Raw genomic sequence first — 72089 nt, 5'->3', positions numbered from 1 at the left:
CTGATTTGATCAGAAATTTTGTACAGCGGCTTCTCTCATGTCCTTCATACCACGTCCAATTTCCTTCATACGTGTCAAATATGGTCTGAATCAGTCCATAACCTAATGCAGCTTCCCTATAAAACGATCTCAATATTTTTTTTTTGAGCCCCTAAAGAGCGAAATTTTTATTCGATTTAGCTGAAAGTTTACACAATGACTTCTACTGTGGTCTCCAACATTCATTCCATTATGGTCCGAATCGGCCATAACTTGATGTAGTTCCAATAGCATAGCAATTCTTTTTTATCCTTTCCTTTCCTTTGTTTGCCTAAAAAAGACACTGGGAAAGGAACTCGATGAATACGATCCTTGGTGGAGGGTATATAAGATTCGGCCCGGCCGAACTTAGCACGCTTTTACTTGTTTATTAATCAAGGAGAATATTCCATGCCCTAGAACAACTCCAGCGCTGTACACTGCCCTTATAACGTGCCTAGGAGCATCGCACATCTAGCCTAGGAGTGTTTCCTCCTGCGTCCAGCGACGCATTCTGTCGTTGCGCGATCCGTCTAGGACTTCTATCAGTAAACCGAAGTCATGTTTCCTCAACTCCAGGGTAAGGTAATTATTTCCTACCAAAATTTAAGAAAAATCCTGCCTAACTCGGTATGTTTTTATACCCGCTACCGGAAACTAGGCCACTTTGTCATTCCATTTATACATTTTCAACGCTACAATCGATCTAGTTCAATGATAGCCTGTATCTTGATATAGCACCCTTTCTACCTGTATTTTTGTCCCGATTTTAATGAAGAGTTGTGCCGAGTTTGGATAAATCTATGTCCTGACTTAAATGTTTGGACCCAGAAATTGCACTTTTACTACCAATTTGCATCGTTACAATGAGTTGCATGGACCCCTCAACATCTTTGTATGCGGCTGCCACTTAAGCCTATTTTCCGATTGAAGGCTCAAAACCGCATTTCCTACCCAGAAATTACGAACTTCCAAAGAGATCCCTTAACACTCATACCAGTTATAGTCAATATCAGAACTAACGCCCTTTTTACCGGAATTTTAAACAGTGAGGCCCCTTGAAAAAGTATTTGGTCTCTCGATATCCATGCTTATTTCTGCACACTTTACGAATACGTAGAAACGAGAAGAACTGAATTAATTTATCGATTTTTTCAGTAATTAACTAGGTATTTATATGTTGAAAAAACCTACCAAAAATTGAGGTCGGCTTACCAAGAGAAGGAACTAACCAATTTTGGTAGGAACCTAACCAGCACTGCCCACAGCACCAGCCCACGCCTCACTCGAGCGGCCATCGCAGAAGGAGTCACCTCTACCCAGAAATTCGCACAGGTGAAGTCTCATTGGTTCCGTAGCAAGTTCTGTGTCTATCAGCGATCCGGCCGGCTCACTTAAATGCCCTAATCTCTTTTGAATTACTTTTTTAAAAACAAATACGTTGAGCACTTAAAACGTGTTTAGTTTTTATATTTGCCCGATTTCGGTCAAATTGATGTACAATGAGTTACATAATACCCCTTCAATATAATATCCCTTTCACATACCCTTTCGAATCCTGGATTGAATGGTGGTGACATTTGTGAGTTACTGTACCAGTAGAAGTATATAAGATTCGGTCCGGCCGAACTTAACGCGCTATTACTTGTTTCTAGTTAAAATTTGAATTTTTGAAATGTTCAAATATTGTCGGTTGGACGTAACGATTACTATTTTTTTAATTTTCGGTAGTTGCCAAAAGTTCATACCGACAAATTTCGGTAAAATTGAATACAGAATAGCACTTGAATACAGAATAGCACTTACTGAACTGCTGAGAATATTTAGTTTATTCATGTGTATTGCTCTCAAGTATTTTCGTACGGACCCTCCCCCATATCCCAATTTTCAAAAACTCTAGATCGCGGAGATGCGTGCACCGATTTTAGCGAAATTTTGTAAGGCATCTTATGGTACCTCAAAAACACGAAATTGGTATAAAATTTTTGGATCAAATAACCCGAGGCGACGCCCCATCCCAAAACCCACTCGGACAAATGGGCAATATGGGTATCAAATGAAAGGTATTTATGAGTAGAGTACGAACTTGTTATACAAATTTCGCCTAAAGTCTTCGGGTAGTCCCCCACCATCAAAAAAAAACACAAGAGTCTCTCACCGCTTTGGGATATATGGGGATCAAATGAAAGGCATTTTAAAGTAGAGTTCAAATCTGACAAAAAATTTATTCCTTGGTGCCTGAGGGCCCTCCCCACCCCCCAAAACACCCCAGCGGGAAATATTTACCGATTTGGACAATATGAATACCAAATGATAGATATTTAATAGTATGAGAAAAATAAAACTTATATAAAAGGTATTCCTTAGTGTCAAAGTGTAGTTCTATCGGGATAATATGGGAATTAAAAGGAAGGTCTATGACAACAGAGTTCGAATCGAATTTTGGTATAAGGATTCAAGTATGTGGGTCATGTCCTGCCGTTCAGCAGCACATGTAGATTGCGAAAATAAAGGACTCAAATAAATTGGCTTTTGGGTCTTGGCGTAGGGTGGACCGACCCGCCCCTCCCAATAAAAACGACACCAATTGTCATGTAGAACGACCGATAATATATTGTACTCAAATGAAAGGTTGTGTCAGAGGGCAATATCTCTATCAGTTGGAGAGGTACCCCACCCCAAAATATTTAGTGACCATGGTAATATGTGACTTACATAAAAGCTATTTGGGGGAAATTGATACTCATTTCAAGGACAAAGACCCTTGGGTCCACCTCACCTTCAAACAAAACTTATTTACCATCATGCCAATATGGGGCTCATACAAAATGTATTTGAAAGAAAACCACGTAGCTTTTATTTACTTTAAGGGCCATATGATATGACCATACATGGCAGTGTACCTCGCAAATGTCGCCAGCAATAAGAGATAACCCCCGCTTTAAATTTTGTCCGATGTTCTCGCTAGGATTCGAACGCAGGCGTTCTGCGTCATAGACGGGCTACAATGGCACGAATTCGATAACCACATTCAGGGCGAAATGTCCCCACCTTAATAAGATATTAGAGAGTTAAAGAAGGCGGCCCGGTTCGGCTGGTATTACAATAAAATATGAACAATAGCAAACTGTTCAGTGTGAACAGAGGTCATTAACAAGCTCTCTTCATCTAGCGCTATCGTTGGTCAAAGCCTTAGCCTGATGTCACAATACATGGATTGATTCCAACTCTGTTTTCGTGCAGCGGATCCATGTGTTTTTCGGGCGTCCCCTCTTTCTATCAATCAATCGTTCGCCTTTATGTCCAAATTCCGTCGGCGATAGGATGCAACCCTGCTTCACTCCTTTATCGATCCCGAAAGGTGTGCTTTCTTTTCCATTGAAGCCGACTGAAACTTCAGCATTCCTATAGAGCTCCCTTATTAGTGTGACGATCTTTTCAGTTTGACCAGCGAGGCGGAGGCGCGATATTCAGTCCTGGCTACGGTTTTAGTTATTCTTGCTCGTAACAAAGTGTTGCGTAGACGTTTGCGGTGTTTGATTTCGTCTGTAGTTTCGTTGCTTATCCATGGTTTTTGGGATCGTCGAGCAATGCCTATGATAGAGGTGGCCGTCTCCGTACATGCTGCTGCTATATCGACCCATGTATGGGTGTTATTTTGCAGCTTCTCCGTTAATGTTGCCTTGTATTCACGCACTGTTTCGGGGTCTTTTAGGTTTAAGAGGTTGAACTTTGTGCTTTTTGTTTTTGAGTCCTTTTCACGACGGCGGAGCTTAGACGTAGAGTCGTCACTAAGAATTGTCACTATCGATGTCGGCTCCTCGTCTAGTTTTTACATCTATCAGCGAACCCAGAAAGAGTTTGCTGATAAGTACGTGGTCGATTTGATTAAGGGTGTTTCCATCTGGTGATTTTGGGGGAATTTTGTGCCTCCAATAAACAACCGGTTTCTTGCGCAGAAATGCCAGGTCCTTGCATTCCCATGACTGATTGTATATTATTGTTTTTACTGCCCAAGTTGTCATTAAAATCTCCCATAACAGTTTTAATGTGTCCTTTTGGTAGAGAGCGTGTCACTGAGACGAGTTGGGAATAGAATTGATCCTTTATTTCATCGTCATCGGGTTCGTTTGGCTCATGGCGTTGTACAATAGATTTTTTGCGGAATTTTGAATTTAATCTTGCCGTCACGATGTGTTCAGATATAATATTGTATGACAGAAGAGCTCGCTTTGCTTTCGGCACCAATAACAGGTCGTCCCCATTTATTCGATGGATTTCATCACCTGAAAAAATTAAGTGGTAGCCACCTTGAAGATCCATAGTTCCGGACCTCGTACTTCATATAAACCGAAAATGTCTAGGTTGTAGCTTGATATCTCGTTCTGGACTTGGTGAAGTCTCGATGCTTCTGAGAGAGTTCTGACATTCCATGTTCCAATCATAAACTGTGTTCTGAATCCATAGGTAGTCATCGGGCGGTTATCAGTTCCATTATTTCTTGTTGATGTGTCTGTAATCGTGATTTTTAAATGGATTGTGGATTGGGCCATCGCATTGGTATCTAGTGCTGGGCTACTAGCGACCCTCTAGGCGGGGTTTTCTTGAAGGTAAATCTTTTGAAAAACTGCGAGCGCCAGTATTTCTTTTCGCTCATCCGCTGCGGACCATATTGCACGGATCCATCGTGTTCGTAATCGTATCCGTGCAAGCGGGACACCTCCTGCTTGTGTTAACTTTTTGGTTCGCCCCGCATATTTTATTTTTGCGGTACCCATACCTTCTGATAAGTTTTCCCCAATCCACCACCTAGGGTGGCCGATGGGATAAGTAGCATAGAAATTCCTCACAGATATGTACCGTGTTCATAATTTCAGGCAAATCGGATAATAATTGATCCCCCTAGAGGTTTAAAAAGCCTAGATTAGTATATATATATATATATGTTTTTTCATTTTATAGACCGTTTTAGATCATACTTGGCACGGTTATTAGAAGCTATAGTAGATGCAAAATATCTGTCAAATCGTGCGGAAATTAGCCCTTTAGGAGCTTAAGGAAAACATATCGGGAGACCAGTTACTATGGCTAATATATCAGGTAATGGGCCGTTTTGGACCAGCTGTTGGAAGTCGAAACAAAATTCCACGTGCAAACTTGCGTCCTCCACAGGCTCAAGAAATAAAATCGGATGGTCGGTTCATACGGCAGCTATATAAGGTTATGAACCCATTTGGATCATACCTGGAACAGTTATTGGATGTCATTACAAAACGCCACGTGCGCCATTTCAGGCAAATCTGATGGGAATTGCGTTCTAAAGAAGCTCGAGATGCCAAATCTAGAGATCGGTTAATATGGCAGCCATTAGCGGAAGAAACCCAAGTTTCTTGGGGGGCTAAACCCCTTTGAATAGCAATAAAATGAGCAAATTTTGACAAATATTTTTTAAAAATCCACCCTCTAGTGGCCTTTCTATGCTTAAGATGACAGTTATTTCAAAACATGGACCGATTTGGCCCTATTTACAATTCCAACTGACCTACACTAATAAGAAGAATTTGTGCAATATTATCGTGTGCTTTCGACTGACGGACGGACCGACGGACATGGCTACATCGACTTATAATGTCCAGACGATCACGAATATATAGATTTTGTTGTTGTTTGTGTTGTGTTTGTTGTTTGTCAGACCAATATTTCGATAAGTTACAAACGGAATAACGAAATTAGTATACCCCCATTCTATGGTGAAGATGTTAAGAATCAATCCTTGTGTTGTATCAAGCATTTGCAGACAAAAAAAAGGTATTATACCCTTCACTACAGCCCATCCTGTAGTCCTTCACCATAGAATGGGGGTATACTAATTTCGTCATTCCGTTTGTAACACCTCGAATTATTCGTCTAAGACCCCAAAAAGAATAGACATTATTCATTGTCATGACATTTTAAAACGATCTAGCCATGTCCGTACGTCCGTCCTTCTGTCTGTCGAAACACCCTTAGTTTCGATGGAGTTTAGCTAGGAGCAAGACATTTTGCACAAATGCTTCTTATAAGCGTAGTTCGGTTATAATTGTAAATGGGCGAAATCGGCCCATGTTTTGATATAGCTGCCTTATAAACCGATCTCCAGATTTTACTTCTTGAGCTTCTAGAAAGTTTGCACGTGTAGTTTTGGTATGACTTCCAACAACTGTGTCAAGTATAGTCTAAATCGGTTCATAACCTGGTATTGCTTCCATATAAACCGATTTCTGATTTGACTTCTTGAGCCTCTAGAGGGCGCAATTGTTACTCGATTTGGCTGAAATTTTGGAAATTTTCATGTCTAACAGCCATGAAAAGTGCGGTCCAAATCGGTTAATTACTTGATATAGCTGGAATATATTTGAAAAAGTTATTCAAAGATTGAATAACCTGTTTGAACAAAAGCTTCCAGCGTACATCGTTTTGCCGCTCCGATAATCTAATTGCATTCTTTAAGCCGTGTGTAACACACATCCCAGTAAACTTTCGTTTTGTTTACCAAACTTATGCTCGTCAGGTTATCTGATTCTGTTTCCAGCTTGTGTAGAAGTGTCTGAAATGTCAGTTCTATCCCTTCCAGCATCCTGCACTTTCGCCCGATTGCGCTGCCGGTACATACTTTCTATCTGTCTCCTTCGTCGTGCCACGTATCGCTTTCCCGGTCTGCTTGTGAGCTTAGCAAAGCCATTGCCCACTTTACCTTCTCTTTCGCATTAATTAGTCTTACGACTAGTTGTTGCGCTTGAAGCATTACTCTCGACTACAGGAGCCAAGGCACCCACACCAATAAGAGGAGAGAATAACATGATGCGATTTGATGCCACCACCGCAGCTCCTCCAAAAATGCTTTAAAAATTTTTCGTAATAGGTAGTACCTATTCCGAGTCACAAATATTTTTCTTTGAGGAGCGAAATGAAAACACGTCCGCTCCATTCAACGTTAAAAATTCTTAAGAATCAAGAGGACAGCTATCTTCGAAAGACTCCACTATTGCAGTCGTAATACTGTTGACACCTTTGCCAATGTATTCTATGCTTACACGATCTAAATTATATTGCCTAAGTCGTCTTCTGAGTAGTCTCCCGAATTTTGTCCAGTTGGTTTTCAAAACCAAGCTTATCGGATTTAGTGCTGGCATTGCTATTCTATACCAAATGTAGCGATGGTTAGAGAAAGAGTGCTGCTTGGAGACCCCCCCAATCCTGATCCGATTAACAAAGGTAGCAGTTTTGCCAATATTAAGTGTTACTAGGATTTTAGTATTGAAGAATTCTGTCGGGGTTTTTTAACATTGGCACTATCCCACGGAAAGGGGCGAGAGTTCGCATCGCACCCTATTAGAATCTCATTTCCTGTCTGTTTTGCCTTCCTCATCAGACGTTGAGCTCAAACGTGGATGGAAATCCGAAAAATTCATGTCTTTTATGTCCCACCTTCTTCCTGTCTCAGAACTGTTGCATGCGACATTCCACGAGTACTCTGAGGAAAATATATAATTAAATTTTTTTGACAAATATCGCAGGTCCTCGGCCGAGTTCCGGTGCTAGCATAGAATATTTGGTAGTTAATTTAGTTTCAGGTCGTCAATGGCTCCTGAATAAAGGCAACATGAATTTTGCCCTTGGTGATTTTCTCCATCATAGCGGGAATAGCCGACTGGCTCCGGTGAAGGTTTATCTGTTGACCTCAATCATTGGTCCACCAGTAAATGGGCATTTGTGACTGGGTGATGATGGTCTCATCGTCGGTTTACTGTTCGTTAGGCTGCATTGAGTTTCCTGTCACAATTAGGATGCTTTTAATATTAGGATGCTTGTCTATCCTAGTCTTCCCAATATTGGGAAAGTCGGCGATAGTCTCGTCGTCGGTTCTCTGTTCGTTAGGCAGTATTGAGTAGTCTGCCACTGCCTCATGTCTCAATATGAGAATTTTTGTCTATTCTAATCTTCCCAATTTAGAAAAAGACAGTCGTCGTAGAACGCCATGCCTTTAGTCTTAGCCAAATTCGTTACGGAGAATTGATCAATGCCAGCTACAAAAAGACATCCTTCCTCCTTCTCGTCCCTGTGGATGACCTCCCACTGCTCTACCTTTTCCACTGACCATTTTCCCCGCCACAGCCATCACTGTGGCGTCCGTTTTGTAAGTCACAGTTTTACTTGAAGACTTAGGCGCCGTGGGTGCTTCCTTCGTTCCTGTTTCGACTTTGTCTACTATTTATACTCTAACTCTTCAAAAAAAGTTTTATTGGAGTTCTATTTTGTTCCGATCAGCTTATATATCCCCTAGACTCTTGTTGCAATTTTGGATAGCAGATTCATACTGCACGCCCATAGAGCTTTCATCTGAGAACCATATTGACCCGGTCGACCTACATGTTCGATTGATGGTGTTTTTGAGGGTAGATTTACCCCTTATACACTTAGCTTTTCATTTTCCTTGTTGGCTCCATCTTCTATTTCTTCTACCTTTCCTAAGTTGGTGCTAGATTCGCGAATGAAACCTCTTTTCAGGTGTATGATGTCAAACACAAAAAACTGTAAATATGATACATATCGTGAAATCCTAGTTGGAATTCTGGCGAATTTTTTCTTTCACGTTTGTGCTTATATGGGAGCTTTATGCAAATCTGAACCGATATAACCCATATGCTATATCCAACGACTTACATTGATAAGAAGTCTCTATGCAAAATTTCAAGTGGTTACCTCTATTCGTTCGACCACTATCGTGATTTCCACAGACGGACGGGTATGGCTAGATCGACTTAGAATGTCAAGCCGATCAAGAATATAAAGCGTGATTTTTTAAAAGCTATTGGAAAGTTTTTCAAAAAATAATAGCCCATAAGATTCAGAAAAATGCATGAAATCTTTATTTTAATCGATAGTACGGTCCATGGAGGCCTTTTTGGTCCATTTTAGATTTTGAGCATACCGAATAAAAAATATGGTTATAATAATTAATTTTGGTAGTTCATAATGAAAACTGCTTTTATTTTTATTGAAAAATTTTTAATTTAGCTGTTCCAATGATCTACTGGTTGTTTATTGTTAAAGACATTTAGGTAACATGGGTGTATACTAACTTTTGTGAACCAGTGTATATCTTTAAGCCGATATACGATTTTATGGCTGTATTACTCACAATTTCGGTCATGCTGAATACTCAATTTCCCATGAACATTCCATTATGGAACAGGGGATGCTTCTCTTATAGCAATGAGTGCAGTGCGATTAATGTTTTAACTCAACGATAAGGAGCCTCCTTTTTTATGACACCACTTGGTAGAGAAGTTTTAACATGGAAGGATGCCTCACAAATTTAGACAGTATTAGTAAGGGGAAAACCACTGCTGAACAATTTTTTGATGTTGACGCCGGGATTTGAGCCAAGGCTTTTGGCATCATAACACATGCTAACCATTGGGCCACAGTCGCCTCTGATTTAGTCATATCCTTACAAAATTTTGCACGAATTGTTTTAATTGACGTCTCAGTAGGTGTTCAAAATCTTTTATGGCTATAGAAACACGTTTATGGATATATTAGGCACTTTTATGGCTATAGTAGCCATTTTTATGGCAATTTTAGCATGAGGTGTTTTATTTGAGCTTTTAATAAATGCGTACATAGCTTCCATGTATATATCGTCCGATGCCCTTTTTCAAACTTTTGCAGGATTTAAATATAGTATACTAGCTGACGCGGGCCCTCTCCGCTGCGCCATTTTTTACTTTATATGGAACAAAAGTTTCCTTGGAATATTTATTTTCGACAATTAATGATCTTTTAGTGAAATACCATGCTACGAAAATAGTATATCGCTTGGCTAACAGTTTAACAATATAAGTGCCTTTATCTGAATCCCATATGATCTTTATTGGTCTACGAATTTAAGTTTGGATGTAAGGTGTACTCCATTCTTAAAATACTTCATTTAAGCCCGATATTCTCATGATGTCGAATTTAGTGGTGTTTTCGGTGGAGATGTGGTCCCCCAGACAATTGGCCCTGAAAAAATATCAGCTCGTGCTCTTCTCTCAAATATCATTTATTTAAACTCCATATTGCCATTGGTTTAAGAGGAGTTTACAGGATGAGGCGTCCCCAAACACATGGCCCCAAAATAGTTTATCAAATTCGTTTTCTAATCTCAAATACCTTTTATTTGAGCCACATATTGGCATGTCGAAGATTTTTTCTCCTTTGGGGGTGTTTTGGGAAAGGGGGTGGATATCAAATTTGTATTCTACTCCCAAATACCTTTATTATAGCCCCATATTGCGATGGTCACTATAAATTGCTGTTTGTGGGGTATTTTGGGAAAGGGGTAGACCCCGAGAAAATTGGTCCCGAAACAGGGTAGCAATTCTTGCTCTACCCACCAATACCTTTCATTTAAGCCCCACATTGTCATGGTCGGCAAATATGCCCGATTTAGGGGTGTTTTGGGGAGTGGGGTGGTCCCCCCAATTCTAAGCCCTGAAAATATATCAGCAACATGCTCTATTCTCATATATCTATATATCATTTATTTAAACCCCATATTGCCATTGCCCGCCCTCAAAATTGGATATCAAATTCGATTTCTAATCTCATTTAAACTCGTTATTCAAAAGTCAGCAAATATGTCCGGTTTGAGATATTGGCCCAAAAAAACTATGAAGATTTAGTTCCACTCTCTTTAAGACCCTTATCATCTTGGTGAGCAAATACGTCCCATTTGGGGGTTGTTGTGGTGGTGGGACGTCCGCTAGACTGTTGGTCCCTAATTTTGATATCAGATACTCCCACGTACCTTTCATTTGAGCCCCATATTTCCATAGTCGGCACACATGACCGTCTTGGGGGGTGTTTGGGAGGATGGGCGGCCACTCAGTGAGTTGGCCTTGAAAATATATATCGGATTCGTGTTCCACTTAAAAAACCCTCTTATTTGAAACTCAAATTGCAATAGTCAGAAAATACTTACTATTTGGGTGGTGTTGCGGGGGTGGCGTGGCCCTATAGACACTTTTCCCGAATATTGATATCAGATTCGTGCTTTACTCCCAAAGACCTTTCATTTGAGCCCCATATTGCTATGGTCGTAAGTTTGTCCCCTTTAGGGGATGTTTTTGATGTGAGGTGGCCCCCCAAACACTTGGTCCCATATTTGGATATCACATTCGTTTTCTACATTCAAATACCTTTTATTTAAGTGTTTTGGGAAAGGGGTGGACCCCCACCCACGATTCGTATTCTACTCGCAAATACCTTTCATTTGAGTCCCATATTGCCATGGTGGGTAAATATGTCCGATTTAGGGGTGTTTTGGGGTTGGGGTGGTTCCTCTAGCACTTGGCCGACAATTGGATATCAAATACGTTTTCTTATCCTAAATACCTTTCATTTAAGTCCCATATTGTCGTGATTGGTGTAAATATATGTTTGGTATGTTTTTTTTTTTTTTTTTTTTTGGGGGGGGGGTGGGGCTGCCCCCCTATGTACTCCATCCGAAATTTGGATACCAAATTTTTATTTTTAGGGTACTATATGAGAGCACACAAATTTTCGCTTAAATCGCACCACCCATCTCCGAGATCTGGCGTTTCTGAAAATTAGGGTAAGGGGGAGGGTCCGCCCCCCTTCAGATATCTAAAAATTTAGTACCCTATTTTCACCACGGGGTCAATATGTACCATCTGTGAAAATTTCAAGAAAATTGGTTCATCCGTTTCTGAGTCTATAAGGAACACACAAACATACAAACAAACACAAATAGATTTTTATATACAAGATTTAACTATACGTTTTTTTGCAAGAATTTGTGTCAAGTATAATCAATTTTTACCAATTACACACAGATCTCAGTTGGTAACTTAAACTCTTTCAGAGTTTATTTAGGTTTAGTTTGATGTTATTACATATTAAAAGTCTTCCATTTCGGCTCAATTCTATTTATTATAGTTTTGTATTATGATTTGTTAGACCGGGGTTGGGCACATGTGCTAGTGTGCATGTTTCTAAACCCATGGGATTATGCTCTTGTACATGTGCACAAATATGTGCAATAGTTTGTGTGTGTATTTGTCAGTCATTGCTATAGATACATTTAAATACCAACTTTGGGATCGATATTTCTTTATTGCGCAAATATTACCAAACATGGAATGTGCCTTAGAAATTCTTTTATCCAACAGCCATTTGTCCGTTTTTGTCATTGGACATACCAGGATTTTTGTTCCGGCCTTGCTGTAAAAATTATCATTTTCCTAGTTTATGCTCTAGACAGAGCTGCCAAACAAACTCAGTGCTCCTTGGTCAGTCAAGAAAAAAAAAAGGTGAAAATGTTGTGAGTGAGAATGTGTCTATACCAGCGAGGAGTTCACGATTGGAATTGTATATGCAGATATTAAAACTTTTATGGAAATAAAAGTATAATTTTGAAAATTTCATGTTATTTGGTCACTACCTTACTTGGTATTTTTGGAAGTATTCGAATTCAGCCAAAAACTCGAACAAATTGCCACTTTAGGAGCATAGTCTCAAAGGAAGAAATATTACACATCAAATTTAACTATGAGTCATCGAAGAAATGAAAACCGTCAATATAATATAATGCACATAAGTACCCCCAACAATACAGTACATGTAAAGTAACTTACATTTTGTTGAATTTCTTATTTCCCCGCTTTCAATGCAGAGTGTTCCCAAAATATCCACGTTCAGAGGATGATGTCTTTGAAAGAAATGTCCCGCATCGAATTTCACTACGGATTCCCGAAGAAATGACATCTATAGGCATTACATGCATTAGTTAAATACCAGGAAGCATTTTTTTCAAGTTTTTGTTAATGTTCCAGTTTTGTGCAACTTCAATAAACTCCACCATAGAATTGACATATACTAACCTTGTCACACACTTTGCAAAACTCCAGATATTGTTTTAAGACCCTATTAAGTACCTATATAATTATGGTCGTCATAAAATTCGAGGAAAATTTAGCGATATACGTCCGTCTGAATGTCTTACGAAAGCAAGATATCATCCAAACAGTGAAGAAATTGACTTAACATTTTGAAAAAATGATTTTTATTAACGTAGGCCAGTCTTTATTGTGTATAGGAGGTTCGGCTGGTATGCTGCCCATATAAAACTTATTGTTGAATCTTTGTATCTTGTCTTCTGTTAAGATTACCGAATCAGTCAATTACATGAATTCGCATTATACTGACCAAATCATTACAGAATCCAATAAAATACAAAATAATATTTGAGTTGTCTTAGTTCTGAGTTATTGGCGGCTTTAAATAACCAATGGCCAACATCAGCGTCTGTTCCCTGGTTAGTGGCGGCTGGAGTGGAGCGTCGGATCTTGGAGCAAGCGGCTCGGGACACCCGCTGGGCCAGTAACCCGCCCTCGTGAAATTACAATTACTCTGAGAAACAAAAGAATAGAAACAAGTAAAAGCGTGCTAAGTTCGGCCGGGCCGAATCTTATATACCCTCCATCATGAATCGCATTTGTCGAGTTCTTTTCCCGGCTTCTCTTCTTAGGCAAACCAGGATATAAGAAAAGATTTGCTCTGCTATTAGAGCGATATCAAGATATGGTCCGGTTTGGACCACAATTAAATTATATGTTGGAGACCTGTGTAAAATGTCAGCCAAATCGAATAAGAATTGCGCCCTTTGGGGGCTCAAGAAGTAAAATAGAGAAATCGATTTATATGGGAGCTGTATCGGGCTATAGACCGATTCAGACCATAATAAATATGTATGTTGATGGTCATGAGAGAATACGTCGTACAAAATTTCAAGCAAATCGGATAATAATTGCGACCTCTACAGGCTCAAGAAGTCAAGATCCCAGATCGGTTTATATGACAGCTATATCAGGTTATGAACCGATTTGAACTATACTTGGCACACTTGTTGGACATCATAACAAAATACGTCGTGCGAAATTTCATTCCAATCGGATAGGAATTGTGACCTCTAGAGGCTCAAGAAGTCAAGACCCAAGATCGGTTTATATGGCAGCTATATCAGGTTATGGACCGATATGGCCCAATATTTTTTTGAAAAATATTCAAATATTTTTGGTCTTATATTACGAAAACTATTTGAAATTTGGCTTATTTTTAAAAGTAAAGTTGTAGCTATTATCTCTGGCTACAATTTCTCCGCACATAGTACTTAGAAAAAACTTCGATTTCATGGTAATTTTTGGATATAACAGCCAAACCATTAATATTTTCGATCCAATACTAAGACAGAAATTGTAGCCACGACAATAGTTAAGAACTCTGTCGTACTTCTCAAAAACATTGGAACGCTCCTTCAGGCAGTATTGGCATTGTGAAAGTGCAAATTATCATTTAAAATACAAAGTAATTGTATCGGTAGGGACAAAATATGAAACCAAACATTGTTTTAAAGGATCTCACATCAAAAATTCCAATTCGTTGCATTTTTCATTCAAAGATTGCATTCCACATCTTTTCAAGATTTCATACGAGGCGCTTTCTTTCGGTCTTCAGATACATATATCATTATACCGTCACGGTTTATGTCGATTAAGCGCAATGCAACATTAGGTAGTAGCTGGATATGACGCTCCGTACCTTGAATAGGACAAGGTATTAGTGGGTCTGGAAAAGGTGGATCTTAATCGTCTACACTTAGAGGTATTGTTGTTAATTCTCACATGGAATTGTTCTGGTAAATAGCAGAATCGATCATGTGAACGCAATCCGTGCAATTAAAATTGATGTTTGGCTACATATTCCTGAAGCTCTGTTAAATCGCGTACATTGTCGCATTTACGAATTTCTTTACAATCATCCAATACCAACCATGCACAAGTAAATATTTTTACTGTGTGCGAAATAGGAATTATTTTGTATAATGGGATTTAAGATGTTCTATAAGTTGTCTGGTAAATATTGCGTTCACTGGATGACTTTTCCAAGCAGAGCACTACCGTGTACAGCCGAATTGTAGTTTTTGACTTTGAAATGCATGGGAACATACACTTTCATGATGTACCTTGCCAAAATTTGTAAATTTTGTGATGACTTTTCCGCCACTATATACAAACGGAGCAATCTACTTGCTTTTGTTATCCATCTCGAATGTCTTACCGGTCCAGGTATGATGTTTGCAAGATTATTTGAACAACTACCACTTGAAACGGCTTGTACAATTTGGTATGGATATTTATCGTCCGTGGAAATTTGATTGTCAGCATCTGCATTCATTGGAGGAAAGTGTTTTGTGGAATAAGTTGAACATTTTCTATAACCTTAAAAATGTTTAGATTATTTCAATAAAAACATTACAAAACTATATCGTATAGAGAAAGAGAAAGAGAAAACTATATCGTAAGAGAAAGTACATAAAGTTATGATATTTCCTTGTAATGTATGGCAAGTATTTATCCTTTGAGCTGACCATCCACTGCTTTTTGTCGGTCCAGTAGTGGCCGATTTTTCGACAGCGTTGTACAGATCTAAGAACGGCAATTCGTTGAAATGAACTAAACAGATAAACTAATGTATTGGTCTTTCTAGATAGTGTTCGATGACATGCAATACACCTCCAGATGTGCCAGTGTTTGCCACATAACCGCCACTATAGACAGCAATTAAATTTTCAAGTGAAACATTTTTAGATTCCAAAAATGCAATCAGTTCGGCTGTTTCGCCTTTGCCTTCTGAATTCACAACAATTAGGGACGAATATGGTTCAGATTTTACTTGTAGGTGTGGTTGTTTTCGCATTGTAGCGTGATATACTTCATTATTATTCTCCCGAGTCAATGAATCATTTTTGCGACAATCAAACGAAAAAGCCATTCACCATCGGGATTTGCTCGTCAAATATCACGTCTCGATTTTTCGCGTTCTTGGCTCACTTTTCTCTTACCCATAATAATGTCGCTCGCTCATGCTTAAACTGTATGTCATCGAATAATGCTGAAGCCTAGACAGATGCTAATCGATCGGATACCCCAAAGCGATCGCACATCATTGCAAGCCATGGTGGACTATATCGTGGATTATGCATTCTTCGCCACCCTAGCGCAGAGGTTAGCTTGTCCGCCTATGACTATGAACGCATGGGTTCGAATTCTGGTGAGAACATCAGCAAAAATTTGCAGCGGAGGTTATCCCCTCCTAATCCGGACGACATTTGCGAGGTACTATTCCACGCTAATACTTCCCCCCAAGGAGGTGTCGCACTGCGCCATTCCTTTCGGATTCGGCTATAAAAAGTAGACCCCTTATCACTGAGTTTAAAATTTTAAATAGGACAGCACTCAGTGATATGTGAGAAGTTTGCCCTAGTTCTTAAGTAGAATGTTCATGGGTACATTTGCACACATTTTTCGCACCGTTGGTCTATGGAATTGCGGAATTGAAATATTGGATGATGGTAACATGGTCAATATTTCTATTTCGACTGGAAAATATTCAGGTATTAGGTAAGTCAGGTAAGTCTGCGTTCGTTATACTGATCCAACAAGAATTCATGGAGTCGGTCAAGAATTTTGCCACAATTACATGGAGCTGTTTGAGCTGGCATTTACATTTTAAATGTAAAATATTTTCGTTTTGCTGTAAACAAAGTTTAGTATTATTTTTTGTTTGTCTCTTACAAACTTCACGGTAATTTTTCAATAATCTGCCTAATTTCTTAATCATAAATTTTTTATTTTAAATATTTATTTTATTCCAAATTTGAATAAATTTTTCAAAAAGGCGTGGGGTGAATGTGTCCTATGAAAACTTTTTATTTGTGTTTTTGCAATGAGCGGTCAAGAAAAAATTATGATCAGAATCCACTGGATTATCACTAGTTTTTATATCTTTAATAAAAAAAATGTTTTTTTTTGCACTGTACACTGCACTGTACACTGCACTGTTTACTGTTGAACACATAACAATTATTTCTTAAACTTACATTTGCGCCAGATATTTTAAAAGGTGTATTAGATTTTATGTGTACTTGTTAATTAGATCGTTTACAAAAAAAAAAAAAAACAAAAATGCGTCAAATGAACTGAAAACTATAGCAGAACTAGCTGAACCGGGCCCGCTCCGCTGCTCATTTAATATGTATGAATTTCGTGCTCCCAAATAGCTTTAATTTGGGCCCCATAATGCCATGATCGGTAAATGTGTATGTCCAATCTAGGGGTGAGGTGGTCCCCCAGATACATAGTCCTACAAAAATATCAACATCGTGCTCTACTCCCAAATACCATTTATTTAAACCCCATATTGCCATTGGTTTAAGAGGGGAGTATGGGATGAGGCGTCCCCCAAAAATTGGGTCTCAAAATTGGTCATCAAGTTCGTTCTAATCTCAAATACCTTTCATTTGAGCCCCACATTGACATCGTAGGTATAATGCCCGGTTTCGGGATGTTTTAGGGTGTGGGGTGGTCCCCCAAGCACTTAACCCTGAAAATATATCAGCATTGTGCTGTACTCTCAAATATCATTTATTAGAATCCCATAATTACATTGGCCTCATAATTGGATATCAAGTTCGTTTTCTAATCTCAAATACTTTTCATTTAAACCCCCTATTGCAAGTGTCAGTACATATGTTCAATATCGAGCTCCGCTCTCTTTAAGACTCAAATTGTCGTGTTGAACAAATACGTCCTATGTGGGGATGGGACGTCCCTAGACAGTTGGTCCCGAATGTTGATATTAGATTTGTGGTCTACTTCCAAATACCTTTCATATGAGCCCCATATTTTCATAGTCGGCAAACATGTTCAGTTAGCGGAGTGGTTTGGGGGATGGAGCGACGACTCAGTGACTTGGCCCTGGAAATATATCTAATTCGTGTTGTACTCTGAAATACCTCTTATTTGAGCCCCATATTGCAATGGTTAGCAAATACGTCCTATTTGGGTGTTGTTATGGGGGTGGGGTGGGCCCATAGACACCCTTTCCCGAATATTGATATCAGATTCGTGCTTTACTCCCAAAGACCTTTCATTTGAGACCCATATTGCTATGGTAATACATTTTTCCTCTTTGGGGATTGTTTTTGAGGAGGGGCGGCCAAACACTTTGTCCCACATTTGGATATCGGATTCGTATTCTACATCCAAAAACGTTTTATTTAAGCCCCATATTGCCAATGGTCTGAAAATAAGCCCAGTTTGGGTGTTTTTTGGGGAAGGGATGGACCCTCTGAAACTTTTTGTCCCATATTTAGACATCAGATTCGTATTCTACTCGCAAGCACCTTTCACTTGAGTCTCATATTGCCATCGTCGGTAAATATGTCCAATTTGGGGGTGTTATGGTGGTTGGGGTGGTCCCCCAAACATTTGGTACCACAATTGGATATCAGATACGTTTTCTACTCTTAAATATGGTCAAATATGGTAGGTTTTGGGAATTGGGCGGTGTCCCATCCCAAATTTGGATACCATATTTTTGTGTTTAGGTTACTATAAAAGAGCGCACAAATGATTACTAAATTCGCACCACCCATCTCCGAGATCTGGCATTTCAGAAAATTATGGTAAAAGGGGAGACTTCCCCCCAGTCAGGCTTTTTTGAGTCTATACGGAACAGACAAACCAACACAAATTAATGTTTATATATAAGAAGAAGAAGAATATAAAAAAAGGAAATTGAATACATATATAGAACATAATAAATAAGTAAAAGCGTGCTAAGTTCGGCCGGGCCGAATCTTATATACCCTCTAGCATGGATCGCATTTGTCGAATTTTATGCGCAGTATCTCTTTTTAAGTCAAACAAAGAATTTCGAATAAGAATATGATATTGTGTAATATTTCAGTTCATTCGGATAAGAATTGCGCCTTGTAGGGGCTCAAGAAGCAAAATCGGGAGATCGGTTTATATGGGAGCTGTATCAAGCTATTGATCGATTCAAATCATATTAGACACGTATGTTGAAGGTCATGAGAGAAGCCGTTGTACAAAATTTCTTCCAAATCGGATAAGAATTGCGCACTCTAGAGGCTCTAGATCAAGATCAAGTCAAGATCCCAGATCGGTTTATATGGCAGCTACATCAGGTTATCTACCGATACTTAACACAGTTATTGGAAGTAATAACAAAACACCTCATGCAAAATTTCAGCCAAATCGGATGAGAATTGCGCGTTCTACTGGCTCAAGAAGTCAAGACCCAAGATCGGTTTATATGACAGCTATACCAGATTATGAACCGATTTGAATCATACTAGGGGCTCAAGAAGCAAAATATGGAGATTGGTTTATATGGGAGCTGTATGAAGGTATTGATCGATTCAGAGAATATTAAACACGTATGTTGAAGGTCACGAGAGAAGCCGTTGTACATAATTTCTTCCAAATCGGACTATAATTGCGCCCTCCAAAGGCTTAAGAAGTCAAGACCCAATATCGGTTTATATGGCAGCTATATTAAAACACGGACTGATTTGAACCATACTTAACACAGTTATTTGAAAAGATACCAAAACACTACGAGCAACATTTCACAACACTACGTGAGAATTGCGCGTTCTATTGGCTCAAGAAGTCAAGACCCAAGATCGGTTTATATGACAGCTTTACCAGATTATGAACCGATTTGTATCATAATTAACACAGATATTGGAAAAAATACCAAAAACACTACGTGAAAATTTTCAGTCAAATCGGACAAGAATTGCGCCACCTAGAGGCTCAAGAGGTCAGGACCCTAGATCGGTTTATATGGCAGCTATATCAAAACATGGACCGATTTTGCCCATTTACTATCCCAACCGACCTACACTAAAAAAAACTCATTCGAAAGATAGCGTGCTTTCAACAGACAGACGGACGGAAGGACGGACATGGCTAGATCGACTTAAAATGTCATGACGATCATATTTCGAGGTGACACAAACAGAATGACGAAATTAGTATACCCCCATCCTATGGTGGAGGGTATAAAAATAGAATAAAAAGAAGAAATATAACATTTTTATAATATTCCGCTTTGAACAACTGAATATAATTTTTCAATATTCTCACGAAGAATTTGCACTTTCACAAGGCCAAAACTGCTTGTAGGAGCTTTTCAATGCTTTGCGATGTACTAGACAGTTTTTAACTATTGTCTTGGCTACAATTTTTTGTCTTAGTATTGGATCGAAGACCTCAATGGGATAGCTGTTATAGGCCGAAATATCCAAAAAAAAAAAAAACCTGAAGAAAATATGAGAAAAAAACGGGAAGCTCGATTTACACCGTAGACGTATGGTCTAGAGAACTTTTTTACTCAGTAAAATCCTCAAGAATCAGAAAGCGAAGCGCCCATTAAGATTTTTTCCTTCCATAATAATCGTCACACCCTAGCTCGCATTCAATTCCATTCTAATTTTTTGCACCTCCAAAACCTTTCAATTCAATGCACTTTGTGTCACAGAAAACCCCAAATTGAAATGTAATACAAAAATGTGAATACCCTGACAATAAAATGATGCAATTTTAGTGAAAATTAAGACATGCCACAAATCTTGCGAGAAATTTTTAGGTTTCTTTTTGCATAGGAAGCAAATATTGAAAAAAAATCAACTAGGCTTAGTATTACGAGGCACAAAAAAAATTATTCTTAACGCTGTAAAGAAGAGAGATTACAGCAGCAGTACGATTATTGCAAAGGTTTTTAAGAGTAAAATTGTTGTGTTAAGAGAGAACATATGGCTTGGCAAAGATAAGGCGCTGCACGAAGCACTGCAAAGAATTCGCAACAACGACGACAATAGACCAGTTTAATTTGCAGAGTTCTGGGTGTTCGTTCAGCCACAAGAAATAAATTGTTTAAACAATTTCATTTGTTATTCATTCATATGCCAGTCGGCCACCGGTCAAGTGTAAATGCTTTGCTCGCTCTCTCGCCGATATTCGCAAACCTTAGCCGTTGTCGGGTCGTGCATTTTCATAAAACCGTATTAGAATCGTTCGGATCGCTTAAACGTTTGTCTGACGTACGCCAAAAGTCTGTGTAAATGTGAACTTTGAACAGAATTCTTATAAGTGTGGCGCTAAGTCATAAAACAAACGAACGTAAAAAAAAACGAAAAATTAATTGGAATAATATTTGAGACGAGAGGGAGAAAAAAGCCTCCTGTGCGGCTGTAACATTAATAAGAACAAAAATACTCTACTGTATAAATATGATGGTGTGCTTTTATTACAATCTTATCGATTAGTGGTCACACGTCTTTCAAGCAATTAAAAAGGTGGCATTCGAAAATGATGTCGTTAAAAACAATTAATTGAGAAAAATAAATTTATAAAACAGTAAAAAAGAAAAACATTAAAAAAATTTTGGTGATAATTCTTTTGTGATAAACACAAAACTTTCAAGGCGGAATAGTGCAATTTGAAACTTGACCTGAAAAACGGATTAAGAATATTGTTTGATTATTTTTGAAAAACATCATTTGGATTTATACGAAACACCCAAGGACAAATACAATCTTGAGGAGATTTATTAAATGGTAATTACAGTAAACACTAAGCCATTAAAATGTTATATACAAAAAAGCCTAAAACCAATACCAACTGGATTGAAGAAGATTTTTTTGAAATACTTTTGTGCTCCAAATAGCCATGTGATTGAAATTGACAGTGAAGTATTTCAATTAATCGAAAGTTTATTTCAAGATTATTTAATTGCATCAACATGTTTAGGTTAGGTTACAGTGACAGTCTGTAATTAGACTACATTATTTTTTTTTTTTGCATTATTTTTTTTTCTGAGCCAACACATTTTTTTGGCTTTTGTTCATGATAATAGGAAAAGTGGAACATTATCCTTTTTTTCATTTTTAAATTTTTTATTGAAAAATTTTAATTTTTTTTTATGATATACCCTTTTAAACAAGAAATAAAAATGTGTTTGTTGGGCGGGCCTAATTTTATATACCCTGCATCCTCGATTAGGGTTACGTTAGGATCCATCACTAAGCCAATGATTGGGTTGTTGTGTGCTCTAAATACTTAAAATTAACCCCGAAAAGTTAGGAATTCCGTGTTACTCACAAAATCTTCCATTTTCTTCGTTCCATGCCATGGTGATAGAAGTCTGGTATTGAGTCCCCATCTAAGTGCCGGTATCTGTTAGCCGCGAAAGCCGGGCAATCACAACGAAAATATCTCATCGTTTCATCATCTTTTGCACATACTATCCCTAGCCGCACCTATACTGCATAAGTGCGTTCGTAGTCCTATGTGTCCCGTTATGATACCGAAAGCTTCTTACTTCCTTTTAGTAACAGCCTCGTATTCTCACGATCCGCATCTAACCGAGGATTTTCGTCCTCCTACCGATCGTTCCACTGTTCCACAGTGCTACATATGATTTTGTTGCCAAGGCGTCGGATTAGCCAAGTTTATCAATGGCAGTTCTCTCGCCTTTGCTGCCAAACCGTCTGCTCTTTGATCCCCTTTGATACGCTGTGGTCCGATCCCCCGATTTAACATCTTCAGCCCAGTTTAATTATTTCAAAACAATCCTTTTTAGCACAAAACATGGTGGATGGTTGGTAAGATGTGGTACGGCTGAACTAGCGTTTTTTACGTATTATCCACTACATCACTATTATGACTTAGTGAGTTTGAGACGGTTTGGCATAGGGAGTTACAGAGCCAAAAGTACCGGAAATTTTCCCCTTTTTGAAGAAAATGAAAATTTTTTACGGGAATGATAAGTTTTATTGATTTATTTCCATTTTCTTTAGAGCATAAATATATACTACGAATAGAGTGGTGAAGTTATTCCTTCATCCTTGCTTTACGATATAAAACAACAAAAGTTTCTAAAATAATATGAAAGCAGCTATTGTTTTGAAACGAAAACTACATTCCAAACGACTTTTTCAAGATTAGCTCTCAATGCAAGAATTCAGAAAAAAACTCAAAATTTTCAATAATGGATATTCCTTTATTACACGTTCCAGATTTCTTGTAATTCAGCTTAGGAAGTCATATTTCATTTATTTCAGCCGGTGTCGGCTGTAAAATTAAGCAGCCCCTTGAAATGGGAACAGTTTTAAGCTTAGCCTTTAGCCGAATCGGTCTGAAAATTTTTCAAAAAATTCATTAGAAAATCTAAATAATTTAAGTTAATATTGGGTTGCCTAAAAAGTAATTGCGGTTTTTTTTTAAAGAAAGTAAATGCATTTTTAATAAAGCTTAGAATGAACTTTAATCAAATATATAATTGCCATTTTGTTCGATATCCTTCCACGCTCATAGAACTTCTGGCCTTTATCTGCAAAAAACTGAACCAAGTGCGATTTTATAGCCTCATCATTGCCGAAAGTTTTACCATTTAAGGAGTTCTGCAAAGATCGAAATAAATGGTAGTCTGATGGTGCAAGGTCAGGGCTATATGGTGGATGCATCAAAAGTTCCCAGCCAAGCTCACTCAGTATTTGGCGAGTGACCAAAGATGTGTGCGGTCTAGCGTTGTCCTGGTGGAATATGACACCTTTACGATTGACCAATTCTGGTCGCTTCTCCTTGATGGCTGTATTCAATTTGTCCAATTGTTGACAGTAAACATCCGAATTAATCGTTTGGTTCCTTGGAAGCAGCTCAAAATATACCACACCCTTCCAATCCCACCAAACAGACAGCATAACCTTCTTTTGGTGGATATCAGCCTTTGAAGTGGTTTGAGCTGGTTCACCATGCTTGGACCATGATCGTTTTCGACTAACGTTGTTGTAAACAATCCATTTTTCATCTCCAGTTATGATTCGTTTTAAAAACGGATCGAATTCATTGCGTTTAAGGTGCATATCACAAGCGTTGATTCGGTTTGTTAAATGAATTTCTTTCAATACATGTGGTACCCATATTAAAATTGACGCCAAACAAACAAATGTAAACAAAATTTCGCGCACTTTTTTTCTAAAGCAAGCTAAAAGTAACAGCTGATAACTGACAGAAGAAAGAATGCAATTACAGAGTCACAAGCCGTTGAAAAAATTTGCCAACGCCGACTATATTACTACTATATTACCGACAATTACTTTTTGGGCTACCCAATATTATTTTTGAGGCCAAAAACTTTGACTAATAGGTAAACACTAATATTTTCCTCCGTTTAGTTTTTATTTTTATGGAAATGCGAGCATACCCCGATCCACTTTGCTACCCCTGTTTTATTGAGAAACTTCTGAAAACCAAGGAGATCAATCAGATTATAAAGTTATGAAGTTCTGTCATAAATGAGTGTATTTCAGAAATCGGCCCCATCCCGTAGAGAAAGTACGAAGAACTACTGCTATTAGGACTTTTTAGTACATAAATATTCGAATTTAAGAGACATTTTCTAGACGGCCGAGTTATACTGTTAAGATGTACCAGTATCCCAATTTTGAGAGCTATACTTAATCCGTAAAGGACGTTCCATTTTGTACGTTTCAGAACCTAAATGTATGAATTTCAAAAAAATCTTGTACTCGCCTGATACGCCTGTGAATTTAGTACCTAAATGTAAGAATTAAAAAAAAAAATTCTAGTCGATCAACATATGCTGTCAAGGTATAAATGTATCCCAATTTAAAGAGATGTTGATAAATCCATAAAGAAATTGGAATTTTGTTCCTTTAAGTATCTAAATGTACTGATTTAAAAAAAATATATGGTCTCCCAAAACATTTTGTGAAGCTGCAACTGTTTACCAATTTTGAGAGCTGTAATTCAATATATAATATATACCGTCAAGGTTTAACTTTATCTCAATTTTGGGAGCTGTATACCAATCCGCCATTTTCTAGGTTTAAATGCCTAAGTGAGCGGATTTCAGAAAAAAATTGTATAGTCGTCTATCTAGGTGTCCTTGAATCCCAATTTGCGGTACTCTAACTCAATTCCTAATGAATTTACTAAACAGTTCCAATTACAGCGCTAAAGTATGTTTTCTTCCACTTCTGGTATGATTTGTTGCTGCTTATCCAATTTTTTCAAGAACACTATACTTTTTACCAAATTGCTTATTTGTGGTATCAAATTTAAGAATTTTTAAAAATAATTCTTTCACCTAGCATTTCCTTAATGTACTTACATGCCAAATGTCAGTGCTCTAGTTCAATTTGTAAGGAAAGTACCAAATGGTTCTAACTGCGGCACTAAATGAAAGTTTTCTCCCGTTTCGAGAATTATTCTTCAAAGTATTTCTTTCCACTTCCATTTTCCATGACAGTATTATGTAAGAAATTTTGAAGTAGCTAGCTCTAGCCGTTCGCCCTGTGGAAAGTTCACCTATTTCGTTACGTTTTGGTACTTTTGAATACCTAAACGAACAAATCTTCAAAATTTCACATAGTTGCTCATTTTAGTTGCTACAGTGTACCTGAGTACCAAAATTTGGAGCTCAATCCGCAATGAAAGTACCGAATGGTACCAATTATGGTACCACACATACAATACTATTTCTCCAACTTGTAAAATGACGGGAAATGCAAAACCCTTATAATACGTCGTGTAATGGTGTTTAAGAAGATTGCATTGTGAAGGTTGTGACCGCTTTTTGGCTGCATTTTATTGACAATAAATATTTATGTAGTGTCATTCAGAAGTCAATTTTTCTGTATTATTTTCCCCCTCTATAATTTAAGTTATTTAAATAGTTATTATTTTAATGGAGTAGAAACAACAAATAGTATGAATTATTTAAGGTAACATTAGGACTAGTTTGGCTTAGTTATAGAACCAATAAATTAAAATTAAATTAAATCTCAAAATCATTAATTATCTATTTCCTTTACTTTTTTTTTTCTTTTTATTCCTTCAATAGACATCCCCGATGTGAGAGTGAGAAAGAAAACGTTTGCTTCACACATATATCGTAAAAGAAAAATCAAAATTCCGCCAAATCAGCAAAAACCAAATAAATCTATGTGTTTTAAGCGACAAAAGACTAAATTGGGATTTTTAATGTTACCCAACAGATAGTAAAAGTGAAATAGTGTTTAAAATTTAAATAAAATAACCCATAGAGGAAGTAGTCGGTCCCGCTTAACAAACCCGCTTAGATTAATTTATTAAATAAATTGAACAACTCGAAAATACTCAAATAAGCCTTGCTATCGAATTGGTTATATTACAAATCAGCAAAAGGGAACTAACCTAGATAACAACAACAACAAAATGGCCAAATATTTCTTAACATTTGTTCTACTGGCCTTTTTGGCCATGGAGAACAACAATATCTACAATCGCCTTCATGCCAAATCTCAGCACAGCAGTGATTCCAATGCTGTGGTACATTACATGCGACAACAATATCAGTATCGCCAACATGCACAGCCTCTAACGAACCATCACCCCACCCATGATCACCACAAGACACACCATGCCCGCAAACATGTGAAACAACATCAGCGCCATAACAGCGACAATAAGGAGGAGGAGAAAATCTCCAGGCGCTATGGTGAGAGGATAAAACGCCACATGAAACAACAAATGGAACATCACAAAGAGCATGATCAGCTGCTACAAGATCGCCAACGGGATCGAACAGTTTACAATCGAGAAACACTTCGGGCAATGCCACGTTTGTGGCAGCATTTATCGACTGCTTATGACTACGGGACCGGTGAAGATGATATTAACGAAGACCAAACCGTGTTCGGCGGTGAATCTGTTAATGAAAGCCAAGAATATCCCAACGATGGTGATATTTTAAACACTGATACTGCTTTGTTGGAACACGATGAAAAAATTACAGATATTGTAGAACCCCAAAAACCTGCACATATAGGTTGTCCCAAATGTGAAAGTAGCCGTAATGAGGATATGATAAGTGAAGAGGAATTAACTCGTCTACGTATTGAGTATGTTAAGCAGCAAATCCTAGATAAACTAGGGCTGAAAGAAAAGCCCAACATACCAGCAGTCAGCTTGCCCAAGCCAATTTTGGAGGGGCAAACCATCCAAAAGGAAGATGATGATTCTTCAAAGAAGGATATGGATGATTATTACGCCCGAACCAGTAAAAAGTTTATTTTTCTAGAAGTTGGTAAGTGCACGATTTACTCACTTACACTTTTTTTCTTAAGTATTTGGGTGTCATAATAAATTAAAAATTAGTCTTATAAACTCTTTGCGATGGATCGCATTTGTCCTAATTTCCTATTTATTTTTTTGTTGTTGAAATATGAGTTAGCATTCGAATTTAAACCAAAGAATCGGTTTTTTTGAGAGCCTGTTTACTAGGAAGGCAAACATGCGCCAATTGGATAGACCATGTTTTCTCAGCAGAACGATTTTGATATTCGACAATCAAATTATCTAATTAGACTGAAAGTGTCACATCCAGGAATATACTTAGAAGGTTTATAGATTTTGGCCGCTATATAGACGGAATGTAGGCTATAAATGGCGCCTTAATCCAATAATGGTACACTGGCTCTATAGGTTATTAAGCCTCGGTGAACGAAACGTAAGGATATTACAACAGGATCGGGAATATGTTGTAGGTGGGGCGATGAGAATCCCCCAAATCTACTAAGCGGGGTAATCGAGGCAACGATAGGAGACTTGAATGGATTGAAAAATGTTTTTAACGGATACCTAAGACCACACGAGCTACGAAACTCCAGAAGTTGTTGCCATCTAGTAGTTCATGCTACACGGATGGATCAAAGCTGGAAGGCAAAATAGGTTTTGGTATATTCATTGTGGAACCAGGGACTGAGATATGTTTCCGGCTGCCCGACCATATACGAAAATCCGGGCTATAAAAGAATGCGTAAGATGGTAGGGTATCATCGCAAGAACGTTGAGTGTGAATATCTTAATTCACAGTAAGCTGGCCATTAGGGCTATGTAAGTCGTAAAGCATATACATAGCTTTGAATAAGTTTATCCAACAACCTGGTTAGTGTGGTTTGCCTTACTAAGTGATGAGTTATAACTACATCTAGATTTTTGGCACACAAAACAAGTTCAATTTTCTGATGGTTTATTAATATACCCTCCACCATAGGATAGGGGAGTACTAACATCGCCATTCCGTTTGTAATACCTCAAAATATGCGTCTAAGACCCCATAAAGTACATATATTCCTGATCGTCCTGACATACAACTGAACAATTTTTAGGTCGCCCCTCCTATAATAGAGTGTATAACAAACAGAAGAAATATGTAAAATTCAATGAATATCGCCATGGGTCATATATTCTTAACTGCGCAATGGATGAATGATATGTGCAGAAGCTGTTTCTACGTTTATGTTAGGTAAGGTTAGGTTAAAGTGGCATTGAGAATCGGTTCATTTAAACTTTTACTATGCATTGAAATGATATAGAACCGGCAATGCTTCCGGTGGGAATTGAACCCACGACCCTCACAATGGTAATCCGACATCGCTACCAACTCAGTTACTTGTGCGCTCAAGGAATATCTTAATCTTATCTGGTTTTCTATACAATATATAGGTTTTGTTCTATGTTCAAATGATATGTTAAAAATTTATTCAAGTTATTTGTTCGGGAAAATAACCAGCGAAACTTATTTGGCATTGAACATGCTAAGTTAGCAAAATCATTTTGTGCGTGAGGTTTTCTTTTATCGAATCACCTTAACTTCAAGATTTTATCTAATCTTAAATAAAAACTCATCAAAATATAATACAGAGATGTGAGGTCGTAAAAAAGTTATCAGCCAAGGCATTGCTTACCATTGCGCTACGAAGGCCTCCATAGCGCAGTGATTAGCATGTCCTCCTATGATGTTGAACACATGGGTTCGAAACCTCTCGAATACGCCAGAAAATATTTTCCCTCCTAATAATGGAGGCATTTGTGAGATACTTAGCCATGTAAAAACTTTTCTAGTGTCGCACTGCGGGACATCGTTCGGACTTGGCTATAAAATGGAGACCCCTCATCATTGAGCTTAAACTTAAATCAGACAGCATTCAGTGATATGTGAGAAGTTTGCTATTGTTCTATAATGGAATGTTGATGGCCAAATTTGCATTTTGCATTTGCTTACGTTTCTCCTAGCAAAGAAAAATTCTTTATTTTCAAATTCACTAATTCAGATAATTTTTCAAAGGAAAAAGAACCAAAAGCGACACACCTTTTGCCTGACAGTTCGAGACAAGCACACAGCAGATATTCTACTATTTCCCCTTTCTTTACGTTCCTATAAACTTCTGCAGAACCTTAACTTGCCAATTAAATCTGAGTAAATTTTCCGTTCGACTAATTTTACAGGTGGTATCCATAGCAGAGGGCTATTGAGAAAAGTATCGCTTTTAATTGTTTAAAGTTTAATTTGCTTTTTAGATTAAAAAAATCTGTCACACCATAAACAATTAGAACCAAATATATAAGAAAAAACCATAGTTGACCTTTTAACTAATTTATAAATTTGTAATATATTTTTTTTTTCAATGCCCTCCTTAGAAAAAGAAGAATGTCAAAAACTGGAATCCCAACCGTCGATGTGTTTCTCATTCAAATTGGATGACACTGATGCCGACAACTATGAAGTTCGCACTGCTGTTCTGTGGATATTTAAAAACAAGCATCAAAACTCAACAAATTCCAGAAATCATACTCTTTTAGCGGAGAATCAGCAAAAAATTATAGTTTCAGAGGTACAGCAAGAAACTACATCGAATCGCAAACCTGCTGTCAAAACCATTGCCGCGCAAACAGTTGATGTCCAAGGTATGTATATCGACAAGTTAAATATTCGAACTGTATACTAACTAGGTTAGGTTAGGCTGAACAAGTAAAAGCGTGCTAAGTTCGGCCGGGCCAAATCTTGGGAACCCACCAACATGGATTCTGCAAAATTAAAAAAAAAAAATTTTGTTGAAGGGCATAATTTTATTCTACATACCAAACTTCTGTCAAACCAGAAAAAAATTAAGCTTCTAGGAACCGAACAACGATGATCGAGAGACCGGTTTACATCGGTTATAGACTGATTCGGACCGTATTTGGCACAGTTGTTGGAAGTCGTAATAGAACACCGCATGCAAAATTTAAGCCAAATCGGACAAAAAATGCGGCTTGTAAGGACTCGAGAAGTCAAATCGGGAGATCGCTTTATGTGGGAGCTATATCAGGTTATAGACCGATTTAAACCGTACTCGCCACAATTGGAGATTGAAAGATTGACTTCTCCTATCAGGAGATAGGAGCTGCATAAGGTTATAGACCGAATTGAACCGTACTTGGCGCAGTTGTGGAGAGTCATAACAGAACACTTTATGCAAAATTTCACCCAAATCGGATAAAAATCGGGGATTGTAAGGGCTCAAGAAGTCAAATCGGGAGATCGGTTTATAAACAAAAATTCAAGTAGAGCTCTACTTGTTTCACCGCTATCGTGATTTCGCCAGGCGGACATGGCTAGATCGAATCAGGATGTCGGGGCGATCTAGAATATATATAATTTATGGGGTCTCAGATCAATATTTCGAGGTCTTACAAACGGAATGGCTAGATATTATGGTGGGTATAAAAAGAGGTTTCTGCTTTAATCCGTCCCTTGCCATTATATTGTATTATGACTTTTTTTCTCAAAAATTATATCCCGTTGCACGAATGAATGCCCCTTGCCTATTTATGGCTAAAATAACGTTTAATCCATTTAAATATTAATAAAGGTCCTAAAAGGTATACCAAAACGGAAAAATGTGTCAAGTCTTTCATTCACGAAAAGCCATCTAACATTCTCGAAAAACCATATTACCTAAGAACAAAATGAGATATTGATAAAATCGGTTTACATACTTCGTTTTTATTAACAATTAAGTGAAGGAATATCACTTTTAATCGAATGTACAGTGGTGGTCATATAGGAACAACCTACATCAATGTAAAGTATCTGTGCAAAATTTCAACCGACCAAATTCTTTCATGGTATTTTCCCTTACATCTCTTTAGAAATGGTGACCCATTCCTTGAGTAGTCTTATGTTTATGATCCACAAAAAACCATGACAAAATCACCTCAAATCCATTATGTTGCGTCGATTTGTAGCCTTTAAAGTGTAGTTACGGTCAATTTTTATACCCTACACCACAACGGTGGTACAGGTGTTATAACTTAGTGAACTTGTTTGTAACACCCATAAGGAATTTGGGACAAGCATTTTCTTGGGTGTCAGAGATTTTAGAATGAGCGCAGAATTTCAAGGCGCTTGGAACGCTATTCTACGTTCGGCTAGTGGAACAAATATTCTGTCATAGCCATCTAGAGTATAGTATTTTCTTGGGACTAAAGATGAATCCTATTAAAACTGAAAAAATTGGTTCAGATTTGGATATGGCTCCCATATATATGTAAATCCCATCTGAACTAAAATTGCAAATATATCATCTTTTGTAAACCGATTTTCTTGTAAGTCTCGACATTATTGGAGAATTTCATAGAAATCGGTTCAGATTTAGATATAGCTCCCATATATTTTCGTCCGATTTGGACTATAACTGCAATTATATCGTTATTTGTAAACCAATTCTCACAATATTTTGTGAGTGATTCTCTTATACGTCTCGGCATTATTGTGAATTTCATAGAAATCGGTTTAGATATAGATATAACATCCATATATATTTTCGTCCGATTTGACTAAAATTGCTATTATATTGTCATTTGTTAACCGATTCTCATGAAATTTCGCACGAGTGATTTTCGACCTTGTTGGTGAATTTCATAAAAATCGGTTCAGATTTATATAAAATTCCTATATGTTTGTCCGATTTGGACTAGTATTGCAATAATTTGGTCATTTGTTAACCGATTCACGCTAAAATTGGCAGAACGGATTCCATTATGTCTCCCGGTTTCGCTATTGAACTCAATAGAAATCAGTTCAGATTTAGATATAGCTCCCATATATATTTTTGTCCGATTTTGAATAGTACTCAATATATTAGTAATTGTTCGATGAGTAAGGTCACCCCACACCCAAGTTTATCAGTTGCCAGCACCATGTGCTGGATCGCGTTGTCATGGACTCATGGAGACTAAATCACCAAACATCAAATACTTCTTTGGACATGATTTGAACAAAAATTATGACCAATTGAAAGCAGCCTTCAGAAATGATAAAACTCAGATAAAGGAAACAGGCGGCTGGACAGACGACATAAAGTTACTCTTTCACCTCATTCGTGTATTCAGTCACTCCACTAAGAGATGTCAGCTCCTATTTGTTAAGTTCAAGCAGACCCCAAGTATGTACAATACATGCTGGAACTGTTTTGCCATTCTAGCTCGTCCTGCACTTGTTTTGATTCTCGGAACAGGAATCTGTAGATTTGAGTGACTACCCAAAAGCTCTCAAATGTTTGAAGACCCACAGGAAAACAGATAAATTTCCTGTCAACTTTGCCCGAAACAACCAGTGATGTGAGCATGCTATCAAAGTTATTGTATGTAAGACTTATAAAGGGTAATTTTTTACGAGCTATAGGAAAGTTTTTCAAAAAAAAAGATATAAAATTCAGAAAATTGCACGAAATCTTTTTTAATCGATAGAACGGTCCATATTATTTAATGTTTGAAGATTGCAAATGCAAATTTTGCCCATGAACATTCCACATAGGAACAGGGGCAAACTTCTCACCTATCAATGAGTGCAGTCCGATTCAAGTTTTAAGCTCAATGATAAGGGGCCTCCTTTTTATAGCCGAGTCCGAACGGCGTGCCGCAGTGCGACACCTCTTTGGAGAGAAGTTTTACATGGCGTTGTACCTAAAAATGTTGCCAGCAGTAGGAGGGGAAAACCACAGTTGAAAATTTTTTTCTGATGGTCTCGCCAGGACTCGAACCCAGGCGTTCAGCGTCATAGGCGGACATGCTAACCTCTGCGCTACGGTGGCATCCGCTTAGTCCAATTTTGGCATACTCTTTCCAACATTTCGGTCGGTATCTGACGAACAAATGCTTCAATATTGTCTTCCAATGCGGCAATTGAAGCTGCCTTGTCTGTATAGACGTGAAATAAAATGTTCACAAAACTCGCCTCTCAATAAGTCCATTGTTGGGCATGTGGCACCGTCTTGTTGAAACCACATGTCATGCAAGTCAAGCTCTTACGTTTTGGGCAAAAAAGTTGCATATCATCTCACGATAGCGCTCACCTGTCACAATAACGTAACGATTCGCATCATCTCTGAAAAAGTAGGGTCCAACGATGCCACGAAACTGTGACTTTTTCTGAATGCATTGGTAGCTCTTGCAATGCTTCTGGCTAATCTTCACACCACAATCGACAATTCTGCTTCTGAGCCAAAATTGAGCTGCGTCATAAAATGGAACAAGCGCGCGATGAACTTTCTTAACAGAGCACGCATTTTGATATAGAACTCAATAATTTGCAAGCTCTGTTCGTTTGTAAAACGTTTCATGGTTAAATTATATACCAAACTGAAGATGTTGACAGTTAAACAAAACACGAAAAGTGCGTGAGCTGTTTCAACCAGTGTTACCAAAGCAGATAATAGCTAAAAAATCACCCTTTACAACTCCAGCAGCAGTCCCAACAGGGACAAGCTATCACTAAAATTCATCCTCTCCAATGACAACGTGAATATCTAACATCCTTGTGTGATGTGATAATCCTATGTAATGTTACCACAAAGCCCTTTAAACTCGATCAGATAGAGAAAATAGAGAAAGTTGGGAACTACAATTTTGAGATAGTCAGCAATTTTATCTACCTCGGCACCGCCGTAACGGAAACAAACCACACCAGTTGTGAAATGAAACGAAGGATAAAATTGGCTATTTTGAACTGAACAAGCAGACGAGGAGCAAAGCCACCTCTCGACAGACAAAAATTACGCTATACAAACTCCTTGCGAAGTTTGCGTTAATGTCTCCATTAGGCGTGGTACAAAATGAGCAGTATGACGATGTAAAATGTAGTTAAAAGCATCAAAATACAACGTTTATGTTGGCTAGGTCATCTTGTCAGAATGGGTGAAGGCTTGACATCTCGAAACTGTGTGTCAGAAATAGGAGAAGAAGAGCAGAAGATCGAGATGCTTGGACATCTATTCTACATTCGGGTAAAGGAATAAATCTTCTGTATTGGCTAATTGAAGTAAAAGTAAAGTAATGTAATGTAACATATATTTTTATATGTGGCTCTGATGCTTGTGTTTAATTATATTACTTAAAAAAATTGCACAAAATGCCTTTATAAAAATTGTATACCTATTTTGTGTGTAAGGTTTTTTTATCGAATCACCTTAAATGTAATAATAAAAACTCATCAACATATGAGAAAGGGATATGAGATTCTTAAAAATCCATCACTTTAATGGATATACAACTAAGCCAGTAATCGGCTTGTTGTGCGCTCCTCGAAAAAGAAAATCAAAGTCAGGAATTCCGGGCTACTTACAAAAAACCACTACAGGATGGGGTGTATACTAATCACTTCATTCAGTTTATAACATCTTAAAATATCAAACGTCTAGATATTCTAAGTCTATTCAGCCATATTCGTCAATTTGTTTAAATCACGATGGCGTTAGACCTGCATCAATAAAATACTTGATTAGCAATCAATCGAACCTGCATCAATATGATACTTGTTATCGATTGATTAGCAATCAGTCGAATCAATTTTTAATTAAAAAGTCAATAAAAATTTCAAAGTTGTTATGAAAATAAATGACGAATATTATTTGGGGTCTTAATGGTGAACTAAAGCTAGATTTATGTCAGATCTGGTAGTTTCTCGTCCTTAATCTTCATATATTGTAGGGTTTTCTCATTGCATAATTTTTCTTAACAAAAACCACTTTTACTTGTAACCCCAAAAAATGGCCAATAATAATAAGAGAAATGTAAAATAGTTTCTTTAGAATTGTCTATTTGATACCCATGTTTAACATATACCAACAACAATAATAATTAATCTAGAATATCCGGGTTATACCTCCCAAAATAGAATTGTATTTATTTGGACTTTCGACGCTTGTTCAGCTCAAAACCAAAAGAATTGACCTCTTGATGACCCCACAAAATACGAAAATATACTACAATCCTATAATAGAAATATTTATGAAGAAAAAAACCTTGTTTTTTGCGATTACTTCTTTCAAATATTGTTGTCATGTAGTCACATGTACACAAAGGAACCAAAGTGTATGTATACAAAAAGTTTGTTTTGCTCCAAGTTGCCAATTGTGGTCATAAATCATAGAGACAACTGGGTATATATACGTGTCCACGTACGGTGCTCACTAATCTGGGAATTTTGTGTGTGTTTTCGAAGTATGTCACATTGTCAAAGGCTATCACTTTAGATGAACACTCCAGCCCTCGAAGAAAAAAATCACCTAAATATAAAGAAACAATTTTGTTTACAATCGAAAAAATATACAAAGTAAAAATTTCCCAAAAAAAAAACAAAAACATCTTCACAAATCAATAAAGCAAGTCAATAGAAAAATTATTACCTCAATGGCAATGGCCGATCTCAAAAAGTTTATTAGTATTCATTCGGCCGCAGCTAAATCTCATAAATACTGTTGTTGGAATGGAAATCGAAAATATGAAAAATAATTACCGATTCGATTAGACCATGTTCTTTTGTATTTCCGCCAGTGCGTGTTAATTTCTACACGATTACAGATCGCATTTTTGCTAGAACTTTCCAGAAATTTGGGACAGATAGAAATATATGTTCTATAAATAGGAGTTTGACTAATATTGCAATAGTGTGGTCACTTCCCATCCTCACAAAATAGTGATTACAGAATTCTGCTGTTATTACTGCTAAATTTCCTAGAAATCGATTCAGGTTTAGATAAATGTGGCACAACATTAAATACGGATTTTTTTATTACTTAGCTAAATACTCCAGTCGAATACCATCAAACACGTTTCACATATACATACACTGATAAAAAAAAGTTGGCTCAAAACTCAAGATATTTTCTTGTTCGTAGGATTATGGCAATGAAAACGAGCCAAAGAACCTAAACTTTAAAATAAAGATGCTATCTTTTAATTTAAATACCTATTTACAAGCGGAAAAGACCATCCGTTTCGAATTTTGATCGCTGATTGATTCTTATTTTACATTATATTAGATACTGTTGTCTTGCCCCAAGGTCAATTTTCTAACTTTTTACGATATATTGAACTTCATTTTAGATTTTTATACCCTCCACCATAGGATGGGGGTATACTAATTTCGTTATTCTGTTTGTAACACCTCGAAATATACCTCTGAGACCCCATAAAGCATATATATTCTCGATAGTCTTGTCATTTTAAGTCGAGCTAGCCATGTCCGTCCGTCTGTCTGTCGAAAGCTAACTTTCGAAGGAATAAAGACAAACGCTTGTAGGTGTAGGTCGGTCGGAATTGTAAATGGGCCAAATCGGTCCATGTTTTGATGTAGCTGCCATATAAACCGATCTTGGGTCTTGACTTCTTGGCCTCTAGAGGGCGGAATTCTCGTCCGATTTGACTGAAGTTTTGCTCGCAATTCTCGTCCGATTTGACTGAAATTTTACACGTGGTTCTTTGGTATCACTTCCAACAACTGCGCTAAGTATGGTTCAAATCGGTCCATGTTTTGATATAGCTGCCATATAAACCGATCTTGGGTCTTGACTTCTTGAGCCTCTAGAGGCTCAAGCTGTCATATACGCCTATCTTGGATCTTTACTTCTTGAACCAATAGACCGCGCAATTCTTATCCGATTCAGCTGAAATTATGCATGAAGTGTTTTGTTATGACTTCCAATAACTGTGCTAAGTATGGCGCAAATCGGTACATAACCTGATATAGCTGCCATATAAACCAATCTGGGATCTTGACTTATTGAGCCTCTAGAGGGCGTATTTCTCTTGGCTGAAATTTTGTACAACGGCTTCTCTTATGAACGTCAATATACGTGTCTAATGTGGTCTGAATCGATCAATAGCTTGATACAGCTCCCATATAAACAAATCTCCCGATTTTGCTTCTTGAGCCCCTACAAGGCGCAATTCTTTACCAAATGAATTGAAATATTACACAATGACTTCTACAATGGTCAGCATTCATTTTTGGTCCGAATCGGACTATAACTTGACATAGCTCCAATAGCATAACAGTTCTTATTCAATTTTCATATTTGTCTAAAAAGAGATACGGCGCATAGAACTCGACAAATGCGATCAATGGTGGAGGGCATATAAGATTCGGCCCGGCTGAACTTAGCACGCTCTTACTTGTTATCTTTAATAACAAGACGTAAAGTTAAGGATTTATCAACCTACCATTTAAAATAAAAAATCATGAATATTAATGAAAATATTTTTCACCAAAAGGAATGTTTCCTTTAAAAGTTGGAGAACCGATCATCTTTAAATTAAGTTTGCTAATTTTTGGCTCAAATCTTTAGAATTAGGACAAACATATTTTTTTTAATGTAGATTTAGGAGACACTAACTTTTGGAGGAGAAAAGCTATGTGGTTGAAATTTTACATAAATACTTCCCATTAGTGTAAGTCCGTTGGGATTGTAAATGGGCCATATCGATATATGTTTTGATACAGCTGCCATATAAATCGATCTCCCGATTTGGCTTCCTGAGCCTATGTGGGGCACAATTCTTATCCGATTCGGTTAAATTTTGCAAATGGTGTTTTTTCCACTTCCACCAACTGTGCCGGGTATGGTTCAAATCGATGATAACTTGATATAGCTCCCATATAAACCGATTTGATGGATTATTTAAATTACTAATATTATTTCCCTTTTCTTATTTTGCAGATGAGTGGATAAAAATCGATATTGAATGGCCCATAAAACGTTGGTTTGGCAATCATGAACTAAATCATCTCATTCAAATTACTTGTCAGTCGTGCGATATGACTGCCATGGATCACATCATATCCACGGAGAAGGATTATAGACCATTTATAATGGTGAACACGCAAAGTCGCAAACGGCAAACACGCCAAAAACGTAATATCAACTGTACGCATGGTGTCACGGAGTGTTGTCGTGAGAAGTTGTACATTTCATTTGCTGATATCGGATGGAGTGATTGGATAGCAGCACCTGAGGGCTACGATGCATACTTTTGCCGAGGTTCCTGTAACACAGTGGCGAGCGTGGCCAATTCTGGCTCACAACACAGTACATTTCTACAGGTTGGTGTCCCTAAATAAACGTATTTCTTAATAAAGTCAGTATTGGAGTTTCTTATAAATTTCTTAGTTATAACCACAAGAAATTAATTACCTCTCCGTTGCGCCTTCTTTCATAACACACTGAATAATATATTGTATTTCGTGGCATAATTATAAGTAGCAGTTATTAAAGAATAGATAAATCCTTTAATAGCTGTAAAAAAAAAATAAATCCACAACATTCAATTGGATATTGTATTGTACAACGAAGAATGCTTGTTTGATCTCCAATTCTGATTTTTAAACTTTGTTTTGTTGTGTATTCTTCTGAAAAACAAAAATCTCCTCCTTTTTTTTTAGAAATTGTTAAACAAGCCTGGCCAACGCCGCAAAAACCTGGAGATGGTGCCTTGCTGTACGGCTAAAAAATACTCATCACTGCAGCTGTTACTTGTGCAAAACATAACCGCCAGCAGGGAGATGATACTTCCCAATATGGTGGTCGAATCCTGTGGTTGCAGATAGTATCATATTCTTATATCTAAGTATGTTAAGGCCATCGCTTAAAATCCCATTTGTAAACCCTTAAAAGCCAAACCCAAAGAAACATCGAACAAAATTATCTCTAATTTAAGAACTCCTATTTAATGTTAACGAGTCATCTCATCACAATTTATTTTATTTGTTGTCCTTTAATAACAATTCGCTTGTCATCAATGCTACCACCACTGCCATTTTATATTTAAACATAGGTTAGTTGTTTTAAGAAATTTGTTGTATTTTGTACTTAAGTTCTCCTGGAGATGCCTTAAGTTAGTCTGGCTATAGTTTTTGTGCTTTATCGTTTAATTATTTATTTTCCATTTGTAAATATTTAAATTTAACAATTTAAGTGAATTTTTCTTCTATATATATATATATAAGTAGTGTGATATTTTTGTTTTTTTTTTGTATTTCGTTTTCTAAAATTGTCTGTCTTGATGATAGTGGAGTTATTCTATTTTGAATGTTTTCACAGAACCATTGATTGTTGAGTTTTTTTTTTTTTTGAATTCCCCATTTTAAATGGTTGAAAAATTATGACCTTACTAGGATCCCTAAAGTTTTGTTTGACTCCACATTCATTTTGATAGGCAACATTATTTGTAAGTAGTAAAATTGAAATTGTTGTACAATTATTAAAAAAAATCTCTTAAGAGAGCGCTACAAATTAAAAAAGAATATATTTTAAAAATGTTTTTAAATGATAAATAAATTGTTTTCTCCTTTCCACGCCACTCACACCCGCCCCAGCCGACCGAGCGGACACTTCCCATTTAGTTGGAATGCGTAAATCATAAAGTCCGAATTGCTGGATAATTAGTTAGTGAGGGGAGGTTAACGCTAAAACTGGCTAAAGAAGTTTCGCAGCCAGTAAAACACTTAGGTTAGATCAACATACATATTCTGACTTCTGTAGATATTATACAACAATACAATACAAAGGAATACAATTATTTCATTGGTAACTTCTACAAGTACAAAAAAACCACAGACGAAGGATAGATTTATTTATTACATGTATCCGTATAGAATCGGTAAAGGATATACTATTGTACAGTTTGTTAGAGACATCACACAAAGAGCATAGCATAAAAAACTCCCAAATGGCCACATTAGCATCAACGTATACATGAAGGTTAAAGTTAGGATTTTATATTCTGTTGAACAATTTTGTAGTCATGATCTGTGGATTTAAAAATTTAAAGTTTGAGGCCATCATAGCGCAGATGTTAGAATGTCCGCATATGACGCTGAAAGCCTGTGTTCGAATCCTGACTAGGACATCAACATTTTTATGCGGTGTTTCCCCCCCCTTCTAATGCTAGAGACATTTGTGAGGTATTTTCGAAATATTCGTCTAAAACCCAATAAAGTATATATATTCTGGATCGTCTTGACGTTCTGAGTTGATCTAGATATGTCCATCCGTTTGTCGAAATCACGATAGAGGTCGAACGCGTAAAGCTAGCCAGTTAATATCGATGTAGGTCCTTGGGGATTGCCATATCGTTTCTGATTTAGATGTAGCTCCCATATAAACTGATCTGCCGATTTGACTTTTTGAGCCCCTGTAAGCCGCTATTAATTTCGATTTGGCTGAAAATTTTGCATGTAGTGTTCCGTTATGACTTCCAACAACTGTAAGACGCAATTTTTGTCCGATTCGGCTGAAATTTGAGATGTTGTGTTCTGTTAAGACCTCCAATAATAACCTTATATAGATCCCATATAAACCGATCTCCCAATTTGACTTATTGAGTCCTTACAAGTCGCAATTTTTGCCCGATGAGGCTGACATTTTGCATGCGATGTTCTGTTACGACTTCCAACAACTATGCCAAGTACGGCCAAAATCAGTCTATAACCTGATATAGCTCCCATGTAAACCGGTCTCTCGATCATCTTTATTCCGTTCCTAGAAGCTTTCATTTTTGCTGGTCTGACAGAAGTTTGGTATGTAGAAAAAAATTATGCCCTACAACTTAATTTATCTTCTTCTTATATATAAAAAAGAGGCCACCGTAGCGCAGAGGTTAGCATGTCCGCCTATGACGCTGAACGCCTGGGTTCGAATCCTGGCGAGACCATCACAACAAAATTTTCCGCGGTGGTGTTCCCCTCCTAATGCTGGCAACATTTGTGAGGTACTATGCCATGTAAAACTTTTCTCCAAAGAGGTGTCGCACTGCAACACGCCGTTCGGACTCGGCTATAAATAGGAGGCCCCTTATCATTGAGCTTAAACTTGAATCGGACTGCACTAATTGATATGTGAGAAGTTTGCCCCTGTTCCTTAGTGGAATGTTCATGGGCAAAATTTGCATTTGCATATACATATAAAAATCAATTTGTATTTGTTTGTAGGTTTGTTTGTTTGTGTGTTCCTTATAGACTCAGAAACGGCTGAACCGATTTTCTTGAAATTTTCATAGATGGTGCATAATGACCCCGTGGTGAAAATAGGGTACTACATTTTTTGATATCTGAACGGGAGCCGGACCCTCCCCCTTACCCTAATTTTCAGAAACGCCAGGTCTCGGAGATAGGTGGAGATTTAAGCGTAATTTTGTGTGCTCTCATACAGTACCTTAAAAATAAAAATTTGGTATCCAAATTTCGGATGGGGTACTTAGACGGGCTGCCCCACCCTAAAACCTGCCCCACCCTAAAAACTTGCCCCACCCTAAAACCAAACATATATTTAGACCAATCACGACAATATGGGACTCAAATGAAAGGTATATACGATAAGAAAACGTATCTGATATCCAATTGTCGGACCAAGTGCTAGGGGGACCACCCCGAGCCCCAAAACACCCCTAAATCGGACATATTTACCGACCATGGCAACATGGGACTTAAATGAAGGGTATTTGCGAGTAGAATACGAATGTGATATCCAAATGTGGGACCACGTTTCTGGGAGTCCTCCCCTTTCCCAAAACACCCCAAACTTGACTTTTTTACTGACCATGGGAATATGGGGCTTAAATAAAAGGTATTTGAATGTAGAATACGAATCTGATAATCAAATATGGGACCAAGTGTTTGGGGGCCACTTTTCCCCAAAAACATCTCCCAATGGTGACAAATTTACGACCATAGCAATATGGGGCTCAAACGAAAGTTCTTTGGGAGTAAAGCACGAATTTAATATCAATTTTCGTGAGAAGTGTCTATAGGGCCACTATTGCAATATGTCTATGGGGATGATTATTGCAATATGAGGCTCAAATAAGAGGGTTTTTAAGTGGAACGCGAGTCCGATATATATTTTCAAGGCCAACTCACTGAGTGGCCGCCTATCCCCAAAACACCCCCCAAGCCGGTCATGTTTGTCGACTATGGAAATATGGAGATCAAATTAAAGGTATGTGGGAGTAGACCACGTATCTGATATCAACATTAGGGGCCAACTGTCTAGCGGACGTCCCACCAACATAACAACCCCCAAATAGGACGTATTTGCTCACCCAGACAATTTGGGTCTTAAAGAGAGTGGAACTAAATATTCATAGTTTTTAGGGCCAATACCCCAAACCGGATATATTAGCTGACTTTTGCAATAAGGAGTTTAATGAGATTAGAAAACGAATTTGATATCCAATTTTGGGGGCAATGACAATATGGGGTTCAAATAAATGATATATAGATATATGAGAATAGAGCACGTTGCTGATATATTTTCCGGGCTTAGTGTTTGGCGCACCACCCCAATCCCCAAACACCCCTAAATCTGGCATATTTACCGATCATGTCAATGTGGAGCTTAAATGAAAGGTTTTGGGGGGTAGAGCAAGAATTTATACCCATTTTTGGGACCAATTTTCTGGGGATCAGCTCCTTTTCCAAAATACCCCACAAACAGCAATTTTTTACTGACCATCGAAATGTGGGGCTTAAATAAAGATATTTGGGAGTAGAATACGAATTTGATATCCAAATGTAGGACCATGTATTTAGGGCATCACCCCTTTCCCAAAACACCCCCAAAGGGAAAAAATTTTTCCACCATGCCAATATGTGGCTCCAATGAAAGGTATTTGAGATTAAAAAACGAATTTGATAACCTATTTTGGGGCCATGTGTTTGGGGGACGCCTCATTGTGTAAACTCCCCTAAGTCAATGGAAATATGGGGTTTAAATAAATGGTATTTGAGAGAAGAGCACGATGTTGATATTTTTCAGGGTCAAGTATCTGGGGGACCACCTCTCCCCCGTAAACACCACTAAATCAGATATCATGAGAATATCGGGCTGAAATGAAGTATTTTAAGAATGGAGTACACCTTACACCCAAACTTAAATTCGTAGACCAATAAAGATCATATGGGATTCAGATTCAACATTAAAAATTCGTTATATATTCTGTATAACGGTAGCTTTTTTGTTCCATTATGGCATAAATTCACAATATTTGCTGTTTTGAAGTGTTTCACCGGAGCAGAACCACATTAAGTTTTTGACAACCTACATCTTTGGAGGTGGAAAAGAGGTTAGCATGTCCGCCTATGACATATATACCTGTGTTCCCCGGCGTGAACATTAGAAAAAATTTCAGCTTTATCCCGTTACTAATGCTGGGTACATTTATGAGGTATCCTGCCATGTTAAAAACTTCTCTAACAAGTGGTGTCACTTACTTTACTCTACTTTTATTGGATATGACAGAACATTTGTTCTATTAGCCGAATGTGGAATAGCGTTGCAAGGGCCTCGATCTCCTGCGCTCATTCTAAAATCTCTGCCACCAAGTTTCGAGGTGTCTCCCACCACTAGATCTCTCCATCGGGCTTTTGGTCGTCCCGGTTAGAGTGTAGCACCGTGATTGCCTTCAAAAACTTCTTTGCTGGAGCTTCTTCATCCATTCTGACAGTGCGACGCACAGTGGGATGGTAAAAAAATAAGTGGAAATAAGTCTGCCATTTTGGAACGGATAGAGATATTTTCATGAAATTTTATATGGTTATAGCTGAGTTGTTATCCAGTTTATATGCAAAATTTCAAGGCCCTAGAAGTCCCGGTCTGTCAAAAGCGCATTTATAGTCCGATTTTCAATTTTTTTTGCGAGGAAGTGCTTAAAAATCGCTGCAAAAAAAAAACAGACCTAAATGTGCAGGATATCTTTTACAGTGTCCAAGAAATTTTACTAACCTTTTATTTTGAAATTTTCGTAGAGGCTGTTTTCCTATTTTGTAGCTTGTAAAAGCATTTAAAATTTTTTGACTGATGTAGAAAGTCAATAAAATTTAATAATTATAATTTTGCCGCAATATAAGCTTAGATCCGATTCTTCAGTCAAAAGTTCTGAGTAACAAATCAAAAAATGTGAAAAAGTAAATTTTTTACATTTTTTGATAAAAAATGTAATTTTATTGTTTCGTCTCTATAGAGAAAACTTGACCCAGCACTATTAATTTTGCTTACTGTACTGTGAAGAAGACTTTATGTAAATGCGTTTTAAGTGTAACTTTTATAAATTTTGTTAACTCTAATAGGAGATCTGTGAAGTAGAATATTGAAATTTTTTAACAAAAAACTGGGAAAACCCTTCGAGTTCTCAAAAGCTGAGACTCCCAATTTTATAACATATTTTCAGTGCTTCAAGTAATAACTAATTGCGTGCGATATGCAAGGATTGAGGTCTCAACGATCATTTTACTAAAAAATGCCAATTTCGCAAACATCTTTCGATGTGTGGCGATTTTGAGTGTTTTCATCAAGAAATGAGGCCAAAATTTGTACTAATTTTGTTTTAAAGATATTCATCTACAAATTTGTGAAAAACTAGAACGTCATCTTTAGTAGTTTTGGTTCTATGATATTTTCAATTTGAATTTTATTTTTCACAAAAGTGTATTTTTGGCCTCATTTTGGGTTTTACCCAAATAATAGGACTAATATTTAACCTTTTAACCATTTTATTGTAGCACACGTCTTGACCTTTCCAGAAACGTATAATTTGTATACATAAATATGTTATTATATGGGCCAAAATCGTTGCACAATATGCACACATCGGTCATTTTGGCATTCATTCATGACAGGAAAGTTGTCTCGAAATTATAACTGTATACCACAAGGGATGCAGTTTGTTCATTACTTATATGTTTGCAATATAAAATCACCGAGCATCGATTTAAGGGAAATTTTGAATGCCACTTCATGGTACCCCAAAAACACGAAATTGGTATAAAATTGTTGAGTCAACTAACTCTGGGGGTACGCCCTATCTCAAAACCCACCCGGACGGACATGTTTACCAACTGTGACAATATGGGTATAAAATGAAAGATATTTAAGAGTAGAGTACGAACTTGGTATAAAAATGACACCTTTAGTGTGTCCCGCACCCCCAAAAACACCACCCAACAGGACCCATTTACTGCTTTGGGCAATATGGGTATCAAATGAAAAGTATTTAAATGTAGAATACAACATGACATAAAAATGTATTCCTTGGTGTCTGAGGGGCTTCCCCATCCCCCAATACTCTCCAGCAGGACACTTTTACCGCTTTGGGCAATATGGGTATTAAATGAAAGGTATATAAAGTAGATTACAAACTGACATAAAAATGTATTCCTTGGTGCCTGATGGGCCTTTCCAACCCCCAAAACCCCCAGCAGCTCATATATACCGATTGGGAAAATATGGGTATCAAATGAAAGTTATTAAAAGAAGAGTACAAATCTGACATAAAAATGTATTCCTTGGTGTCTGAGGGGCTTTCCCATCCTCTCAAAACCCCCAGCAGGACATATATACCAATCGGGAGAATATGGATATCAAATTAAAGGTATTTAAATGTATAGTAAAAAGCTGATATAAAAATGTATTCCTTGGTATCTGAGGCGCCCCCACCACCCAAAAACCCCACAACAGGACATATTTACCGATTGGGACAATATGGGTATGAAATGAAAGGTGTTTGGAAGTTGCTTACACATTTGTTATAAGAATTTGACCCAAAGTGCCTACGGGCCCTCTCCATCTCCAAAAACTCCCAAAACGGGATGAATCGTCAACGTCACAAATGGGTATAAAATGAAAGGTCATTTGGGACAGAGGTTGGGGCCGGCCTACCCACCTAATGCACTTCAATAAAACGTGTAGTTCGATCGGGTTAATATTGGAGTTAAACGAACGCTCTATTACAGTAGAGTTCCTATCTAATGATGATATAACGATTCAACTATCTGGGTCGCGCTCTGCCGTCCTGCCGTTCAACCGGACATGTAGATCTTGACATTAAACGACTCGAATAAATTGTCTATTGGGTCTTAACGTCGGGGGGAGCGACCCTCTCCTCCCAATAAAAACAACACCAAACTGTCATGTAGGACGACCGAGAATATATTGTATTCAAACGAAAAGACGGCAATCGCCATCCCTCCATCCTACCCAAAACAAAGGTTTAAAAATAAAAATTTAAGGCCGATCAGGATAGAATAGTACACCAATAAAAGATCTTTGGCAGGATAGTACACTTTTTTGTCTTCAAATTGGGATAGACAAAGGAGGACCTGCGGATCTTTAAAAGTGTGATATCCCAAGTGGTAGTTTTGAAAAATGATTTTGAATGTAGATAACCAATACAAAAAAATTTAATTAGTGTGCATCTGAACGAGACCCCAAGCCCTGAATATCTTGATAGCCATCTTCAAAATACTTGACTTTAAAGGGCTCAAACAAAATCGTGGTCCAGCACGATGCTGATATTATTTCAGGGTCCGCCCTCTAAACTCCCTTCAAACCGGCCATGTTTGCCTACTATGGCAAAATATAATAGGTATTTGAAAGTAGAATTCGAATTCGATATCCAATTTTGGGGCGAAGTCGTCCCAGCCCATAAACTCTCCCTAAACCTATTTAATTGGTGCTGTTGCGGGCCAGTCCAAAAGCACTGTTTTTGTAGTACTCGTAAATGGACTTATATTGCAGACCCTTCACCAAGCGTATTTCGAGCAATGGGAGGAGCATGACATCGGCCCAATGACACACAATGTTATTTTGAAATGGTGGTTATATTTGTGTGGAAGTACTGCTAATTGCGTTTGCAGGCATATGCGTATGCATGTATTTCGCCTCTTTTCGCTACTGTGATATTTCGATGTGTTATAAACGGAACGGCGAAGTTAGTATAACCTCATCCTTTGGTGGAGGGTATAATAATTTCTTCTTTATACACTTTATAGAGATGGCAATGTGGATGAAAATTCTAGGAGACCTTAAGTAAATACCCACGTGAACGACATACGGTCCATTCCTTTTGCTAATATTCCATCTACCTGTGAATGTTACTCCTTGATTTGAAGCTTTACAGACAGCAGTGAAAAATGCAATCACGGTTGAAAAAGTTGACTTGGATTTTTGTCATCTACATAGTGCCCACGCAACAATGTATAAGCTAAAAGATTTTGTTATACCCTCCACCATTGGATTGGGGTAAACTACCTTCGCTATTCCGTTTGTAACACCTCTACCGTTTGAAACATCTTGACATTTTAAGTCGATCTAACTAAAGGGTGATTTTTTTGAGGTTAGGATTTTCATGCATTAGTATTTGACAGATCACGTGGGATTTCAGACATGGTGTCAAAGAGAAAGATGCTCAGTATGCTTTGACATTTCATCATGAATAGACTTACTAACGAGCAACGCTTGCAAATCATTGAATTTTATTACCAAAATCAGTGTTCGGTTCGAAATGTGTTCATTCACCGTAACGTTGCGTCCAACAGCATCTTTGAAAAAATACGGTCCAATGATTCCACCAGCGTACAAACCACACCAAACAGTGCATTTTTCGGGATGCATGGGCAGTTCTTGAACGGCTTCTGGTTGCTCTTCACTCCAAATGCGGCAATTTTGCTTATTTACGTAGCCATTCAACCAGAAATTAGCCTCATCGCTGAACAAAATTTGTCAAAATTTGAACACATTTCGAACCGAACACTGATTTTGGTAATAAAATTCAATGATTTGCAAGCGTTGCTCGTTAGTAAGTCTATTCATGATGAAATGTCAAAGCATACTGAGCATCTTTCTCTTTGACACCATGTCTGAAATCCCACGTGATCTGTCAAATACTAATGCATTAAAATCCTAACCTCAAAAAAATCACCCTTTACGTTCGTCCGTCTGACTATCCATGGAAAGCACGCAAACTTTCGAAGGAGCACTTGAAATTTTGCACCAATACTTCCTGTAAGTGTAGGTCGGTTGTAAATGGGCCATATCGGTACATATTTATATATTGTTCCCACATAAACCGATTTCCAGATTTTACTTCTTGACTTCTCCCATGACCTCCAACTTACGTGCCAAGTATGGTTCAAATCGACCCAAAACCTTATATAGCTCCCATATAAACCGACATCTCGATTTAAGCTTGAGGTTCTAGGTGGCGCAATTCTTATCCGATTTGGCTAAAATTTCATACTATGACGTCTTCTATGATATTTTATAGATTTATCTAGTATGGTTCGAATCGGTCTAAAACCTCATATAGCTCCCATATAAACCAATCTCTCGATTTTACTTCTTGAGCCACTAGAGGACGAAATGCCCTCGAGTATACGTGGAGAATAAGAGGGCTATGTCCTCTAATATACGTGACAAATTGGTCTGAATCGGTCCATAACCTCATATAGCTCCCATGCAAACCAATCTCCCCATTTTACTTCTTAAGTTCCTCTGGAGCGCAATTCTTTTCTGATTTACTTGACATTTTGCACAATGGGATCGACTATTGTGTTTAACATCCAAGCCAAGTATGGCTCGAATCGGTTAATAACCTGGCATAGCTCCAATAGCATAGCAATTCTTATCCACTATCCTTTGTTTGCCTAAAAAGAGTTACCGGGCAAAGAACTTGACAAATGCGATCCATGGTGGAGGGTATATAAGATTCGGCTCGGCCGAACTTAGTACGCCTTTACTTGTTAACTTATTAAATCGATATAGTTGTACCAAAAAAACTGATTAATATTACAAGCGGAGAGGGTCTTAACTCATTTTTTTTTAATCAGTTTTTTTGTTTTTAATTAAAATACAAAATATTTTAATGTTTCCGCAATTAATCGACTGAAGTAAACAATTGCGAAAAATACCAATTATTTATTTTAATTAGGTCTGTTAAAAGTGTTTTTGAAAGAATGAACAATTTTCCATTTTTTCTGTGTATGGAATGGAAGGGACTTCATACGATCGTAATCGATATTTCAACGTTTTACAATTGGAATAACGTTATTAGATCTCCATTAATCCTATGCTGGTAGGTGTAATAAACATAAAATTCATATTATATTCTGCTATTGAAATCACGATAATGTTCAAATAAATAGAGGTAACATCTTTACATTTTACCCAGAAACTTCTTATTGATCTAGTCAGTTGGATATTCTTGGACCTTTAGAAGCCCCATCCCCTTTATCGCTGATTCCAAAAACACCACATTAATACAATTTAAGTGCATTTTTGTGTAAATCCTTCTAGTAGTCCAAATATAAGAATATGAAAATACCTTTATATGGTTACATGCAGATAGGTCGGAACTATATAAGAATCAGATGAATAACATTTCAAATAGAATAAGAATTAGTCATCCAGTGTGATCAAATGTGTCTGGGGGTTGCTCAACCCCCAGAAATCTTCATTTTGTAAGTAGCACGGAATTCCTAACTAAAAATGTTCTTTTTAGAGGTTACTTTATAGTTTTTAGAGCGCACAACAAGCCAACTACAACTACCAGTCCAAAAGCACTGTTTTTGTAGTACTCGTAAATGGACTTATATTGCAGACCCTTCACCAAGCGTATTTCGAGCAATGGGAGGAGCATGACATCGGCCCAATGACACACAATGTTATTTTGAAATGGTGGTTATATTTGTGTGGAAGTACTGCTAATTGCGTTTGCAGGCATATGCGTATGCATGTATTTCGCCTCTTTTCGCTACTGTGATATTTCGATGTGTTATAAACGGAACGGCGAAGTTAGTATAACCTCATCCTTTGGTGGAGGGTATAATAATTTCTTCTTTATACACTTTATAGAGATGGCAATGTGGATGAAAATTCTAGGAGACCTTAAGTAAATACCCACGTGAACGACATACGGTCCATTCCTTTTGCTAATATTCCATCTACCTGTGAATGTTACTCCTTGATTTGAAGCTTTACAGACAGCAGTGAAAAATGCAATCACGGTTGAAAAAGTTGACTTGGATTTTTGTCATCTACATAGTGCCCACGCAACAATGTATAAGCTAAAAGATTTTGTTATACCCTCCACCATTGGATTGGGGTAAACTACCTTCGCTATTCCGTTTGTAACACCTCTACCGTTTGAAACATCTTGACATTTTAAGTCGATCTAACTAAAGGGTGATTTTTTTGAGGTTAGGATTTTCATGCATTAGTATTTGACAGATCACGTGGGATTTCAGACATGGTGTCAAAGAGAAAGATGCTCAGTATGCTTTGACATTTCATCATGAATAGACTTACTAACGAGCAACGCTTGCAAATCATTGAATTTTATTACCAAAATCAGTGTTCGGTTCGAAATGTGTTCATTCACCGTAACGTTGCGTCCAACAGCATCTTTGAAAAAATACGGTCCAATGATTCCACCAGCGTACAAACCACACCAAACAGTGCATTTTTCGGGATGCATGGGCAGTTCTTGAACGGCTTCTGGTTGCTCTTCACTCCAAATGCGGCAATTTTGCTTATTTACGTAGCCATTCAACCAGAAATTAGCCTCATCGCTGAACAAAATTTGTCAAAATTTGAACACATTTCGAACCGAACACTGATTTTGGTAATAAAATTCAATGATTTGCAAGCGTTGCTCGTTAGTAAGTCTATTCATGATGAAATGTCAAAGCATACTGAGCATCTTTCTCTTTGACACCATGTCTGAAATCCCACGTGATCTGTCAAATACTAATGCATTAAAATCCTAACCTCAAAAAAATCACCCTTTACGTTCGTCCGTCTGACTATCCATGGAAAGCACGCAAACTTTCGAAGGAGCACTTGAAATTTTGCACCAATACTTCCTGTAAGTGTAGGTCGGTTGTAAATGGGCCATATCGGTACATATTTATATATTGTTCCCACATAAACCGATTTCCAGATTTTACTTCTTGACTTCTCCCATGACCTCCAACTTACGTGCCAAGTATGGTTCAAATCGACCCAAAACCTTATATAGCTCCCATATAAACCGACATCTCGATTTAAGCTTGAGGTTCTAGGTGGCGCAATTCTTATCCGATTTGGCTAAAATTTCATACTATGACGTCTTCTATGATATTTTATAGATTTATCTAGTATGGTTCGAATCGGTCTAAAACCTCATATAGCTCCCATATAAACCAATCTCTCGATTTTACTTCTTGAGCCACTAGAGGACGAAATGCCCTCGAGTATACGTGGAGAATAAGAGGGCTATGTCCTCTAATATACGTGACAAATTGGTCTGAATCGGTCCATAACCTCATATAGCTCCCATGCAAACCAATCTCCCCATTTTACTTCTTAAGTTCCTCTGGAGCGCAATTCTTTTCTGATTTACTTGACATTTTGCACAATGGGATCGACTATTGTGTTTAACATCCAAGCCAAGTATGGCTCGAATCGGTTAATAACCTGGCATAGCTCCAATAGCATAGCAATTCTTATCCACTATCCTTTGTTTGCCTAAAAAGAGTTACCGGGCAAAGAACTTGACAAATGCGATCCATGGTGGAGGGTATATAAGATTCGGCTCGGCCGAACTTAGTACGCCTTTACTTGTTAACTTATTAAATCGATATAGTTGTACCAAAAAAACTGATTAATATTACAAGCGGAGAGGGTCTTAACTCATTTTTTTTTAATCAGTTTTTTTGTTTTTAATTAAAATACAAAATATTTTAATGTTTCCGCAATTAATCGACTGAAGTAAACAATTGCGAAAAATACCAATTATTTATTTTAATTAGGTCTGTTAAAAGTGTTTTTGAAAGAATGAACAATTTTCCATTTTTTCTGTGTATGGAATGGAAGGGACTTCATACGATCGTAATCGATATTTCAACGTTTTACAATTGGAATAACGTTATTAGATCTCCATTAATCCTATGCTGGTAGGTGTAATAAACATAAAATTCATATTATATTCTGCTATTGAAATCACGATAATGTTCAAATAAATAGAGGTAACATCTTTACATTTTACCCAGAAACTTCTTATTGATCTAGTCAGTTGGATATTCTTGGACCTTTAGAAGCCCCATCCCCTTTATCGCTGATTCCAAAAACACCACATTAATACAATTTAAGTGCATTTTTGTGTAAATCCTTCTAGTAGTCCAAATATAAGAATATGAAAATACCTTTATATGGTTACATGCAGATAGGTCGGAACTATATAAGAATCAGATGAATAACATTTCAAATAGAATAAGAATTAGTCATCCAGTGTGATCAAATGTGTCTGGGGGTTGCTCAACCCCCAGAAATCTTCATTTTGTAAGTAGCACGGAATTCCTAACTAAAAATGTTCTTTTTAGAGGTTACTTTATAGTTTTTAGAGCGCACAACAAGCCAACTACTGGCTTAGGTGTATGTCCATAGTGGCATGGGACGAAATAATATCTGCACCACTTTTTAACCTTTCCTAACCCAACCTAGGGCATTTGAGAGAAGAGTACGAACATATTATGCTGATTTAGCCATGTCCGCTCGTCTGTTGAAATCACACTATAGTTTTTAAAAATAGAGATATTGAGCTGAAACTTTGACAAGATTCTCTTTTTTTTTGTCCATAAGCAGGCTAAGTTCGAAGATGGGCTATATCGTTCTATATCTTGATATAGCCCCCACATAGACCGATCCGCCGATTTGGGGTATTAGGCCCATAAAAGCCACATTTATTTTCCGATTTTGCTGAAATTTCGGATAGTGAGTTGTGTTAGGCCACTCAATATCTTTCTTTAATTTGGTCTAGATCCGTCCAGATTTGGATATAGCTGCCATATAGACCTATCTCTCGAGTCAAGGTCTTGCGCTCATGAAAGGCGTATTTCTTGACCGATTTCGCCTAAATTTGGGACAGTGAGTTGTGTTAGGGCCCTCAACATCCTTCTTCAATTTGGCTTAGATCGGTCTAGATTTGGACATAGCTGTCATATAGGCCGATCTTTCGATTTATTATTGTTCAATTTCGCCGAAATTTGGGACAGTTAGTTGTGTTAGGAAGTTCGGCATCCTTCTTCAATTTGGCCCGGATTGCTTCAGATTTGAATATAGCTGCCATATAGTCCGATCTCTCGAGTTAGTGTTTTGGGAACATAAAAGGCTCATTTATTGTCTGATGTCACCGAAATTTGTGACAGTGAGTTACGTTAAGCCCTTCGACATACTTCTGCAATTTGGCTCAGATCGGTTCAGATTTGGATATAGCTGCTATATAGACCGATCTCTCCATTTAAAGACTTGGCCCCATAAAAGGCGCTTTTATAATCCGATTTCACTGAAATTTGACACAGTGACTTATGTTAGGCTCTTGGACATCCGTGTAGCATATGGTTCAAATCGGTTTATTTTTAGATATAACTACTAAAAAGATATAAATTTTGTTATACACAATTGAACAATGACTTGTACTTATTAGTATTTGATCCAAATCGGAACATATTTCGATATAGCTGCTATGGGACAAAAGGTATGCATTTTTCACCGGAGAAGTAAAAACACGATAAAATATTTTTTATTATTTTTTTTTCTTTATTTAATGTTTAATGGCTTAAATAAGTAATGTTTTTTTTCTGTTTTGTCATTTTTTAATGTTTTTTTTTTTTAATAGTTTTCATTGAAATTTTATTTACTTTTTTCATTGATAATGATAATTAGCAAATAATGAATTTATGTATTATTATAAATATTGTTTTATATTTTCCAAGTTTCTTTGGGCATGTGTTAATAGTGGTTTTTCGTTTTTGGAAATGGTTACTTAAAGTATTCTCTTTTCGGAATAAATTAAATAAACAACTTTAAGTATTAAACAAATTTACATCATATAAATTTTCATTTTGATCATATTAAGTATTTTACAATAATTATGGAATTCGACTTTTTAAAAATGTTTTTTTTTCTTCTTTTTTTAATTTTTTTGTTGGGTATGTATAATGTTGGTATGTATTGTTTATAGTGAAAGAGATTATTGAATGATTAATGAGAGAGTTAAAATGTGTTAGGGATTTTTAATAGAAATAAAAATAAAACAACAAATATTTTACAAGCAAAACTATTTAAAACGCAAAAAACATTGTTTTTTAAATTATACAACATGTAATACACTTAAGGTGCAATTATCTGCTGGGTCACTATTTCTAATTATCTTCCATTTTCGGTTATTATGAGCTCTGCAGTCTTTGGTATGTAATACGATGAGTTGCGAACAGGACTCAATTATTATTTCAAGTTATGAATTGCTTTCCAGTATTTCTCCACAGTTTTTGAAATGCTAGACTTAGGTATATTGACCAAGTGTTGAGATCAATTACATTTTTCATCGAATCGCTTTAAAAACAGACGGAGGCTATCGATATCGGAAGCATTTGATTCTGATTTATTTAAGGCCATTTCTATATAGTTCTTAAGTCTACTTTATTTCATGTGTTTTATAGCACAATTAATGATTTATTGAAATCTGTGAAATCTAGACAAAGATGACATATTTAAGTATTTACAATTTTATAGAATTCAAACTCTATCTAGCAGATTACTAAAATCAACCCACGTAATAAGTTCTAAGACGGATTGTAGTTTCTACCATTGAACCATCCACAAAGTCAACTTGTGACTAGTGAATTCCTCAATGAAATGGGAACCTTAGGTAGAACTCCATCTCAAAGCCAGTACGGGATACACACACAACAAATTTTCTATAGCCTCCTCTTTCTCGACTTCCTCACAGTTTAAGGTGGGTATTAAGTTTCTATTCTCTGTGGACATTTTTCACAAAACATTGACGAAATCCTCAAAAAAACGTTTTTTTTTTCAATAAAAAGACATATAGACAACCCCTTCATATGTTTTACAAGCAGCATTTATTTGGGAAAATTGTGTTTCTATCATTAACAAGTAATAGCGTGCTATGTTCGGCCGGGCAGAATCTTATATACCCTCCAGCATGGATAGCATTTGTCGAGTTCTTTGCGCGGTATCTCTTTTAAGGCAAACAAAGAATATTGAATAGGAACTCTTATGGTATTGGAGCTATATCAAGTTTTAGTCCGATTTGGACCATTAATGAATTGAATGCTGAACGTTGTAGTCATTGTGTGATATTTCAGTCCATTCGGATAAGAATTGCGCCTGAGAAGCAAAATTGGGAGATCGGTTTATATGGCAGCTGTATCAGGTTATGTACCGAGTTGCGCCATACTAAGCACAGTTATTGGAAGACATAACGAAACACTGTATGCAAAATTGCAGCCATACCAGATGAGAATTGCGTCCTCTTACCGCTCAAGAAAACATTAACCGATTTAGCCCATTTACAATACAAACCAATCTACACAAAAAAAAAAACAAAAACATTTGTGCAAAATTTCAAGCAGCTTGCTTTACTCCTTCGAAAGTTAGCGTGCTTCCGACAGACAGACGGACGGACGGACATGGTTAGATCAACTTAAAATGTCATGACGATCAAGAATATATATACTTTATGCGGTTTTACACGCATATTTCGAGGTGCTACAAACAGAATGACGAAATTAGTATATCCCCATCCTATGGTGCAGAGTATAAAAATGACAGTGGAGGAGCTATGTTTGCTAACAATTTTTACAATGAACGCAAACGCATTATAAAAAAGTGGTGACGAAAAAAATGCGATCACATTTCGTAGAAGTGGTACTGAAGCCTATATTTTGCTTATAGACATGTGGCTTCGCAAATACAAATTTCGCTTCAAATAATTGCCAATGTAAGTAAATGCTTACGAAATGGTCCCCAATCAACTCTCTCTCAATGATTATTTCGTTTCTGGCAAAGAATAGAGTTAGTGCTATGGCTCTATACGTGAAATTCTAATGATTTATAATTTCAAAAGCTTTGAAGAATTTGAAGTTTGGTAGCCCACAGTGAAAGGTGAGTTCAGTCAGAGGATAGTCTGGCCTATTGCGATACCCTAGTCAGAAAAGGAGTTTTGGTTTAAGTGAGAAAAGGAGTGTTGGTCGGAGCAAGCCTCTATCCATCACGCCCCCCACTGTGTATGTATGTGCATCCTCGAAGCATCCCGAGTGCCTACTCGGTTAGTTCCAATCAATGGTCCTGTCCGTGTACACATGCATGATCGAATGATCACGTATCTGAGCAGACCTTACCAGAGCAGAACAAGTGTTCGATCGTCTTCCCGTCATCCTCATCAAGGAGAAGCCCTTCCAGGCATTTTCGTCCGCCTTATCTGTATACCATAGTGTTCGTAGGCTCTAAATCTCTTCAGTCTTTCGTGCTGGTAATTCGATTCTCCAGAATATACGTATAATTTTATGCATTGTTTAAATACAACGATATCGAAAATGTTGATTAAATTCTATTGTTTGGCTAGGTCTGTCACACTTGTATATCTTTTAAAACCATTCGCGAACCTGACTATGTCATTAGAGACATCCTTTAGATTTCTTCTGTGGACTGAGTCACAATTTATGTCAATTTCACAGCAACAAAGCAGTTTAGAAAGAAGATAAGATATGAGGCGACCTATATCATGGCAAATGTGCACGGGAATAAAATATTGAATATGCCACATAGCATTCCTTGAACAACACCGATAACTAACTCAATGCATTTGTACCACAGCAGATTTTTACCGATAATAACTACTAGGTTCCTTCTAGATTTAGCATATTCTATAACTTAATTATCCACAGAAAGCCTAGGAATATTCTTCTTCGTAATACCACGTCTATATATAGCCAAGCATTCAGTCTTCCTCCAGTTGTAGACCATTTAAAGAAGCCCGTTGGCTAACTCTTTCCAAATTTTCGTTAATATTATTTATACATACCGTAATATCCTCACAATTAGTTGAAAAACAATCAGCAAAATAATATGGATATCATCTGAAGGTACATTGAGTATCAAATACCTTGGAATGATAGAGCAGGACTAGAAAGCAAATACAATTGTCATCTATCATCCTAATGTTCTCCGCAACGTCCACAAAACGTACGAAAATCTCAATGCCTACAAGTTAGTGATTTGTTATCATACATAAATTCAGCGATTTGCTTATGTGTGAGGACTTCAAATGCCATAAATAAAAGTGATAAAATTGCAATCGGCCTGAAGTTGTTATTTTCCTTGCGAGTTGCTACAATCCTTTCAATACCTTGCGAAAGTGGAGGTCATTAAAATATATTAAATACTTATTTTAAAAAATATTGGATCTTTTGTATATTATCTAATGCAGGCGACGACGACTTTATACTATTTATGAACTGTAGAACATCATTATGGGTCACAAGCTGAAAACCAATGTTTATATTAGGACCGGAATATAAGTTATCACCACCATATTCAAGGTACGTGTTGGACTTCGTTCCACAAATATTGTTAACTTCAGAAATTAAGCACTGAATTAATTGAATTACTATTCAAAATGAATTCTTAAATATCATTTGTTCACAATGCGGTCACCCTAAAGTCTTTCTCTGTCACGCGGTGATAGCTTTCACTCATTTTATAGTTAACATATTTGTCATTGTCCTTGCTGAATTGAATTAAAATAGTTGTTATATGTACTATAATGTCTGACTAACGCTTTGAATTCTACTCTTACTTGTGTCCAAACATCCGAGCTGGTAAGTTGCTTCCATCCTCTAATGAAACCCAAACACTGTCACACTGAATACTAAAAACCTGCCTTTTATTCAAATTCTTTTCATCCGAACTGTTTTACTTATCTGGGAGCCTTAAGGCCTGGTTATGCATTCGTAAACATACCGTAAATGTAGAAAAACGTGCCAGCTGTTTTGTGTTGGCTTATGAATACACATACAAGTGATTACCGAACGTGTGTCGACCGTAACCGGAAATTAGAATTTAGTAAAAACAAAATTTTACGTTTCGTTTTCGTGTCAGCTGACAAAATTTCAAGTTTGAATAAATTTCAAAACCAAAAATTTAATTTAGAAAACACCTTTTCTATTTTTTTATGCTTTCTTTGTGGAAATTGTCACAATTTATTGTTAATAGTTTAGGTTGAGTGGGTAGCTCACCATGAAAAGGTGAGTTCACTCGGTGGCCAGTCTGACCTGTGGTGAAAAGAAAATGAAAAATATGTGATAAAAAGAAATTACAAAAAGAGGGTAGGGGGTAAGCTCCAATGCGGCGCCATCGTATGCGCTAATCCATGTTACATCGTGAAACTAGAGTCTATTCAGGGATTCCACACATTCCGTTTCCTTTGCAGCTATCGTTATGGCACAGAGTCTGCCCGTTATGGCACAGAGCTCTGGCCTCCATCTTGGAGACTGCTGGAAACGCGAATTCCGAGAACACGACACCCTTGAGGTGTTCCCCTTATCGCCCGCCTTCAAACTATATTATCCCCGAAGTCCCTGTCACGTAGCATACAGTCGCACAGGGAGAAACTCAGTTCGACCTCCGTGCGGTTCAGGGCGGTAACCGTCGACCCATCTCGTTATTTAATGGCCTCATAATATTTAAGAAAGCCGCCAAAGCGTACTCCTTTAGTAGGAGCGACTTAGCGCACCATTTCGTTGAGGGTCTCCGTCTCCTCCGACCTGCCCTTTAGATATGCCTTAAGTTTTCCGACGTCAGACCCTCCCTAACTTCAAGTCTTTTTTGTTAGTAAAATTATTTCGTTTATAATATCAAATGCCACATCTCATAATAAGAATAATTGCCTCTTTACATTTACGATACATTTATTCTACATTTATGGCACATGTCCGAAAGCATAACAAGGCCTTTAACATACAATACATACATTCATTGCAGTTAGAAACCTTAGCCCGGATTTGTACAGTACGCATCGACACTAGACGAAAGAACTTCCAAGTTAGTGAACTTATGGTTAAGTTCATCGAGGTCGCAGAAAAATGGCAATTAGCCCAAACCAATCTTCTTTATTTCGTCCTATTTATGTCTAGAGGATAAAACGAAGCTGAATTTTTCCTTATAGAGTTCGATTTTTAAATTTCTTATGCGTCGTTAAAAAAGTTTATACCATCCCAATCTATTCTATTAACCTCAGCTCCTGTAGTTTCTGTATGTGATTGGTTCTTCCGAATAAACGAGATCAAATTCACAACCAAGCAATATCATGTCATGTCTGGAAAGAGAGCAGTGAAAGCTGGTCATACCAAAAGCATTTATCGGAGGAATTTGCTAAATACAAATCTATCAATGTATTTGTAAAGTGTGTAGGGGTTGAATTATTGACTGTTTGGGGCCCTATGAAATTAAAAACAACTAAGGTATTCGAAGTGAAGTCGGCAGCAGGAATTATGTCTAAATATCAATAAAAGGAGTAATATGTACTTGTTTGTTCGATAATGTCGATAATGGTCGATAAACAGTCTCCTTAATACATTAAGCGGCTTTCATTCGAAATCCGTAAAAGCAAGTATTTCATAGTTGATTCAGGCGGCGATGTCCCAATATGCTTAGCCGAGATGCCATTTGTAATGTATATTGCGACACCACCTTGATCTTATGGAGAAAGACTTAATACGGTCGAGACGCTTGGAAATTTCTTTTGTTTTGGCTAGTGAAACAAATTTTCTATGATTGTGAAGGAAGTAAGTAAGTATATTTTTATTGGATCGTCGAAAAAAATTTTAAAAGTCAGAAGTAATTAAGAAAACTGAAAAATGATTTCGAGAGTTATATGCAAAGCGCATATCTTTGCCCATAATGCATTCATGGCAAATGCTTCTTCAAGTAAGCGTGCAAAAGAAACATTGGGAACAAAGTCAAAACTACTGTAGCATCACAATGGATGAAAACTGTCTACGTATGTCTGAGTTTGCACGGGATTTAAAAGAATTCAAAATCATCAGATTACTTGTTTAAAAGTAATCAATGTTTATTGCGACTTCAAATAGCATGCTAAAATAGTTTGGACTATATAAAGTAATGTTGCCATTACGGACGATCATTATTTCTTGTTTTGTTATTTCCCGCAACGGGGAGACTGTCGTCCTAATTTCAGTATGAGAATGAATAATACTCAAAAGGGTCTTTCATTAATAAGTGATAAATTGCCAGACTGTTCTCATATAACGCGCCACCAAAATCGAATCAAGAAGATATATGATCTAAAGCATTGGGCTTAGATCTTTTCCCTGGCCCTGCAGTGGAAGCACAATGTTATACATCCATGCAAAATGTGAGCTTTAGTGAAAAATTCTGCTTCAGTGAAACTCCATGAAAAGAAGCGTTAATTGTTTAGTGTTATTCGGAAAATATTGCTTAACTTAAAAAGTTTTCTACGCCGCAAATTTCGTTTTTACATGTATCTAAGCTCATAAAAGCGGAAAAGGTTCTTCTGTGGGAAACTAACTAGAATTAGAAAAATTTGAGTCATCACTAAAATTTTCCATTTCGCCAATAATTGAATGCGAGCTTCAAAAAGTGAAACTGATCATTGCCCTTTCTCAACTCAGGCTTTTTTTATGCAAAAATAGTACGGTATCCTGTAAACTCACTACCACTTTTGCATAATCCTTTATCTGGAAATAAGTGCCACTTAATCGCAATACGCCTAACTTAAAATTACAGATAAGTTAAACGAAAAAGATAAATTCTTAGCGTTTCACTTATCCGGTTTCGACTCTAATTGCCCAGAAATCAGATCTTGCACTTCAAATGTATAGATGTAATTTCTAATAGAAAATCATATATTAAAACTATGGCTTATTTATAACGAATTAAATTTTGTTTAATAATGCTATTATTTTTTAGTTTTTGTTGTTTAAGACTTTATGTGTGGCCTTTAGATTTCTGTTTTCGGATTGTTTTTTTTTTTGGTTGGGAGTTTTTGGTTTTTTTCTTATATTTTTTAGTATATTAAATAGTTTCCAAAAAGTTGTTTTTTCATATTTGTTTTCTTTTAGTTTCTTTTTTTTTAATAATTTGTATATTAAACATTCATACTGGACATGTATAATTACTTTAGATGAAGAGTTTTCGATTAAATTTTGCTTGGGATTTCATGTTCGTGTGAATGAGCAAAAGAACAAATAGTAAAAGGAACAAAATGTTAAAGGAAATTACTTAGAGCGCAAGGGAGGGCAACGTAACATCTTGTTATGTGTAAAACTATATGTCAAAAGCAACACTAAAAATAACAGCTCATTACATGTTGTTGGGTTTTGGTATTTTGAATTTGTCTACAACTCGAAATTGATATAAATGTCGATAATGGTAATGCTTCTTGTTTCATTGTTATGTACGAGTACGAGTACGAGTATGTTAGTATGTTTGTTTTGGTATGCACGAGAATATGTCTTAAAGAGAAATGTTATTACTTGTATGTATATCTTCTTTCGTTTGAACGTTTAATAATTGTTGTATGTTATTTTTTCTTTGTTTTCTTTTTCGATTACATGAGGAAAAGTTAATGCTTGCTTTGTTAATGGAGTTGTGTTATGTTGTTGTATATAAAGTTTGGATGTATGTATATGTATTGATGTAAGAAGAGTTTCTCTGTGAGGGAGTTTGTTCTGGCTTTAGTAGTTTTGGGTTTTCGTTTAGTATTCATTCATTTTTTTTTAATAACTAATTGTATACAAATATTTTGTATAATAAAATATATTTCATTTCTGTTGTGGTTTTTTCTTCTTCGTCTTTTGTTTTAAAAAATATGTATTTTTGTGTATTTTTAAAAAATCCATCTCTTAAATGTTTTGGTTTTTTTCATCTTTTTCTTTTAAATAACAATATCAGAAAGTCAGTCCTAGTTTCTAGGCCAATTCATCTGATTGTGGCTGTTTTATGCACATTCTGGACTCATTTACTCTGCACGTTCATCCTTCAGCTCTTTCACTCAGCAACTGTAAATTGCACTTTCACTCTTATACATCTATATATAGCTTCCCCAACAAATGGGAGAAAAATTAAACTAAATATACTTTTGGTTTTGACATTCATACATGTACTCTCTCTCACACACATACTCATTCACTCACTCTTACATGCAGTTCAACTCACTCACTTCGATAATATATGATGGTTTTTCATTCTATTTATATGAGATTTTTGGGGTACATTTTTAAATCATTGCATCAAACAACTTTCTGGCTCTATTAAAAAGGAAATCATTGATTAGCAATTCGTCCTTATTGATCAATGTCGACAGTAAAACAACTTAAGCATGGTAGTACAATACCGCAATTCATATAAATATATAGCGGCAAGCAGCATTAGTACAATAGGATATACTTTTAACTCAGCTTTCTATACCTGGAAATACGGGAATTTAAAATCTCCATTCCAGGTGCCCGGAAACTGTCAGAATTGTTGAAAAACTTGTTCGGTTTCGATGAAAAAAAAAAAACAGCTGCCGAAAGTCATCGAAGTCACCATGGATCGCATTTGATAAGTTCTTTCAATGAATTTTTCAAAAATATTGGAACTATTTCAAGTTATGGACCATACTTGTCTTGGCTGTTAGAAGCCATAAAAAATACCAGGTTTAAAATTGCGCCCCCTAGAAATTCAAGTATACACATCGGAAGATCGGTTTATATGACAGCTGCATCAGGTTACAAATCGATTTGGAGCATAACTGGCACAGTTGTTCGAAGTCATGACAAAAAGCAACGTTTCAGCCAAATTGGACAAGAACTTCGCCTTCTAGAGGCTCAAAAAGTCAACTCGGCAGATTAGTTTATAAGGCAACTATATCAGGTTATGAATCGATTTGGACAATTTAAATTAAAAGCAATTGATAAAAATTTCTAGCACTTAGCTTTACTGTTCGGAAAGTTTGTGTGCCTTTGGCTGACAGACAGGCGCACGGACATTGCTAAATGGACTCAGAATGTCAAGACGATCAGAAATACATACACTTTGTTGGTTCAAAGATCAATATTTCGATTAGTTACAAACGCAATAATGAAATATGGTGGAGGGTATACTTATAAGCAGGTAAACAGGTAAGGAAAGGTAAAAGTCGAGCGGCGCCGACTATATAATACCCTACATCTACCCATTAATTCGAAGTAGGGCGTTATATCTAATTCTGAAGCGATTTTGATGGCCTTAAGTTGAGGTTTTTGGATATGGGTTGTTATATACATATTCCCCGGCCGCTTCGCTACCCTCCTTTTAATGGTACCCAGATTTTATCATTGGACTTCCGATAGACCATGCAGTCACTTAGGTTAGGTTAGGTTGAAAAGAGGGTGCAGATATTAATCCGCCCCATGCCACTATGGACATACACCTAAGCCAGTAATCGGCTTGTTATGCGCTCTAAAAACTATAAAGTAAACTCTAAAAAGAACATTTTATGTTAGGAATTCCGTGCTACATACAAAATCCTTAATTGTTTTCAATACCACTCCCCTAAGTTGATTCATGTCTGGTATTGTGTCTGTAGTCACTTAGTTTACACAATTTTGAAGACTTGTCTTAAAATCTATCCACTTTCGTCAAAAACGTACCAACGAGTATCATGAATAACAACACTTTGTTACTACTTTTGCTATATATTTTAATGCCCATTTTCGACAGTTTCTGCTCAACCTTATACAAATTAAGGTGTTACTATATTCCAGTTTTGAGAGTTATAGGTCAGTCGGTTAAAAAGTACCATTTCGTTCTTAAAGTATCTAATATATGCTATGGTATATGTTGCTCAATCTGTAAAGATGTACCATTTTGCACGTTTTAGTACCTCTATGTATGGATTTCAAAAAACTTTCTAGTCGACAAATATATACTGTGAAGGTGTATCTATATAATAAATTTCAGAGCTGTAACTCAATCTGTAAAGAAAGAACCATTTTCTATGGTTTGGTACCTTAATGTATTATTTTCCAACAAATCTTCTAGTCACCTGAAATACACCGATAGGTGTAATTGTATATCAAGTTTTAGAGCTTTAGCTCAATCTATAAAGAAAGTACCATTTTGTACGTTTTAGTACCAAAATGAACGAATTAGAAAAAAAATCTTATAGTCGCCCAGTACCTACTGCCAAGGTGTACATGTAACACAAAATTCATAGCTGTTGCTCAGTCTGTAAACAATTTGACATTTTGTACATTTTAGCATAATATTCTAATCACCCTATATATCGAACACCGTAAGGTGTAATTGTATCCTAATCTCAAGAGCTTTTATGTAAAAAAGTTCCATTTTGTACGTTTTAGTATCTTAATGTACGAATTTTGAAAATACTCTCCTAGTCGGCCAATATTTATTGTCTAGTGATCCGCAAAAAAAGTGACATTTTGTATGCTATAGTACATGAATATACTAAAAATTTTTCTAGTCGCCCATTCTGTATACCAACTTTTCAGGCTCTAGATCAATTCGTAAATAAGTAATATTACCTAAGTTCGTACTAAATGTACATTTTCTCATTTTCCGTATGTCTTTTTTTACACTTTTCTACAAGATGTCCGAATTTCCAAAAATGTGGCTGTTCGGCCGATTTATACTTTCAATGTGTACTTGAATGGAAAATTTCAGACTTCTATCTCAGTTAAGGAGTAACTGTACCCAAGATTTGAAAGCTATAGCTCAGTCTGTAAAGAAGGTACAATTATGAATATTTAGAGCTCTAGCTCAGTTTGTATAGAAAGTACAATTTTGTACGTTTGAGCCCCAAAATAGACAAATTGCCTAGTTGCCCAAAATATAGTGTCAAGGTGTAAATGTGTCCTAATTATGAAATCTTTAGCTCAATCAGTAAAGAATGTATCAAATAGTACCAATAACAGCACTATAGTACGCTTTCTTCCACTTCCGGTACGATTTGTTACCGAATATTAAATTGTTTCAAGTTCACGATCATTTTTACCAAATTGTTTAAATTAACTATTGCGTTCTATTTTGTCGTTTTGGTACCAAATTGTACGAATTGAAAAAAAAAAAATCATTTATTCAACCATCATATATTTCCTACTTGTACCTACATGCTAAATTTCAGACCTCTAGCTCTATCCGCAAAGAAAGTACCAAACTGTACCAAATGCGGTACTAAATGTATGTTTTCTGTTGTTTCAAGAAAATATCTCCCCATTTTTTCCAAACCCCAATTTTACGCCACATCATCCTTTAAGCTCTTTCCGTTTGCCCTACAATGTTCACACATTTCGTACATATTTGGTAATTTTTTTGGTTCCTAAAAGTAACATTTTCCAAAAACTCATATAGTCATCCAATTTAATATGCCATAGTCTGCATGTACCAAAATTCGGAGCTCGCCCACAATTCGTAAAGAATGTTCCAGTACCAATTGCAGCACTAATCGTACTCCTCCCACTTTTGGTACACTTTTGGAAATATATCAGTTTATAGTTCGATTGGGATAATACTATATATTGATATAAACTCCATATAAACCAATCCACGAATTTGATTTTTTGAGCCTCTAGAAGTCTCAATTTTCAATTAATTTCGTAATGATTTCTAAAATCCGTTGTAATGACTTCTAAAATCCGTGCCAAGTATTATCCGAATCAAACTATAAACTGATATAGGCCCAATTTTAACCGATCGCCGGGTTTGTTTTCAATTCTTAAAGACTGTAGCTTGATTACAACAGACAGACGGTCGGACGGACATATGTGAATCGTCATCGAAGTGTTCAACTATCAAGATATTTCGATAATTTTCTAACGGAATGGCAAAATAATGAATGCCCCCTTCATTTGGTGGTGGGTATACAAATACTTACGATAACAGATACAATGTAAAGTGTAGCAAGCGTTGTTGGTGCCGAACATAATAAGTCCAGCCTACTCCTACCTTGACATAATAACGAATTCAGACCTGTCAACAATATGTAGCTGAATGGTTTTGCATTCTAAAATAATGTAAAAAATGTTCTCCATATTCAACAGAACAGAAAAAAATTAAGTATATTTCTTCTGGTCCATACAAACTTTGATCGAAGGTAGTAAGTCTTTTGTAAAGCAGATTTCTAAAAATGTTTACTTTGGATTTTACACTAGTCTGGAAAAAAAAGCTACTTGTTTAGGTTTAAATTTTCAAGAACTGCTGAAGAGGATTCTTTCGTCAAGGAACTCAATGATTGCAACATAACCAAGCCCTAAACATTCGTAAAAACGTGTCAACTCCTCCTCCGGTATGTAAAGTATTCGATGGATCGGCATCGGTGGAATATTTTCAGCTTTTTTCTCATTAGGTTTGCATTGTAGCTTGAATCTCTACAGAGTCTCCTCTTCACTTTCTCAGTCAGGTAAGGTTGCTGTTTTTCTTTATTCAGTATTCAGTTCAATTCACAAAATATTTAGTTCTATGGTATAAAAAACATATATGTGGAGATGAAAGGTTTAGTTTGCAAACAATGTTAAAAGGTATGCATTTGACTGGCTGACATTGTCCATTGGCCATAGATGTGGTCTAATGTTTTTCAATTGAATATGTAAACATCTTACAGCCAACCACAATATGGCTGCGTAGCTTAAATGAGCGACTTTTGAATTAAATAAATGTTTTTCATAAAACAGCTCTACAATGCTGCAAATCTACTGCTGGCAAAAAAAAATCCAGTAGAAATTTGCAAGCTGTCAATTACCAAAGTCTTAAAATTTTGCTCGCTCTCACGCACTCACACGCGAACGACTTCCAGTAACAATTTGTGCACATTTGCACGACGAAAGCAATTCGGTGGGGGTATATTTCTGATATTTTAGTATTCATCTAAAATGACCATCCTTTTGGAACAAATATTAGTTTGGTATCTTATCAAAACCTCCCATTCAATTTTCTTAAATAATGTTTAACGAATCCATATATCCATATAAAGGGTGAGTCTAATTTTTTCAAAATTTCTTTCAAAAGAGCCAGAAAGTTGAGCAATACGAATCTGAACTATATGTTTTCTTTTTCAACAATTGCATTATGGAAACTAAAGTCTTTATATTTTCAAACTACAAATAAAAATCTTATTTAATTCATTTTATATACATTAAAGAGTTTGTAGGAGAAAAAAGCGTTAAAAGATCTAAACTTTTATTGGGGATTAGCAAGTGATTTGGGAGCGTGTGCGTCAAACAACATGTTAATGTGTCTGCTTAAATGTATTTTAAAACTTACTTTTTCAATTTAAATCTTACAAACAACATTAAAGTTTGTAAAAATTAAAGAGGGGCTTAAATCAACGTAATCATCAAAAATAAAAAAAATTGCAGCCCCTTGTGGGATTTTTAATTGGTTGATAGGAAAAGGCTAACAAATCTTGAGCCCTACAAAAAGTCGACAATAATAAAAGCATTTCAAATAGTGCACTCTGAGAATTCCTCCAAATTATACCCTCCATACTAATTTCGCCATTTCGTTTGCAACACATGGAAATATTGTTATAAGACCCCATAAAGTGTATATTCTCTTGATCGCCATGACATTTTAAGTAGATCTAGCAATGTCCATCCGTCTTCTTGAGGACGCAATTCTCATCCCATTTGTCTGAAATTTTGTACAAAGTCTTCTCCTATGACTTTCAATGTGGTCTGGATCGGTCGATAATCCGATATTACTTCTTGCGCTTCTATAGAAAAAGAAAATTTAAAAAATCCATAATTGTTTTCAATACCACTTCCCTAAGTTGGTTCATGTCTGGTAATGTGTCTCCACCTAAGCGCTGGTATCTGTTAGACGCGAAAGCCGGGCAATGACAAAGCAAATGCTCCAACGTCTCATCATCTTCCCCACATGCCCTACACATGCTATCAATTGCCGCACCGATTTTACATAAGTGAGCACGTGTCCCGTTATGATACCAATAGCTATACTGACCTCCTTCTTGCTACCTTTCAGTAATAGTCTCGTCTTCTCACGATCTGGATCCCCCCATTGGATTTTCGCCGTCCTACCGACCGTTTCGCTGTTCCAAAATATTGCATGCGCATTCGTCGCCCACTCTCTTAACTCGGACTGCATCGTCCCGAGAGGCTTCGGGTTAACCAAGTTTATTGACGGCAGTCCTCTGGCCTTCACCGCGATATCGTCTGCCCTTTCATTTCCCCTTACTCCGTTATGGCCCAGCACCCAAACGATGCGGATTTTGCCATCCTCGGAGAAGGCGTTAATCTCCTTCTTACACTGCAAGACTGTTCGTGACCTTATCGTCCTGGTAGTTGCCCTTATGGTAATTTTACAATTTTTCCACAATTTTTCTATACATCGGATTAGTCGCTTCTTATTTTACATCTTTTCTGTTGTAATGTACGTCTTACCACAGGATGACGCATAAAAACTTAAAAATGTAAATTAATTGCTTCCATTCACTCGCACGCTATCAGACAAACAGCTGATTTGCTTTCCAATAAGAAGAAGAACAAGTAAAAGCGTGCTAAGTTCGGCCGGGCCGAATCTTATATACCCTCCACCATGGATCGCATTTGTCGAGTTCTTTTCCCGGCATTTCTTCTTAGGCAAAAAAAGGATATAAGAAAAGATTTGCTCTGCTATTAGAGCGATATCAAGATATGGTCCAGTTTGGACCACAATTAAATTTTATGTTGGAGACCTGTGTAAAATGTCAGCCAATTCGAATAAGAATTGCGCCCTTTGTGGGCTCAAGAAGTAAAATAGAGAGATCGATTTATATGGGAGCTGTATCGGGCTATATACCGATTCAGACCATAATAAACATGTATGTTAATGGTCATGAGAGAATCCGTCGTATATTTCAGGCAAATCGGATAATAATTGCGACCTCTAGAGGCTCAAGAAGTCAAGATCCCAGATCGGGTTATATGAGAGCTATATCAGGTTATGAACCGATTTGAACCATATTTGGCACAGTTGTTGGATATCATAACAAAATACTATGTGCCAAAATTCATTCAAATTGGATAAGAATTGCGCCCTCTAGAGGCTCAAGAAGTCAAGACCCAAGATCGGTTTATATGACAGCTATATAAGGTTATGAACCGATTTGAACCATACTTGGCACAGTTGTTGGATATAATAACAAAACACGTCGTGCAAAATTTCATTCCAATCGGATAAGAATTGCGGACTCTAGAGGCTCAAGAAGTCAAAACCCCAGATCGGTGTATATGGCAGCTATATCAGGTTATGGACCGATTTGAACCATACTTGGCACAGTTGTTGGATATAATAACAAAACACGTCGTGCAAAATTCATTCCAATCGGATAAGAATTACGCACTCTAGAGGCTCAAGAAGTCAAGACCCAAGATCGGTTTATATGGCAGCTATATCAGGTTATAAATCGATTTAAACCATAATTGGCACAGTTGTTGGATGTCATAACAAAACACGTCGTGCAAAATTTTATCCCAATCGGATAAGAATTGCGCACTCTAGAGGCTCAAGAAGTCAAGACCCAAGATCGGTTTATATGGCAGCTATATCAAAACATGGACCGATATGGCCCACTTACAATACCAACCGACCTACACTAATAAGAAGTATTTGTGCAAAATTTCAAGCGGCTAGCTTTACTCCTTTGGAAGTTAGCGTGCTTTCGACAGACAGACGGACGGACGGACATGGCTAGATCGACATAAAATTTCACGACGATCAAGAATATATATACTTTATGGGGTCTCAGACGAATATTTCGAGTAGTTACAATCAGAATGACGAAATTAGTATACCCCCCATCTTATGGTGGAGGGTATAAAAACTACTAATCGGGTAAGAATTGCGAAAGAAGACGTAAGTAATTTGCTTTGCAATCGGGCGTCACTATGGGTGAATTGGTTTCAGTTATTAGAAGATAAGTGTCAAATACGCTCTCTGGCATTTTGGCTTTCGTGAACTGAAGACATAAGAAAACCTTAACATATTTTGATGAGACTTGAAACACATACTGATGGGATCTTATCTAAATATCAATACCGTTCATCCTTGACTCAAAAAAATGATATTTGAAAAAATTATTGAATCTTTGTGAAAAGTTTATTGAACATTTGTTATTAATTTTATACCTAGTGGTTTTAAAGCATTTTGAGAACATTTGCCGCCTCGCAAATAAATTCGGGGAATTTCTTTTTTTTAATCACCGGCACTGAAATATGCATTATTTTTTCCTTTCCTTTAAAGAATAGCGCACGTTTAAGGTATTCGCTTTTATTTGTTTATTTTTGTTTTTGAAATATTGTGCCAACTGCTCCGATAAGTGTATTAGCGATTTCTTTGCGAAATGTAAATTATTTTCACTGTATATCTGGTCACATTTTCTCTTACAAACGCATGGCCATGTGAACAATTATGTACCAGCTAGTGGAACCCACACTCACTTGGAAAGTGACTGACTACCATCTTTCTCCCAGCTTGTCACAAACACTTCCCAATAGTGCAGGTCAGTTGGGATTGTATATGGGCTAAATCGGTCTACGTTTATATATAGCTGTCACATAAGCCGATCTCGTATTTGACTTCTTGTTCCTCTCGAGGACTCAAATTTCACATGAGGTGTTTTGTTTTGACTCCCAATACGAGTATCTGTGCCAAGAATGGTCCAAATCGGCTCATAGCCTGTTATAGTTGCCATATAAACCTACATTCCGCATTGACGTCTTGAGCCTATAGGGGTCGTTGGCTGAAATTTATACATGGATTTTTTATGCCTACTAATAACCATGACCATACCATATGTATGTGTAGATCTATCTCCTGTATATTTGAAAAAATCATTTAAAGAAATATCAAATGCGACCCATGGTGGAGGTGGATGGCTATGGCTTCAGGATCGTACCTACATGACGTCCAAATATCTAAGTTGTGTAGTTTTTAGGGAACCCAGTTGATTATCTTGGTCCTAACATGAAATTGGTATACCATGAACCACTACTGTGGCTGATGTGAATAATTTGAGTTGGAGATGTAATTTTTTACCAAATCAGCACAAAATTTCGAAAAATATCAACTTTTTTGCCCAAAGACAAAAAGCTATAAATTTTGGTAAAAATCGGTTCAGTTTTAGATATAGCTCTCATAGATGTAGATCCACTGGTCATATTTATAGAAACGTTCAACCAATGGAATGTTGTGTTTTTCATTCGAAAGCATCTGTTAATTTTTTTTAAAATTGGTTCTATTTTGGATATACATAGCTCCCATAACGGGTTTCAACAGACATTTCAGCCCAATAATTCAACCTCTGCTACCATCTTTATATGGGATCGCCATAATATTTCGTATTTTGCTTATTGGGAGGATTTCTCTATTTGCTCGCCGTAAGCGCAAATAAAACAAAAAGAAAGTTGGTTTTATACAATTGGCAATCAAGATAGGGGGTAAACAAGATTACCTCTTGTAACAATAAATAATAAACCACGAAGGCAACGATGGACTGAAGTGTTAAAGCGAACGTATGATAACGAGTTTTAGTATTTACAAGATGGAGCAAGGAGGAGGAAACCTGAGATTTCAACTACATTTCAACTCAAAGGGAGTAGAAAGATTCTAACGAAAACTTCAATCAAGCAAAGGGCAATAAACACGGATGAAAGCAAATATACAAAATTAAAACTGAATGTTTTAATTGAACTTAAGCACTATTTGAACAAAATCATTCTCCTCTATAGCATAGAGCGGTCTAATAAAGTACATATGAAAGTTTTTTTTTTCGTATAATTGGATGTGTTATTTACCATATATCATGTGCTATATATCGCAATAATCCAAAACTGACTTTGACATCCGGCACACTGGATCACTCAAAAAAGTGGAAATAAGTACGCAACGTATAAACCATTGATCTGGGAGCTTCAAATTATTCTTTCTACTTTTTTTAGAGGTCTAAGTTTTGACATACTGAAGTATTTCAAATTCTGTATAATTCGAGTCCTCCAGTTTCAAAAGAAGTCAAATTCGTGATCGGATTATATGGGATCTATATCTGGTTATGTACCAATTTTGAGCATATTTAGCATGGATACCGGAAGCCATGAAAACAGTGCGTGTGCTCTACAGAGATTTAGGAATTCAAATCACGATATCGGATTATGTAAGAACTTTATCAGGATATGGGCCGATTTGGACCATATTTAGAATGGATGGTGGAAATCAAGTCAAATCGAAGAACAATTCCTCCCTTTATGGTTTCAAGAAGTCAGGGGCCTAATCACGGCATTCGACTTGGAAT

General features: G+C 36.9%; 1 protein-coding gene across 1 annotated transcript; it reads left to right on the top strand.

Moving 5' to 3' along the window:
• The first annotated feature begins 20868 nt into the window (after positions 1-20868).
• On the top strand, positions 20869-39391 carry LOC106091824 (growth/differentiation factor 8). Its single transcript, XM_013258499.2, has 5 exons — positions 20869-21556; positions 25867-27090; positions 29487-29753; positions 37829-38211; positions 38551-39391. The coding sequence occupies exons 2-5, from the start codon at positions 26220-26222 to the stop codon at positions 38713-38715; spliced, it is 1686 nt and encodes a 561-aa protein (XP_013113953.1). The 5' UTR covers positions 20869-21556; positions 25867-26219; the 3' UTR covers positions 38716-39391.
• Positions 39392-72089: the final 32698 nt, after the last annotated feature.

Source organism: Stomoxys calcitrans, chromosome 3, assembly GCF_963082655.1.
Source record: "Stomoxys calcitrans chromosome 3, idStoCalc2.1, whole genome shotgun sequence".
In the NCBI taxonomy this organism is placed as follows: domain Eukaryota; kingdom Metazoa; phylum Arthropoda; class Insecta; order Diptera; family Muscidae; genus Stomoxys; species Stomoxys calcitrans.
This window is presented reverse-complemented; position numbering and strand designations above follow the sequence as displayed.

Excerpts from the sequence above, each read along its gene's own strand:
- LOC106091824 (XM_013258499.2), top strand. The coding sequence starts at position 26,220 with ATGGCCAAATATTTCTTAACATTTGTTCTACTGGCCTTTTTGGCCATG. Across the intron at positions 29,754-37,828 it reads GCAAACAGTTGATGTCCAAG|ATGAGTGGATAAAAATCGAT; the intron begins GTATGTATATCG and ends CTTATTTTGCAG. Across the intron at positions 38,212-38,550 it reads AACACAGTACATTTCTACAG|AAATTGTTAAACAAGCCTGG; the intron begins GTTGGTGTCCCT and ends CTTTTTTTTTAG.